General features: G+C 34.2%; 2 protein-coding genes across 7 annotated transcripts; both read left to right on the forward strand.

The window, feature by feature from the left end:
• The first annotated feature begins 31,005 nt into the window (after window positions 1-31,005).
• Window positions 31,006-41,868, forward strand: LOC114169513. Of its 6 annotated transcripts, none has more exons than XM_028054695.1 (8): window positions 31,006-31,101; window positions 36,038-36,194; window positions 36,279-36,401; window positions 38,293-38,495; window positions 39,905-40,048; window positions 40,367-40,584; window positions 40,850-41,108; window positions 41,332-41,868. In XM_028054695.1, exons 2-8 carry the CDS (start codon window positions 36,119-36,121, stop codon window positions 41,458-41,460), a joined length of 1,152 nt encoding a protein of 383 aa, XP_027910496.1. In that variant the 5' UTR covers window positions 31,006-31,101; window positions 36,038-36,118; the 3' UTR covers window positions 41,461-41,868. The 6 variants fall into 6 exon arrangements, with proteins under 6 accessions (XP_027910496.1, XP_027910492.1, XP_027910493.1 ...); XM_028054691.1 differs by lacking the exon at window positions 31,006-31,101 and adding an exon at window positions 31,578-31,744; XM_028054692.1 differs by lacking the exon at window positions 31,006-31,101 and adding an exon at window positions 33,537-33,684.
• On the forward strand, window positions 31,578-33,868 carry LOC114169514 (protein WHAT'S THIS FACTOR 9, mitochondrial). Its single transcript, XM_028054698.1, has 2 exons — window positions 31,578-31,744; window positions 32,734-33,868. Exon 2 carries the CDS (start codon window positions 32,748-32,750, stop codon window positions 33,819-33,821), a length of 1,074 nt encoding a protein of 357 aa, XP_027910499.1. The 5' UTR covers window positions 31,578-31,744; window positions 32,734-32,747; the 3' UTR covers window positions 33,822-33,868.
• Window positions 41,869-72,089: the final 30,221 nt, after the last annotated feature.

Here is a 72,089-nt window from a genome sequence, read left to right on the forward strand (position 1 = left end):
AAGAATTTTATTCCGTGAAAGATATTTTCTCTTTGTACAAGACAAAGTGTTCTAAAAACCATTGTTTATACAAGCATAGAGAGCGCATTATTATGATGAACAATTTTTGTCTTGTGTTTTTGTGAGTATGCCAAGATAGAAAAATATTCAATATATGAAATCAATTGTTCTTGTCATATTCATTGTTGGCTTTTTTCATGTTAGTTGTTTTCTGAATGGTTTTATTGATCATTAATTTCTGTCAAGATAATTTTTTAGTAAAATTTTCTCTCTGCCTTACTTTTACAGTCACAAAAAACTCATAAGATTATGTGTAATGGAATTTATTGAGTTATCTAAATTATATAAAATATTTGTTGTAGCATATAAATAATAGGGAAGACAATCTTGTAACACTTCTTTCAATATATTCTTTTATTAGTTAAAATTTATAGAAAATACAAATAAAGAGAGATTGATTCAATAAATAGTTCAAGTGTGAATATAAATAAATATGATTTAACATAGCTTGGATAAATTAAAACTCTTTTATAATTTTTGTATTCTCAATTATTATTATGTTCCCTTTGCTTCCTTATCTTGAAGTGATTTTCGAAGTTTAATATTTATGAACTTTTCTTTTCAAAAAATTATTTTTTTGTCATCAATTTAAAGTAAAGAATTAAAATATTTATTATTTCGAATTCAACGTCATCCAAATAGTTATATGAGAAGTTTCTTCCAAATATACACAAGTAACAAGAGTACCTACTTGAATTAAAATAAAACTACACCACACCTCTTTTAATACTAAAATATACTCATTTTTAAGTTTTCAATAAAATGATAATGACATTTTTTTTCCAATATTTGAAAATCATACGTTTCACTTTTTTTTTAAATAAAAACACTTATTTCTATTATATTTTTAATGAATAAAAATATGTTCAATTATAATTTTTTTTGTCTTATAAGTACCTAGAAAATAGATTAAAATCATTCACTACAAGAAAATTTGATATTATCAATAATTAAAATCTGTCGGTAATGTTTAAAATATGTTGATAAAGCAAAATTATTGATGAATTATCGGCGGTTAAAAATTCGTCAATAGAACTCTTGTCGATAAATTTTACTGACAGAAATTTTGTTTTGTCAGTAATTACCATGAAAAATTCTATCGATAAAATTCGTCAATAATTACTGATTAAAAAATTCGTCAATAATTATCGACCAAAAAATTTGTAGGTAATTATCGATCAAAAAATATGTCGGTAAATAGTGCGCACTAGTTCATCTTCTTCCTCCTCCCTCTTTCTTCTTTTTTCCTTTAAGGGTTTTTTTTTTCTTCCAAAACCTCCTCCACTCCATCTCGGTAAATCCATTGTTGCCACTATCATCGTCACCGACACCCCGTTTCCCACACTCATCTTTATTCCTTCTTTTCTCTTTCTCTTTAATCACCCCCATTGTGTCACCACCATGTCTCCTCTACACCACCGTCGCATCGTTGTTGTGCCACCACCTCGTCATCGCTGCGCCTCTGCGACATCTCCTAAACTTTCAACAAATAAATTCGTTAGTAAAAAAATTTTAAATTATCGATGAATTTTAAGTTATGTACGTACCGACGAATTTTACCTATACAAAAATTCATTAGTAATACAGATTTGGCTGGAAAATTTCCTACTCTTTTTATTAACAGATTTGTCGGTAATTATTTTTAAAATTATCGACGGATTTTACCGATGGATTTTAAGTTATGTAAGTACCGACGATTTTTTTGTCAATAAATTAAATTTATATTATCGACAAATTTTTTGTCAATAATTAAAATATCAAAGTTCGTCAGTAAAATCTGTTGATTATTCAAATTTACCAACGAATATACATATGTTAATAATTCCAATACTTTTTATAGTGATCGACGAATTTTTAAAGGATGAAAAAAGAATATTTCAATACTAAAAGGTTAATCGCTGCTACAATCCATGGTGTTGTTGTTCATGGTGCAGATTTGTGGTGAACGTTGGTGGTTTTGTCTTCGGAGACATGTTGTGAGACGATAGTGGACTCATTGATGTGTGAAGGTGCAAGTGGTGGAGGTTCCTAGATGGTGTGGTTGTTTTTGGTGAATCGAAGATGGATGGCGGCTTCCATGGTGGTTCAAAGGTGGCGAAAGAATCTAGGGTTGATTTTCTATAGCACCATATGGTTTCAGTTCTCATAAGAATCGAGGCAGAATATGGGACTTCTGCTTCGATTCACACTCAAGGCCAAAATTTGATCCCATTTGGCCTCGTCCTAATATGCCTCAGTTCTAAAATCAAGGTAGAATGCCAAAAATAACATCTACCAAATTCCCTTCCTTCATTGATATCAGAGTGAATAACATAGTAAGTTCATCTTTCACCCTATTTAATGTTATTTTGGCTTTTTGAGTTGCATATGTTGTTACTCAATGCATATAACTTAAATGTGCTCAAACTATTTTTTTTTCTAAATTAGTACAACTAAACTTATTATATTAACTAACTAAATTCTCCCATTAGAAACCTAATAACAAATTATTAAGATATAGAGGCTATTATTACATAAATTAATCTTTTATTTATAAATTATATTTATTACATATATTTTGTTTAAATGATAAATTAAATTAAATTAATAATTTTTTATTTAATATTATAAAAAATATTAAAGCAATTCTTATTAATTATATTTAAAATGAAGTGATTAATTAATTTTCTTTAACTATTTATAATTTCTTACATTTTTTTCATATGTTAATTTATTTAAAATTAAAATAAAATAATTATTGATTAATTTATATTATTACAAATTTATTATATTTTATGGCACAATTTTTTGTATATGTTTATTTCTTTTTAAATTTTTAAATAGACAAATAAATTATTTATGGTACATTATAAAAAAAACAATATGTATGTTAGTATTTAATTTATAAAATATAAATATTTAACTTAATTTAATTATACACTTATAAATAATTAATATTTATTTATCTTTATTAAAACAATGAAATATTGAATATGAAAGAAAAGTAAATAATTAAAAACATAAAACCTATGTTACCCAACAATTTCACATGGTCGTGTTCAAAAACTTTGATTTTGAAGAAGTTTTTGAAAAGAGTTCCTGCAGAGTCTTTTCTTACCACAATTTTTGAACTTCTCGGAAGGATACTCTACAGTCCTATTTGTCATTTCTTCGCCACTTGTCATTTGATGGGGCGTTTAGGGGTTACCTGTAAAAAGGATTCCAACGATCAAGTCAGGAAAAAATCTCCAAGTCAAATCTCAGATTATGCACTAATGAAATGCGTACCTCTAATTATTGGGGTCCACTCTTATTTATAAAAGTTTAATCTCTTTTTCCATTGTTTAGATCATGGTTTGAGCCTGGATTACTTCTTTGGTGACCTAATCACATGTTGGGCTTGTATGGGCCTGGTTGGGCCCAGGTTTTGGATTCAACACCTTTCCCACAATGTCTTTAACTAATTTCCTTCAAGTTAGAGTAGGTGGCGTTGCCGATTACGAGAAGGCCATGTAGTTAATGAACATGGTCGTCATGTAGATGTTGCTTCACTGTGTGGTATTTTTAAGTTTGACGAATATTTTGTCAGTTAGCGGTCTTTAAGGTTGGCAATTTTCCTAAGTTAGCAGTCCATTTTGAATATTATAACATAGTAGCTAGCTTTGGTCATTGGTTCATAGCGGCCAGTTCGGCCACTATGGTACAAAAACTTTACTTCCAAATTCTCAATTCACTTGACAAATATCCATAAGTGTTCGAAATTCTTGGAAGCCCCAAGTCTGTGACCCTGCAAAACCTTATAAGCCTTGAGTTTATGTGCCTACAAAACCTTGGAAGTTTTGAGTTTGTGAGCCTGTGATTGGGGGATTAGTTTGAATGTAGTAAAATTTCACATGATTCATATAAATTGTTCGGTAAGATTTATTATACTTTTACATAATGCTATATTTATATTAAATGCATTTTATAAGGTACAAATAATAAAAGCATGGAATACTTTGACTTGATGCAATTTGCTATGATTTTGCTAAGGATTAACTAAAGATAAGTTATTATAATTAGCAAGGGATTGACTAGGGATTAGCTAGGGATAAGTTTGTGACAGATCAACAAGGGATTTGCTACAACCAGTTTTCTATGGATCAACTAGGGATTTTCTATAACTAGTTTGCTGCAGATCAACTATGTATTTACTACAACTAATTTGCTAGTATTTAGCTAAGGATTTGGTACAACTAGTTTGCTAGGGATTAATTGGAGATTAACATGTTTTCGTAGGTATTAGAGTTTAGGGTTTAGATAGTCTCACCAATGATTGTATGCATTTTTATACTTATACGAGAAAAACACGATTAAATAAGAACAATATAAAAACAATTAAAGTTTCAAAGTGAAAACGTTGGTTCAAAAGAGTTTGAAATTAAAGATACAATTGTTCACTATAGTCTTCTGTTGTAGGCATTCACTATCCTTTTATATAACTACTAGATGAACATTTTTTTGTTAAAGGTATCCATTTTTTCAACATCTTTAGTTGACTATGATCTTTCATGCATTATTTTACATTTTAGCCATAAATTTTTGTTTGCTTCCATCATTTAATCTGAAAATGATATACAGATTTTGTTTAAAGGTTTTTTCTTTTTAAATATTTACGTATATTTTTTAAAAATTCTCTTCAATATCATCTTTGTTATGAATTTATTTTTACACTTTCAATATTTAAGAGAAAATCGTATTATAGTTTTTGAAGAAGCTATAATGAACAAATTTGTCCTCAAGTTTGAACGATGTATATGCTCTAACAAATGCTTCCTTATCTTCCTATGTGGCCTCAAACTCATCAAAACCTTCCCATTGAATTAACAATTGTTGGACTTGTTTCTGGCTCTGGAGGATAACACGATCTTGCAAGATAGTGTTTAGCTCAATGATTGGAGCTTGTGCATTAAAAGAGAAGGGTAAAGGAAAATAAGGTTGAGCATGATCCCCATAGCAAAGTTTGAATTGTGACACATGAAACACATGTTAGTTTTGAAATGGTTAAAAAGCCAAGAAGGGGGGGTTGAATTGGCTAGTTAAAACTTTAGGCTATTTTTACAAGCTAAAAACCTCCTTTAATTGAATCAAATAGATCACCAAGTTAGGATGCAAACAGTACTGAACTATACACTTTCAATCGATCAAAAATAGAGTTAACAAATTGATTTTACTAAACAGATTCTGTTCTGGTATAATCAATCGATTGAAACTGAAAAACAGTCGACTGAAATACTGGAAAAAATGCAGAAACGTGAATTTGAATTTTAAACCAGAAACAATGATCAAGATCAAGATCAGTTCCAAATGATTATACAAACATGCTCAAAGCTTCAGATGCTATGAAAACATGCAAGAACATGAAAAAGATGATTAAAGCACAAGTTCTTGAAACTTTAAAATGAAAATGCAAGAGAGAAAGGTTAGAGAGAGGGGACACCACGAATTTTTATACTGGTTCACTCAAACCTGAGCTACATCCAGTTTGTCAAGACAACCTGAGCTTGACTTTGCACTATTTCAAAAGTTTTACAAAGAATCCACCCTTACACTTCCAAAGTATGCAAAAACACCACAAAAGACTCTTGAATCACACAAGAATCACACCAGCACAGCAAGAACCCTCTTGCAGACCTGGAAAACCACCAGGCATACACACAAAGCTTGAGAAAGATCAAACCTTAGTGGTAGCACAGCCTTGCCTACCACAAACCACTTTCTCCAAGCTTCAAACCAAGCCAAAAGCTTCAAGAATTGATCCAAGATCAATCTTCAACAGTTGCAACACCTATGATCACGAAGGAGAAAGTTCCAACACGTTTCCAGAACCAAATCGTGCTCTAAAATGATCAATAGACCTCTCTTTCGAAAATCACAGCTTTTATAGTCAAACTGTTACGAAATTCAACAGGTTGATTTTCAGATCAATCGGTTGATTTCACTTGACTTAAGTGAAATCAGTCGATTAAAAAGTAAATCAACTGATTGAATTTGTTGCAGTTTAAGACTACTGCAGCCAACCTTTTAACTTGTTAAAAAGCCATTCAACAGATTAAAAGAGACATTTTAACCTGTTGAAAACCATTCAACAGATTAAAAACACACAAAAGATCAAACTACATCTAATTAATGTTTTAAGGTCTACAACATGAATTACAAACTACAAGCACACTTTCTAAATGGTGTAAGTACATGGAGAGCACACATTCCAGCCTTGATCACCATGGATATCATCAAATCTCCTTTCCTTCATCAATGTAGACTTCATTCCAATGTTTATGGCTTCAAGATAGTTCAAAAGAGCTTCATTCAATCTTCATCAAATCTTCAAGAAGCAAATCACCTTGGCTTCTCATGTCAACAATCTCCCCCTGATTTGATGAAGCCAACCTCTATTCCATCTATCTTCTATCCTCGATTGCAAAATGCTTCTTCCATTTGTTGGAAACCAATTGATGAAGTAACACCTTAGCTTGAAGCTTGTGAACCTAAAAGACCATTTTACAGCAGCAATACACACAAGCTAGCAAGTATACAACTGTGATCATGCTCCCCCTATCAATAATATGGGTTCAAATTCGTATTTGATTATTGATTCCAATTTTTAATGCTTAGTTTAATGTGATCAATTATCCACTTTCCAATTTTCTAATTTTTCTCCCCCTTTGGATTCATCAAACAGAACAAATGCATAAAGATAACAAGCATTGCATATCATTTGATTAATACTGGAAGGAAATACAACCAACAAAAATTGAAAACAGAAAATAGATGCATAAAGCTGATACAATCAGCCGACTGAAATGAAAAACAACCAACTGAAACTGACAGAACTCAAACTGAAAAATCACAAACACAAGGATGCAATGCATGATCCTAAACAACCACCACACTCAGTCATCTTAAGGGTCATTTCTGGTTTGGAATGAGTGGAGCATATCATGGATATCATGGATTTGGCCATCCAATGCATTTAACCTCTCATTACAATAGTTGTGATGTTCATGTTGAGACACATTAAGCTCATGCAACTGGTTCAACACCATCCTCTCAAAATGTGAGTACACAAGGCCTCTATCCTCTGGAGGATTGTAGGGAATCAATTCCATAGGTCCAGTAGTTGGTTCTTCCTCTTGATTTGCACCACTTGGACCAGCTTCATGGTCATGTGCACCACCAACAACAGCTCCAGCAGTTGTCCATCCATTTCCCACCTTGATAAAGCCCATTTTGTGCAGATTTTGGTTGGAGGTATGGTTTAATAGTCCAGTTGACTCCTCTAGCTCATCCTCTACATCAATACCAAAGTATTCAATGAATTTAGACACCAAAACCACATATGGAAGCCTAAAATTCGTGAGCCTCTTGGCCTTGAGCATGTGATCACGAAACACATAGATCCAATCCACTTGAATGTTGTGTTGAATGCAGTACATGAGTATCAAATCTCCCTCATTCAATGTTGAATGGTTGCTACCACGTGGAACAAGAATTTTTGTGACAATCATACCAAGTAGCCTTTGATCCACCTTAAGACCACCAACATGGAAGTGTTTGATTTCAGCAATAGGATTTCTCAAGCATTGGCCATAATATTGCATCTTGTTGAATTCTGGAACAACCCCAGTTTCACCTTTTCTCACTTGCACACCCCTTGGTTTGAGTCCAACCACATCTTTCCAAACTCTCTTGTTGATCTCTATTTGAAGACCCTTGATGTTGGACAGTAGGACATCATTTTTGAACTCCAAGTTGGTGAAAAACACCTTCACCAAGTCTGGATATATTTTCCCTGAAAGTTAAAGGAAGGACTTCAACTTTTGATGCTTTAATTGTTGGAATAGGCTCTCAAAGCCTTCAGCCCTTAGCCATGAGAACCTCAACGCCTTAGGAATGTTGATCTGCTTCCTATTCATCTAAATGAGGAACACTTGAATGTTGTCCTCATGATCCTCAAACCATGCTTCAATTCTCCCATGGCTGTTTCTAAGAGATGTATGATGCAAATGCAGCAATACAAGTGCAGTATTTATAATTCAACAAACTGATTTTCCGAAACAGTTGATTAAATGGTGCAGATTTTTCTAATTAATTTGTTTTATGTTACCCAAATCAATTTAATGCAGTCCAAAACAATATCTCGTGCATTCATGATGTTTTCAATGTGTTTTTATGAGAGAATCAATCAGCTCAGATCATGTGAGCTGCATGCACATTGGAATTGTACACAAGAATGCTTTTTGGTTAAAGAATTCAGTAAAAGTAACACATGGCTGATGAAATGGGCAGTCAAGAGCAGATAGTACCTGACAAAAAGATGTTTGCTTTGACTGAGTCAGCTTAACAATTCAATTCGTGAGTAAAAGCACAATTTAAGTGAAATCAACACGTTGAAAATAGAATTAGTCGACTAAAACAGCATCAGAGTATCAGAGATTAAAAAATAGAATCTGGTTAAGTGAAATCAGCTGACTGATTTTGAAAATCAATCGCTTGAAAATCGTGAAATTGAACTTTATTTTTCCAAATTCAGTTTTAATGAAATCAATATATTGAATTATGAAAACAGTAGATCAAAAATCATAGCAGATCAATTTTTCATCATCTAGTGGCAGTTTAAGTGAAATAAACATGTTGAAATACAAAAACAACAGGTTGACAGATCATGAATTTTGCAAATAGAGGCAGATTTAAGTGAAATCAACACGTTGAAATGCAAAATCAACAGGTTGACTATGACAGTTTTTAACTTTTGCATACTGCAGCAGATTTTTATGAAACCAATGCATGAGTACATAAGATTAACATGCTACAAACACATCAGACCACATTCTTGATGTCTAAAATACCCAATTTAATTCTTAGCTTGTTAAACCTATCTCTAGCCAATGGTTTTGTAAACAAATCCGCCAATTGATTTTCAGTTTTAATAAATTTGATTTCACAATCTCCCTTTTGAACATGATCACAAATGGAATGATGCCTAATCTCTATATGCTTGGTTTTAGAATGTTGTATTCGATTCTTGGTTAAGTTGATTGCACTAGTATTATCACAATACAAAGGTACCTTACTTAGGCTTACACCATAGTCCAAAAGTTGATGTTTCAACCATATGATTTGTGCACAACCATGTCCAGCAGCAATATATTCAGCTTCAGCTGTGGAAAGTGCCACACAAGCCTTCTTTTTGCTATTCCATGAGATTAGACTTGATCCAAGCAAATGGCAAGTACCATTTGTGCTTTTCCTATCCAATTTGCACCCTGCATAGTCTGAATTTGAAAAGCCACTAAGAGATATGTTAGAATCACATGGATACCATAAACCAACATTGGTTGTTCCTTTGAGGTACTTTAGAATCCTTTTTGCAGCCTTAAAGTGTGATTCCTTAGGATTTGCTTGAAATCTAGCACATAAGCATACTCCAAACTGAATGTTTGGCCTACTTACTGTAAGATAGAGCAAAGACCCAATCAACTCTTTATATTTGGTTGAATCTACTGGTTGGCCAACCTCATCTGCATCCATAAGGTAATTTGTTGCAATTGGAGTGGCAGCTTCCTTGCAATCCTCCATTTTGAACTTTTTCAACAAGTCAAAACAATATTTTGATTGATTTAAAAATTTTCCATGCATGAGTTGCTTGACTTGCAACCCTAGAAAGTAGGCAAGCTCACCCATCATGGACATCTCAAACTCTCCCTACATTGCTGCAACAAACTCTTCACACAATGTGTTATTGTTTGAACCAAAGATGATATCATCAACATACACTTGAACAAGTATAACATCATTATCATGTTTTCTAATGAAGAGTGTTTTATCCACTGCACCTCTAGCATAACCTTTTGATAAGAGAAAATTGCTTAGCCTTTCGTACCATTGCCTTGGTGCTTGTTTTAAACCATATAAGGCCTTTTTCAATTTGAAAACATGGTTAGGATAGAGATGATCCTCAAATCCAGGAGGTTGTGATACATACACTTCTTCATTTAGAAAACCATTCAAGAATGCACTTTTCACATCCATTTGATGCAATTTAAAGTTACACATGCAAGCATATGCTAAGAGTAATCTCACAGCTTCTAGCCTAGCTACAGGTGCATAAGTTTCATCAAAATCAATGCCTTCTTATTGATTATAACCTTTAGCAACTAATCTAGCTTTGTTTCTTACTATATTACCATCTTCATCCATTTTGTTTCTAAAAACCCATTTGGTTCCAATTATATTCATATCATCAGTTTTAGGCACTAGAAACCACACATCATTTCTTGTGAATTGATTGAGTTTATCTTGCATAACCACAATCCAATTACTATCATTCAAAGCATCATTCACATTCTTAGGTTCAATTTGAGATACAAATGCAACATGTTCACAAAATACAATCCTATGTCTAGTAGATACTCCCTGTTTGATATCACCTATGATGTTGTCCTTTGATAAACCTCTAGGCTGGATCCAATCCTTGGGCAATTTGCTGTCTGCAGCTTTTTCAGTCGACTATTTTTCCTTTTCAGCCAACTGATTTCCTGCAGCAGTAGGCTTTTCTGCAGCAGAAATCTACTCCTATAGTAAATCTTCTTCATCTGCATTCTTTGACAATTAATCTTGCAACTTTGGGTTAGTTTCATCAAATACAACATGCATAGACTCTTCAACAGTCATCAATCTTTTATTATAGACTCCATATGCATGACTTTGTGTAGCATAGCCTAGAAAAAAACATTTCTTTTATAAGAAAACAATGTATGCTATATGATGCATGATGCAGATTAATCAAGTATATATTGTTGACTCTTTTTCCTATCAATACAATACTACATGCATCATAGATAAGACAATGATTTGGTTCAAAACCAACTTTAACACCTTTGTCACTAAGTTGGTCAAGGTACCACAAGTATTTCTTTTCACTTTTGATAACCTGCAAAACAAATATACATTACATGGTACCCTTTGATAGGTTGGGTCCAACATGATTAAGCCTTTCTTGATACTTTTGGGATCCATTTCATAATCCCTTTAGGAACATCATATTTTCTAGCATGACAGTTCTTAATAACATGACCTTTTTGCATACAATAGTTGCATGAAATGAATGGCATGTCACTTGGTATGCTTTTAGAAAAGAAACTAGAGAACTTCTTGGTTTTCTTTTGAAAAGAAGGATTGAAACCAAGTCCAGCTTTGCCAAATACATAATTTTGTGAACCAAGAACAACCTCTAAGTTTTCTTCTCCTCTTGTGAACCATGCACAGGTCTTTATAAGGTATTTCACTTGATTTTTCAAAACTGTGTAGTTTTCACAGGATTTTTCAGCTGACTGATTTCTAAAACAGTCGGTTGAATTATTGTAAATAATTTCCAAATGTTCAAAATCAGTTTTTAAATCAGCTGTTTCTTTTTCCAGTTGACTAACTTTGTTTTCCAGCCAATTGTTTAAGCCTTTCAACCGATTGTTTAATGTAGAAATCTTGTTTGCTTCATTATGCAACTCTTCAAAATCATGCAATAATTGATTATAGTCATTTAAGTTTATAGAACTTACTTGGCTTGAGGAAGATGACTCATAACCAGCCATAAGACACAAGTTGGCTTCTTCACTCTCATCTTGTGAGGAGCTACTTGTTGTTGAATCATCATTGTCCTCCCATGCAATGTATGCACATTTCTCCTTTGGCTTCTTCTCCTTTTTCCTATCAACACTCTTCTCCTTTTCTTTGTTAGCATTTGGACATAAAATCCATATATGTCCTTGTTTTTCACAGTTATAACATGTAAAATTAGAAGAGTTTGATTCATTGTGTTTGGAAGTATACCTCTTGGGATTACCTTTGATACCTTTCCTTTTGAGATACTTACTAAACCTCTTGACAAGGAGATTCAAGTTCTCACTTTCACTTGATTCAGCCACCTCATCCTCAATTTCCTCATTTTTCTTGGTGCTAGTCTTCAAGGCTATGTTCTTGACCTTTTTCTCACTTGACTCAAGCTCATTAAGCCTTTGCATCTCAATCTCATACTCCATAAGCTTACCAAACAATGCGGCTGTAGTCAAAGTGGATAGATCTCTTGTTCTGAGATAGCCGTGACCTTTTGTTGCCAAGATCTATCAAGACACTTTAGCACCTTGATGTTTAACTCTTCCTTGTCAAATTCCTTACCCAAGCCTATGAGATGGTTGACTATGTGAGTGAATCTCTTTTGCACATCCGCTATGGATTCTCCTTGTTTCATCTTAAATAGCTCATATTCTTGAATCAAGGCATGCTTTCTAGCTCTCTTAACATCATTGGTTCCTTCATGAGTCACTTCAAGAACCTCCCACATTTCCTTGGCACTCTTGCATTGTGAAACACGAAAAAACTCATCCATGTTGAGAGATGAAGTGAGGATATTCTTTGCATTGCAATCATATTGGGCTCTCCTCCTTTCTTCCTCATTCCATTGAGTCCATGGCTTATTAACCTGATCATCATCAACAATATCTTTAGGAGTATATGATCCATTTATGATTGCATCCCATATCCCTTGATCTATTGACTCAATAAAGATTTTCATCCTAATTTTCCACAATTGGTAATTAATGCCACTAAACATAGGTGGTCTATGAATTGAGGCACCTTCACCAAAGGGTAACTTGTTTTCAGCCATTTCAAGTAGTTCAAAACAGATTTAGGACCTTACTTGATCAAATTTCAAGTACCTTGCTCTGATACCAATTGTTCGTTTTGAAATGGTTAAAAAGCCAAGAGGGGGGGGGGTTGAATTGGCTAGTTAAAACTTTAGGCTATTTTTTCAAGCTAAAAACCTCCTTTAATTGAATCAAATAGATCACCAAGTTAGGATGCAAACAGTACTGAACTATATACTTTCAATCGATCAAAAATAGAGTTAACAAATTGATTTTACTAAACAGATTCTGTTCTGGTATAATCAATCGATTGAAACTAAAAAACAGTCGACTAAAATACTGGGAAAAATGCAGAAACGTGAATTTGAATTTTAAACCAGAAACAATGCTCAAGAATGATCAAGATCAAGATCAGTTCCAAATGATTATACAAACATGCTCAAAGCTTCAGATGCTATGAAAACATACAAGAACATGAAAAAGATGATTAAAGCACAAGTTCTTGAAACTTTAAAATGAAAATGCAAGAGAGAAAGGTTAGAGAGAGGGGACACCACAAATTTTTATACCGGTTCACTCAAACCTGAGCTACATCCAGTTTGTCAAGACAACCTGAGCTTGACTTTGCACTATTTCAAAAGTTTTACAAAGAATTCACCCTTACACTTCCAAAATATGCAAAAACACTACAAAAGACTCTTGAATCACACAAGAATCACACCAGCACAGCAAGAACCCTCTTGCAGACCTGGAAAACCACCAGGCACACACACAAAGCTTGAGAAAGATCAAACCTTAGTGGTAGCACAACCTTGCCTACCACAAACCACTTTCTTCAAGCTTCAAACCAAGCCAAAAGCTTCAAGAATTGATCCAAGATCAATCTTCAACAGCTGCAACACCTATGATCACGAAGGAGAGAGTTTCCACACGTTTCCAGAACCAAATCGTGCTCTAAAATGATCAACAGACCTCTCTTTCAAAAATCACAGCTTTTATAGTCAAACTGTTACGAAATTCAACAGGTTGATTTTCAGATCAATCGGTTGATTTCACTTGACTTAAGTGAAATCAGTCGATTAAAAACTAAATCAACTGATTGAATTTGTTGCAGTTTAAGACTACTGCAGCCAACCTTTTAACCTGTTAAAAAGTCATTCAACAGATTAAAAGAGATATTTTCACCTGTTGAAAACCATTCAACAGATTAAAAACACACAAAAGATCAAACTACATCTAATTAATGCTTTAAGGTCTACAACATGAATTACAAACTACAAGCACACTTTCTTAATGATGTAAGTACATGGAGAGCACACATTCCAGCCTTGATCACCATGGATATCATCAAATCTCCTTTCCTTCATCAATGTAGACTTCATTCCAATGTTTATGGCTTCAAGATAGTTCAAAAGAGCTTCATTCAATCTTCATCAAATCTTCAAGAAGCAAATCACCTTGGCTTCTCATGTCAACAACACAAAGTGGATCTTGATTGAGGGAGACAATAACTTATATGCATCAACACCAATTCTCTCCGTTACAGGAAAAAGGCCTAAATGTACCTCATACTTAGCTTCTGATTTTGTCTCAAAGCAATTGTGTGTTACCTATATGGTTGAAGTTTCATCGGAACCATATCACCCACAACAAACTATCTATGAAGTCTCTTCACATCAGCATATTTCTTCATCACCTATTGAGCTCTTTGTAAATCACTCTTCAACTTGGATAGGGTATGATCCTTAAGCATGAGCTAATCTTGCACCGCTACAGAATCTTGAACATTAGGAATATATTGTAGCAGTTTCAGGGGGTATCGCCCACAAAATACTTAAAAGGAAGTCATACCAATACTAGTATGGTAAGCTATGTTGCACCAATATTTGGCCAATGGCAACAACTTATACCACTCATTAGGACTATGAAAAGTAAAGCATTGCAGATACATTTCAAGGCATTTATTAATAATTTCTAATTGACCATCGGACTAGGGATGGTAAACCATAGACATGTGTAGCGATGTGCCACTCAATTTAACAATTGTTGCCAAAATTGACTAGTGAAGACTTTGTCTCAATCCGAAACAATTGTCTTCGGTATTCCATGTAATCTAACCACCATATTCATGAAATTTTTGCTACAACCTTGCTGAAATAGTCAGCCTTCAAACCAGAAAAATGAGCATACTTGGAGAGTCGATTGACGACAACCATAATGACTATTTAACCATGGGATAAGGGCAATGCTTTAATGAAGTCCATAGCAACATTTTCCCAAACTTGATTTGGAATAGGAAGTGGCTGCAACAGCCTTGCAAGAGTCGTGGTGGCAATTTTAACCTATTGATAGACTAAGCAAATTTGAGCATAATCCTTCACGAACTTATGTAGACCTTTCCAATGAAATTGGGTTGTAACTCGAGCTAAAATCCTGGTATAACCTGCATGGCCACCCATTAAAGAATTGTGACATTCGTATACTATTTGTCGTTTGAGAGAGGTGTCATTAAAAAGAACCAATCTACCCTTCCAGTATAAAAGACCATTATACACCATGTAATGAGGATCATGGGGCTAATTTGTCAAACATAACTCTATGGCTTTTTGCAATTTATCATAAGTCTACAACTGTTGTTTGATTTTGGTGATAATATGAAAGTGTGGTTGAGACCATGCCATGTGAAAAGACTAGGATAAAGAATCAACAAGAATGTTGTCTTCACCAAATTTATACTCAATAGTAAAATCATAGCCAAGTAATTTATGAAGCTAGGTTTGTTGCTCAGGGGTTTGTAAGGCTTTGTCAATTAAACTTCTCAAACTTTTTTTATCTGTTTTAATCACAAATTTATGTCCCAACAAACAATGTCGAAATTTGGCAATGGCCTTAGTGATTGAGTAAAATTCTCTAGTGTATGTTGACTTCTTCTACAAACTAAGAGTTAATTTCTTAGAGAAAAAGCATCGGTCTCCAATGTGAAAGGTTTATCAAAATTCGAAAGTTGTTAAGGCCTCATTGCTCCACCGAAAGTTATCATTTTTTAACATATCAGTCAAGGGTGTAATGATAAATGCATAATTGTGAATAAATATTCTATAGTAACTAGTGAGGCCCAAAAACCCTAAAAGTTGTTTGATAATAGTTGGGACTGGCCACTCCAACACGGCTTTAACCTTCTCTTTCTCCATGGACACCCCAGATCCCGAAACCGAATGGCCCAAGTAATCAACATTTTGCAACCCAAATGAATAGTTAGAGAGTCGAGCATATAATTTATGTTAAAGCAATATTTGTAGTATAATTTCCATGTGTTATAAATGAGAATTCCAAGAAACGTTGTATACGAGGATATCATAAAAAAAATAGCACAAACTTCCTCAATAATCCACTAAACACATCATTCATCAAACATTGAAATGTGGCAGGTGCATTGCACAAGCTGTCAACACCCAATTTCGTCCGGATTGTATTTTCTTTTTTTATTTTATTACCTTATTATTATTATTATTATTATTATTATCATATTTTACTTCAATTTTATCATGTCTCTTTATCTTTCTTTTTTTATTTCTTTTTTCCTTTGTTTTCAATTTTATTCCTATTTATTTTATTTTATTCTTTTTTGTTTTTTATTTATTATTTAAAAAAAAAGAAAAAAGAAGGAAAAAGGAAAACGGATTAAAAAAGAGAAAAGAAAAGAAAAAGAAAAAAAAACATATTTGAAAAAAAAGTAAAGAAGAAAAAGGGATGTGCAGCATTCAATTTTCTGCATAGAGGAGGCTAGCTCGTTCCTCATTTGTTACCCTGGAACGTCCCACTACTGCAGCTCATCACACAAAAAAGGAAACTGCATGGTGACTGAAGGAAGATGAATGGATTGATTGAATAGGGAAAATGGACTCTGTTGCAGACAGAACAGGCGAAGAAGCAACCGCCACTTCACACCTTTTTACATCTTTCAGATCATGAACAAAAGGAGGAAAAAAAAAGATTAAAGGGAGGAACGAAAAAATACGGGTGGATTGGGGGATAAGTTCTCACAGCAGGAAGAGAGAAAAAGACCATCACAGAGGGGAGAGAGGAACAAGGTGGAAGGGAGCGCATAAAGGAGAACGAAAAAAGAAGGTAAAGAAGGAGGTGGGTGAGAACAAGAGGAAGAGGCACCAAGAGGTAAGTCCGTTACTTGACTTGAGAGTCCTTGAGTGCTTGCATAGATGTGATATGAAGTATATATGGCTTGTTGTGCGCTTGAACATGTATGATGTCGAATATGAGGTGTTGTTGTGTTATGCTCTATTATTTGATGATTCTTGATTCTGTGAGAGTTGTTGCACCTCCATTTGCATGTGCTTGTACCTTGCATCCAAATAAATCTAAATAGAGGAAAACGGCTCAACCTACAACCTCCAGAACCTATTTCCTCAACCATCACTACACGCCCATAAACCACTAACAACTCCTTTACCAATAAGCTTCTTTTATTATTCACCAAAACTCTTCGTCATCATGCCTACACAACACCATTCCCTGCATAACAACACCATCATTAAACCCATTATCCCTCATCTCACCTTCAATCATCTCCTTCGCACTACAGCCCAACCTTTTACCACAAACCAACCCATCCCACACGGTCACCAAGAAACCATCATCACCGCTACGCAATTCCCATTTCTCATCTTCCTGTATTAAACCTAAACCCCTCTCATCCTCGCTCACTTGCAAGAAGCTGCCAAGCCAGAACCCAAACACAGAACACCACAAACAAACCAGAATCACATTCATTCATCATCATCATTGTCACACACTCAAATTCACCATAACAACCCAATACAAATCAGAAGCAGAAAGCCAAGAGGAGAGAAACCTTCGTCGTCGGCGATTCGAAGCTCTGAACTGGAGTGTGGTTGCGTGTGGTCGCGTGAACGGAGGAGTGATGGTCACGTGGTGACGAGCTGCGGAGTCTGTAACATCCCTAAGGAATATTACTAATATTTAATAAATAAATTCTGAAATAAAATAAATACCGCATTTAAAACATAATCATTTCCCAAAGACGCGGGGAATTTAAACTTTTAATATACATGTCATAAAACCAGGAGTCCATAATTATAAAATTGAAATAATGTTCAAATGGCTCCCAAAAGATTACATATTTATCTCAAAGTAAAATAACAACATATAAACAAATCCCCAGCTAACCCTCGCTCCGAGTCTATGCATCTCCTGGCCCACCTGTCAAATCATCTGCTCCCGGATAACAAGTTATCCGATCATCGCCACACACACATAGAAAGGGTGAGCTACGCACAATATATAGAAATAGATAAAAGAAATAAATATGCCGTCCATCCCAAAATAACATAAATAATATTTCATGCTTTTCAAATAACCCAACCATGACCTCATAGTCCTTCATGAGTCATATACATGTACTAGGTCTTGGGACTTCACTGTGCTCCCACGAAACTAACTCATTCGTGGTCCAACCCTATGAGCTTATCCCGCTCATAGTCCTGCCCTACAGACTCCTCATTTGTAGTAAAACATCCAAGTCATCTCAACTTGGACCTTGGCACACACGCAATCACCATACTATGGACTCCTTGCCCAATAGTAGCCGACGGGAACATAACAATTCCTTGCCCATCGTGCGCCCGACATATGCAATCACCAAACTAAGAACTCCTCGCCCAATAGTAGCCGACGGGAACGCAACCAGTTCCATGCCCATCATGTGTCCAACCACTAAGCACATCCCAGACCCCTATTGGACTTAGTCCTTCAAGCCCAAACATCCTATACTTAGGATAAAGCAGCCAAATCACACACACAAGCACACACAAACATGGAATTTCGCATAACTCGCTTAATCTAGGGACTCTCACCCAAGCTAAGCCCTCAGCCTCGCTGAGGCTAATTTACCTCGCATGAGCGAGCTTAAAACAACAACCTAATCACGTTATCTCGCTTAGGCAAGATCCTCTCGCCTAGGCGAGATCACCTCTCGCCCAAACACCTAATTCAGTCTCCCCTGAGCTATAATGCAAGCACACCTCCAACTTGATCGCGACATCTCGCTTAGGCGAGACCCTGGTTTGCTCAAACCCACAAAACTCCTCGCCTGGACGAGTTTTCGCGCTCGAAACCAACTAGGTTTCCTCGCGACCTCGCTTAGGCGAGGATTGGCTCACCTAAGCGAGACTGTATTTCGCCCAAACCCAACCTTGGTTGCCTGAGTGAATTGCTCGAGTATGAACACTAAAAGGACTCCTATAACTCTCGCCTAGGCGAGAAGGAGTCGCTTGGGCGAAACTTGTAGAGTTTCGCCACTGCTCGTGCACTAAAGACACCAAACCAATGCCAATTTACAATACAATCATGTTCATTCAATCTATATCATCAATCAAACTTTAAAACACATTGTAAACATGTTTGAATCCTCAAAACGCATAAATTGACCATGAATCAAATAACAGTACCCGAAACCCTCATCACATTCTTGTTTCATACCCAAAAGACTTGACAGTCCACATTCTCTTCCCAAATTCTCAATTGCATTGTATATTATACCAGAAACCACAACACATAAAATTCCAATTTGAGAACAAAACGCAGGAACACAAACCATATAAAAATACATATAATTTCAGCACCCCTAACTTGAATGTTTGATTGAAATTGGGAAGAAAAGTGGAATTCCTTGGTTTGCCAATGACTTGCCACATAGTCTCTCTCAATTCAGCCCCTTACACACCCAAAACCTCACCTCACAGCCTTAATTTCGTGCTCCTCTCTATAGGTGAACTAACCAAATTGTAAAAACCCTATTCCCCCTTAAATTCTTCCTTTTATAAGTGCCTTAAGGTGGTTTAATGCAAAAATTGCCTCTTCACATTCAAACCACAACTAATAGTTAGCAAAAATAAAGCTTACTTTATGCCCATCAAGGTTTGAACCTGTGACCTTCCACTCATAAGAACAAAGCATAACCACTATGCCAAATCACATTTGGTGATAACCATTATAATCTTATGATTATACTATCACTCACCATTCACAATTACATTACCAAAACAAAATAATAATAAGCCATACAACACATAATTGACATACATAGGACTCGAACTCAAGTCCTCTAACACAAACCAAGTATTCTCAACCACATAAGCTAGCACTTTTCCACGTCCCATCAAACAATAATTAATGTCATAAAGGCTCTTTCTACTTGCATTTATTAATTAATTAATTGTTTAATTAATAAATTTCACGGGTCTTACAGAGTCCTTGCGCACCAGCGGCGTCGGTGACTCCCTCGACGGTGACGGCAGGACCAGCGACGACCCTGAGGCGGTTGAAATTGCTGATAACGGTATCCGGCAAGCGGGACCTCTCGACCGTGAAGGTGATCGGTGCAGCCCTTATCTTGAACGCGCTGGAGAAGGAGGAGGAGACGCAGGTGCAACAACATTTCGTGCGAGATGGAGTGAAGGGTGATGGTAACGCCAGTGAAGTCTCCGGTGGAGGTCGTCGGTGGTGGCTAAAAAGTGAACGGTGACAGGGGTTTGCGTTGTGGTGGTGTTGAGAAGAAGGAGCTGCCGCACAGTAGAGAAAATAAGCTTTTTTTTATTAGGTTTAGTTCGAGGAAATTGGGGCTGAACACTTTTGTTCCAAGCACCCCCCTCTTTCGGTCTTTGCACCCCTCCTGGTTTTTGTTTTGGATTTATTAGGATTTACACAACGCACCCTCTTTTTTTATCTCTGCACCTCCATTCATTTGAGTTGGACTATTTGTGTATTTTTCTGCGCACCCCTGCCCATATTGCATGCACCCCTTCCTTGTGTTTCAATTGGGCTTATTTCACTGTTCTTCATACACTCCCATTTTACTTACATGCACCCTTATGTCATTGTGTGTTATTTTTGTTGAGTTTGTTTACTTATTCCTGCACCTCCCACATGTCATACTCCTGCACCCCCATTTCTTTGTCTATTGTTTGTGGGCTTGTTGTTGTGTTTACTTTGTGCACCCCCACTAATCACTCCTATACCCCCATATTTTGTTTGCCACTTTTATCCTTTTTAAATAATTTCATCCTTTATTTATTTATTTATTTTATTATTATTTTAGAAAAAAAATATTTGAAAATTATAAAAAATTAATATATATATATATATATATATATATATAAAAGTTCTCTTTCATTTTTATTGTGTCTGTCCGGTCGTTCGCGTTATGTGACACTTTCTTCCAAATAATTTTCAAAAAATACCAAAAATAGTTTTCTTTCTCTTTTAGTGTCTGTTTGACCGTCCGCGTCGTGTGACACGTATTTTCAAGTAATTCAAAAAAAATATAAAATTTCAAAAATATAAAAATATCAATATTTTCAAACAAGCACATCTATTTAGAACTATGTGATCCTTGATTCTCCACCGTGAGATATGTAGGAGCAAGGCCAGTCCTTGTCAGGTTCACCTCCAAACAAATCAAATTATTTTCTCAATTGTTTCTCAAATATCTTCCAAAGAACTACGTAACCATGATTTCTCATTTTTAACGAGAATACGTAGGACCAAGGTCAATCCTTGTCGGGCCCAAAAAATTAAAAAAATATTTTTTTTCTTTTTAGCATTTTTTTTCTTATTATTTTTGGGGAAAATTAACATTTTGAAAATCACATCAACTTTGCATTTTTAATTAAAGGTACTGCCCTCGGGCGGGCGCTGTAGGGTGATAATACCTTCCTTACGCGTAACCAACTCCCGGATCCAAAAATCTGGTTTTTCGCAGACTTGTCTTATCTTTATGACTTTCCATAGTTTTCCAGAATAACTATGGTGGCGACTCCAAATCTCTTTTTAAACCCGTTTTCTTTTTGCTTTGTCGTCCCGTCGCAATTCCAGTTGCGACACAAGCCAAATGGTATTATGAGCCATTCGTTGTGGCCTTGGTGAGTTCTAAATGTTGTTATATTTATGTTTTCCTCTTTCATCAAGATTTGATGATATCCTGATCTAAGGTCCAATTTAGAGAAAAATTGTGCTCCATGTAATTCATCAATTGATGTTAGTTTTGAAATGGTTGAAATGCCAAGAAGGGATGGGGGTTTATTTGGCTAATTAAAAATTTAGGCTAACTTTGAAAGCTAAAAACCTCCTTTAATGGAATCAATTAGATCACCAAGTTAGGATGCAAAAGGTGCTGGACAATATACTTTCAATCGATCAAAAACAGAGTTAACATATTGATTTAATTAAACAGATTCTGTTTTGGTATAATCAACCGATTGAAACAGAAAAACAGTCGACTAAAATACTGGAAAAACTGCAGAAATGCAAATTCGAGTTTTAAACTAGGAACAATGCACAAGAATGATCAAGACAGGTTCTAAATGATTATGCAAGAGGGAAAGGTTAGAGAAAAGATTATTAAAGCACAAGTTCCTTAAACTTTAAAATGAATATGCAAGAGAGAAAGGTTAGAGAAAAGATGAGACCACAAGATTTTTATACTGGTTCACTCAAACCTGAGCTACATCCAGTTTGTCAAGGTAACTTGAGCTTGACTTTGAACTATTTCAAATGATTTACAAAGTTTCCACCCTTACACTTTCAAAATATGCAAAAACCACACAAAAGACTCTTGAATCACACAAGAGTCACACCAGCACAACAAGAACCCTCTTGCAGAACTGGAAAACCACCAAACACACACACAAAGCCTAAGAAAGATCAAACCTGAGTGGTAGCACAACCCAACCTACCACAAACCACTTTCTCCAAGCTTCAAACCAAGTCAAAGGCTCCAAGAATTGATCCAAGATCAATCTTCAACTGCTGCAAACTGTACAATCACGAAAAAGAGAGTTTCCACAAGTTTCCTGAACAATTTTGTGCTAAAACATGATCAACTCACCTCTCTTTCGAAAATCACAGTTTTTATAGTCAAACCGTTACGAAATTCAACAGGTTGATTTCCAAATCAATCGGTTGATTTCACTTGACTTAAGTGAAATCAATCGATTAAAAAATAAATCAACTGATTGAATTTGTTTCAATTTAAGACTACTACAACAAACCTTTTAATCTATTGAAAAACCATTCAACAGATTAAAAGACACATTTTAACCTGTTGAAAAACTATTCAACAGATTAAAAAACATAACAAAGACCAAATACATCTAATTAATGCTACAAGGTCTACACTATGAAATCTTCATTCCAATGGTAATGGCTTCAAGATAGTTCCAAAGGGCTTCATTAAATCTTCATCAAATCTTCAAGAAGCATACCACCTTGGCTTCTCATGTCAACAATTAACTCGTCCATTATAGGAATAAGAAAATTATCCTTAACAGTGATGGTATTTAGAGCCCTATAATCAATGCAAAACCTATATGATATCTTTCTTCTTAACCAAAACTATTGGAGAAGAAAGTGGGTTGGTGTTGGGAACAATCAGGCCCTCCTACAACATATCCTAAATCATTTTTTCTATCTACAGCTTCTAACTATGAAGGTATCTATAAAAGGCCTGACTTTGATCGGTCTGGTGCCCTACATAAAGGGAATATCATGGTTTTGATATCTACTCGGAGGTAACCCTTTTAGGGCAACACAAACTTGTTTGTATTTCTATAATTATATGGCTAAATCCGGTGCCATGTTTTGAGGTATCTCAAACCAATTATCATGAGAACAAACTTGAGGTGCAACCTGTAATGTAAAGCTTAACAATGGCATTAGTATGTGACATTTTTCTTAAATGATTTAATTGTGCAAGGTTGGCTGTTGTGGATTTTATTAGCACAGGTAACCTTGGTGCATGGGTTTGATGAAACAAGTGCATGAGATCATATGAGGTTGATGAAGAATTGATGAAGATGCATTGATGTTCAAGCTTCTGGTGTGTTGAATCTGGAAATGGCGTGAAGATCAAGTTTGAATGTTGTATTATATTAGTATATACTATATGACATAGATTAGATGTTGTTTTGGTCTTGGTGTGCCCTTTTCAATCTGTTAAAAAGGTTTTTAACAAGTTAAAAGGCTTGCCGCACATAATTTTGGTACGAATATATTGAAACAATTGATTTGTTATTCAATCGACTGATTTCACCTAAGTCAAATGAAATCAACAAATTGTAGGGACAAATCAACCTATTGAATTCACTTATGACCAAGTTATATAGGATAGTTTTCAAAAAGATGAGAAACGAATTGCGTTTTCTATGCGCGAAAAACAATCATACATATTTGGAAAACTCTATATCTGTATTACACAATAGCAGATGTTGCTTTAAGATCATTGTTGATCTTTGAAGCTTTTTGGCTTAGTTGGAGCTTGAAGAACACGTGTTTGGTTGGCTAGGGAGAGCCTCCATCAAGTTTGGTTTTTCTTGTGCTTCTATGTTGTTCCTTGTGTGATTCTATATTTGTAAGTAGGATTCTTACAGTGTTAGGGATAATATTATTGTGGGATTCAAGAATCTTGGTGTTTTTTTCTTTAATCAAAAGTGTAATCTTTGAGGGATTGTGTAAACTTTTGATTTAATGCATGATTAGGCTCAGGTTGTCCTAATAAACTAAATGTAGCTCAATTATTGAGTGAACCAGTATAAAATTGTTTGTGTGATTTTTTTTCCCTTATCTTGTTCATCATTTAAATCTCAAGAAAATCAATTAAATCAATCTTAAGTAAGTGTGCATGTGTTTTTGTGTTATCTAGTAATGTAACTAAGTTGAACATATTGATTGGAACATATATTTATTGAGAAAGCATGTTGTTTGAGCGAGTTTTGCGTTTTTGCATAATTTCCAAAAATATTAGCCGATTGATTTCATATTTTAATCTATTGAATCATATGGTCTGAACAAATTAATCTGTTGTTTTTTATTTTAATATGTTGAATGTGTATTGTCCTGCAATACTTGTTTTTTGATTTCGTGGACAACTTGATTCAACGGAAAAGGGTTTTAAGTTTTCAAAAAGTTTTATAAAGCTAATTCAACCCCCGTTCTTGGCTAAACTGACTATTTCAATACTTACAAATCTTTCACCATGGAGAGTCACAAATTGCTTGTCCAAATAACATTTTAGTGTTAAGTACTATAGTCAAAGATGGCGGGACTAGAATGGCTAGCCAACCAAGCCCAAGGACTAAACTAGCACTAGTCACAAGCAATAAATAAGCTGACAATTGGAGGGAATATCCTTGAATCACAACTTCCAACATGTTGACTAACCCTTCAACAATTAAATAGTGTTCATTGCCAACCAAAACGTGAAAATTAAGGACTGGCTCAATAGGTAATTTAAGGTAAGAAGCTAATTGTGGTTGTAAAAAATTGTCAAAGCTTCCACTATCAAGCAGTACTTGGATAATAGTACAATTAATAGATCCTTTAAATCACATGGTGCCCACACTAGAAGACCCTTTGAGAGCATTAAAAGATAAATGGTGCTCTAGAGAATTGATGGGATTCGGCTGTTGATTGTTATCGGGCGGTTCAGGTTCGACCAATATATTCTCCTCCTCAACATTTGCATTCTCATCGTCGACAATTTTCAAGAATATGTAATGTTTGTTGGAACATTTGTGAGTGGGAGATTATTTCTCATCACAAGTGAAACACAGTCTCTTCTCCCTTCTTAGTTGCACCTCAACAAGGGACAATTTCTTAACGTTAGTGGGTTTGAAGGTAGAATGATTTGGTGTCGAAAGGAGTGGTGGAATGCTTGTGGACTTCATAGTTTAGGAGGAGGAGGGTATGTATTTGTGGTGGGTATTTTAGACGCAACTGCAGTAGTATAGAATTTAGGTTTGGAGGAACAACGTTCTTCATAAACCTTTGCCAACGACATAACTCACATTAAGGTAGTGGGAATTTGAGCCACAACATCTCGATGGATTTTAGTTTTTAAGCCCCCGATAAAACAATTAAGCAAGGCCTCTGTGGTAACATCCTGTGCACGATTAGCTAACGGCCTCACAATTGAAGTGCAAAAATGATATAACTTATCCATATAGAACCTTTTAAGTACCTTCATTATATAAACCTCTTGATGTACAAAAACATTTGTATTTAAATACTCAATTTGTAATCTCAAATAAAACTTTGTACTTCCAAGATCTTTCATCTCAAATTCTTTCTTTAAGCAATCAATTGCCTTTGTGAACTCATTAGGAGTTCTAACAATGTTTATGTTATATGCATAAACAACAATTATAACAAATTCATTTTCTGATATTTTCATATAAATACAAGGATAAGTACTTTTCTTTTAACAAGTACTTATAAGGAAAATTATACGTATACGTCTTGATTGCTTTAATCCATACAAGGGACTTGTTCAATTTTATTGAATAATCCACTTTAGAATTTGCATTGTTGGGTAAATTAAATCCTTTAGGGATTTTCATATAATTATCATTCTTTATAATATTGTTTTGTGCAAAAATCTATTTGTACTCAATGAGTTTTTAAACCTTCAGGTGTGCGGATTACAGGCCCAAAAACCTTGTTTAACAAGCAAATCTAATTTTTCTTCTATTTCATCTTTCCATTTGGCCAATCATTTCTTTGTCGACAATCTTGATCCTCATTGTCACTCATAACATTCATCGTTATATTATATGCTAAAGCATCATCAACATTGACTTCACTTTGGTTCCATATTATCTTATTCATGACATAATTTATTGAGATCTCAACATTTTCAACAATTTCAGGTACCTGAGGTTCTTCTGAGAACCAAGGTTCTTCTGAGAACCAAGGTTCTTCTGAAACCAAATTATTAATTATGTCAAAAGAATATTTTGTGATTTACACCTCCTCGATTAGGTCATGTTGTCTTTTTAGCTCCTTTTTTAATTTGAGGATTTTTATCTTTGGAACCAATAGGCTTACCACACTTCAATCGTGTTATGAACTAATATCAATTTTATTTGGAGCATTAGCAGTTGGTATATGTGATTTAATTACCTTATTTGTGTTAGTAAAAACATATGATAATTGATTGACTAATTTGTAAATGAATTATCATTTGAACTTCGAGTTCACATTCTTTTGTACGAGGATCAAGATAAGATAATGATAATTTATTCTAACCAATATCATTTTCCAATTGTTTTCTTTCTCCCCCTAATGTTGGAAAAATTTATTCATCAAAAATGATAATTGACAAATCAAACTGTAAATGTCTCCTCTTAACATATTAATATATTTTATTATTGATTGAGAATCATATTCAACATATATTCTCAATCGTCTCTAAAGACTCATCATAGTCCCTTTTGGTAGGGAAATTCGATCATATACAAAAAAAAAATCTTAAATGAGACAATTAGGTTACTAACCAAAAACCAACTGCATAATAGAGTAATTGTAAGACCCGATAAAATTAAATAAATAAATAAATAGATATTTATTTAATAAATTTGAGGGTGAGAATCCCTAAGTTAATTAATGTGGAGAGAGAAAATAAGGAATAGTACTAGCTCAAGTAGTTGAAAGTACTTGGCTATTATGAGGAGACTTGGGTTTGAGTCTTGTGGATGTCTTTAGTGTGTGAATTTAACTGTTTTATTATTTTAATAATATGCGGGATCATGTGGAGTGATAATATAATCCTAGAAGTATAGGAATTAACATGAAATATGACTTAGTTGATTGGTTGTGCATTAGCTTGGTAATTGTGTAGTTGTGTGTTCAAACCTTGTCTAAAGCAAAATAAGTTTCTTTTTGCCAAATCATGAATGTGATGAAGCAGAAACCATAGCCATCTAAGAGGGCAGCTGAAAGGGGTTGGAAAACCACTTTAGAATGGCCATTGATTAACCATTAAACACATTTTAATGGAATTTTCGTTTTAGCCATTAAGACCATTAAAATTAGAGTTGTTAGTAAGAATAACAATGAGTTAAGGGTGAGGCATAGTTCTTTTAGATATTCTTAATCAATCTGCATTGAAAAAAGAGAGCTAAGAGGAAATTTGGAAGCCTATTGACGTTAGAGCAGTAAAAGGAGTAAAGAAGGGGAGTTGTACCTGATACTTAATATTTATTTACATAACTGTGCGTTGTATGATAAGTTTGGATGTCTAGTTATGCTTTTTCTGGACTATATTGCGTTTTTGGAAATTTAACAAAAATCGTCTGTTGGGCCTTTAAAGTCATCAAGCGACTCATGTGAAACAAACCCAATTTTTGGGGTTTATGCCTTAAATCGCCTAACGGTGATGAATTGCCGCCAGGCGATGTATGGATGTGTGGAATAGGGATTTTTCATGAAAAAAAACTTGTTTCTCATGTTTTTTGCGCAGCAGGGATCGTCGGGCGGTGGTTTCCTACTGCCAGGCACTAGGTCTCTAGTGTATTTTCGCTAGGCGGAAACATGTGACATTCCTTGAGTTGTGGCTTGGATTGGTGAGTGTTGCCAATGTGAGTGTGCAAGTTGTGGCTCGTACGAATAAGTCCAAGAAGATTGCCCTCTTCGACGTTAGCCGGCGAGTTTGGTAGTCTTGGGACAAATACGAACTATGGTTTGTATTGGGAACTCTACCTGACATTATGGAGTGTGGTCCATAGCAGGATTCTCGCACATGTTCTACAAGTTATGGCTTGTAGGTGGAGGCATCAAAAGGTATCTTGAGGGTATCATCTAAAGACGTTGAACATGGATAACATGGTGGTGGCCATGTGGTGTGGAATCAAAGGATATAGTTCCTTTGATGAGTGTATGCATATATTTTTGAATTGTATATATGTTTATATATTACTTCACCCTATCTGCTTGTGTTTGGCGATGATCGTGTAATTCGTTACACAGGAACAAAGGATGTTGTAGGTGGTGCTGATAAGGCATAGCGATGGAGCGGGGCTGCTTGGGGATTTTATTTTATCTTTGATTTTGTTCATATTGTAATCAGATTTAATTTATCAGTTTTGGAAATGTAAAAACTTGGAATTTAATTTACAGTTATTATTTTGACACTTAATGAGGATTTTAAAATTTTTCCCGCGTTTTTGGGAAAGATGTTATAATAAATTTGGTTTATATTTCAATATTGATTTCTTTTTATTTAAGTTAGTAATATTCGACCGGGATGTTAAAGTAATTATGATAACTTGTTGGCTCGATACGAATCAATATTGTAGCATGTAAAATTGTATATCTCCAATTAGTCATTGGAATATTAGCTCTCATAAGTAATCTAGGAAGTGATATCTTAACTTAACTAATTGTGCTAATAACTTTGCAAATGTCTGATTACAAGTTAATAATAAACAAACATGTGACCATTTTGTATTCATTCCAAAAGATGAGATTGACTCGTTTCTAAAGTTTTCATTGGACCACAATTACTATATAACACACACACACACACACACACACACACACACACATATATATATATATATATATATATATATATATAAAATAAATGTTTATTATATACTCATCTCCCATATACATTTCATAATACAAAAGAAAAATTGATTCTTATCAACATCAAACATACATATTTATATAGTAATAATGCCATAAAGAATTCACTTTAAATTAAATTATAATAAAAATAATTTAATATATAAAAATATATTTTATACTGTCACATAAAAACTTCTTCTGCCATTTTATATAAAAAAAAATCTTAATACTTCCATCACCAATGAGATGATCAATGTTTTCATATGGCATTCCATTTAGTTTAGCTAAGAAAAATAGTATCAAGATGAGTGATATCCATATGGCCAAAATCAAAATCATCATCTTTATAATCATGTGTGTTTCTATGTTCTTATCCCTATTTTTTAGGATGCTTGATGTATGACAAGTACGACCCAAATGACATTTACCACCACAAGGATAAATTATATTTTCATTATTTGTCATTGTTTTCGTCTTTTTCTTTTCTCTTCTTCACACTATTGTTCCACTTTTGATGACAAAATATCTCTTTAAATTTTCCTTTATGACCATGAAAATATGAATTGATGTTGCTGCATTCACTTTTGGGAATGAAGCCTAACTAATTTAGTCTCATGGATGTTGTTGTATTCACTCGTAGGGATGAAGCATAACCAATTTGATCTCATGATTTTTTTCATAAAAACTCATTGTTTTTGTTTCGCCATAAGATGACATTAAATAATTTGAGAATATTTGTGAAATACTAAAAAAGATGAGTAATTATTCCTTTTAATATCAAGAGTCACAAATTTAAATTTTGGAAGGTTTGACTTGTTTAAAGCTAGCTCATAAAATATTGATAATAATCAAATTTTATTTATGAAACTATAAAATTAATATAAACAATAATTATAATAATAATCATCATCATAGTAAATAATAATAATAATAATAATAATAATAATAAGTCAAATATGAAAATTGATAAAGTCAAGTAAATTTTATCGCAAAAAAGAAGAATATAAGACAAAATTGTCAACAAGGAAAAGATTAGAAAGAGCTTGGATTGAGGTACGTAGAACACTATCCTTAGAGAAATCGTTTTCACTAACTCAATTAGATGACCTTCGTTATAAAATTATAAAATAAAGTTAATAATAGAGGGAAGAATAAAAAGAAAGAATAGAGCATCAAATACTAGTTTTCTCTGTATCATTATCAAGGGAGAAAAGTCCATATTTATAAGTACATAAGACAACTCAAAGGGTATAATACATATTTAATCTATAATAATATATAAAAAGATATCCTCTTTTGTGTCCATATTTCATTATTCTAGTTTTATCCTTAATTATTTTAAAAATTAATTATTTTATAAATAATTTTTTTTAACCATTATTCTAAAAAGCTCTTTCTTTCTTGAATCGATATTTTAAAAACTTTTTTGATATACATATTTTATTTTTGTAATTTTACATTTAACAATTATTTTAAAAATTAATTATATATTTTTTATTGATTTTAACTTAAATTTCTATAAAAATTAAAAAATATGAACACACAAACATAACACTGGTGTAAATAATATAAATATTATTAATAATAATCAAGTTGAATAAGTGACATCAACTCCATGGACAATTCATGAATTTCACAATGACATTTGGTAAACTAGTTCTCATGTATTGTATGAAAGTTCATTATCAATTCTTTCAAATTTAATAATTTATTTATTTACTGCATATTTTTTTAATTAAAATTACACAAATTAATTAAAATAAATAAAATTTATTTGCAATAATATTTTTAAAAAACCCCATTACACAGGTACAGGTAACAGTGAATGTTTCAGAAAGGGAGAAAAGAAAGAAGAAAGGCAGGGCAGCACCTTCAGCTTCCAAGAAAACCCCATTTTTCATTCTGTCTCGGGGACTCCTAAAGCACCTTCTCCAAAACCGTACGAAAATTCCATGGTCTTCTTCTTCTCATTTTTTCCACTGATTCTTTACCTACACAAATCACAGGATCTACAACATATCATCTGCATCTTCCATCTTCTTCTAGTGGAGAACACATCTCCCTCCATCATCGCACGCGTGGAGAACACACCAGAGGGGGATTCGAGCCCTCTTCTCCTACATTCCCCATTCCCCTTTCTCTGCAATTCCTCTACCCCTCACTCGGTACAATCCACAACCTCCACATTCCGGTCAGGTTCCCGTGGGGTTCCGATGAGCTTCAACGACAACGATTAAAGCTTCCCCGCGCTCCCCCGCGCTCCCCCATTCGAGCTCGCTGCACATCCTCCAGCATCGAAGCTCACACCGTCGTCATCGTTTCTGGCAGATTCCGGTGAGCCTCGTCCAACAAAAGGCAACAGCTTCACCGTGGCCACTGGCCTCCACCGCGAGCGCCTCGCTGTCACGCCACCACCAGATTCTGCATCTGTCAGCCCTGGGTCGTTGCTGCCATTTCCAGTGAGACCCAACCACACCATCTCAATCCTCTCTTCCGCGTTACTCTGCGTTCGCGTCTTCCTCTTGTTGTCAGCCTGCCTCAGGTGAAACTTCGGTGAGCCTCGGACCTGTTCCCTGTTAAAGGTAAGCGCAGTTCGCTTCGTTCCCTTTTCTCTCGCTCTCTGTTTTGGTTCCTTTGTTTTTCCGGTTTGGTTTCTGATAGATTCAAAGTTTCAAGCGAGATCAGAGCTTGCCTTTCGTTTCACCATTTTAGGTTTCTGATTGGTGATGGTTTGAATATGAGGTGTTCTGGAACCTGATATTTTCTAATTTTGAAGAAGCGATTTTAGATTGGACCTGTTTTTGTGTGTTCTCTGAGTTTCTCTTTCATGCGAAATCGAACGAACCCTGTGTTGAGTGATAGTGACAAGCCTTCGGTTAGAGCGTTATTTGATGATGAGGTTCCAGTGGTGAGGGTTGATGTTTGTGGTGTCTAGAACCAACGTTTGGTTCCTGAACTTAAGCGACTGTGTAATTTGTTTGATTTGTTGATAATTTGTTTTGATTGTGAAATCCGGTTTCGATGACCTAGATTATTGCTTTGTGACGGTGCGAATATGATTGTGGATGTGTAGAAAATGAGTAGGATTGATAGAAGCATGATGATGTGTTTTCCGCCGTTCATCTCTTCAGCTGAAGTTTGGGCTCAGCTGAGTTTCTTTTCCTATATGTGTTTCTTTCTAATTTTTTCAGTTTCGATTCGTCTCGAATAGTATGTAACTAAACCGAATCGCTAATGACATGATTCACATCTGATTAACCAATTCATGTTATGAATCAGAATACGAATCTATTCATGAAAAGACTTTTGTAACGAATTGCGATTTGAATTGGACCATTCGTGTGATTCTAACTGGTTCAGAGTATAGACTAAGCGACTGAGACTGAGAGTCTAACACATCATTATTTTTTTAAATGTAATAAAACAGTTGCAGTCTGCATTAATTTTATGCAGATTTTTCTTTTTTTTATTTGATGACCTTTATAATCTATATTTTATTAGCTTAGCACAAGTTAGAGTGTGTAAGCCTACAGAACACTTTTTACCCTATAACATTGTTTCCACTTTACAGGGAGCTGGTTGTTCATGGCTCTTTCCTCCAAACATTCACATCTGTTCAACCATATCAGGACTTTTGTAAATGCAAGGGGCAAATGGGTTCGAGACCCATATCTTGATAATGCAGTCCTGAAAGAGAAAGATCTCAAGCAAATAATTTCTCTCAAGAATCAAATCATTTCATCTCCTTCCAAATCCCTCTCCATGTATACTGCTTCTCAACTGAAAGCTTCCCTCAACCTTCCCACTACGACTTCCAAATTCATTGACAAATACCATTGTGTCTTTAGACAATTTCAACCTGGTCCTGGTCTTCCTCCGATTGTCAAACTCACACCTCAAGCCTTTTCCATCCATAGAGAAGAAATGGCTGTTCATAACTCTCCTACTAATCGTGAAGACACTGTTCAGAGGCTCTCAAGGCTTCTAATGCTTGCTGGCATGGCAAAATTGCCTCTTTATGTTATTGAGAAGCTAAAGTGGGATATGGGTCTTCCTCATGATTATGTGACAACTCTTTTGGCTGATTACCCTGATTATTTTAATGTTTGCATTGTGGAAGATCCGTCATCTGGAAAAGAGGTGCTTGCTTTAGAGCTTGTTTCATGGAGAAAAGAGCTTTCTGTGTCTGAGTTAGAAATGAGGGCAAGGAGCTTAGGCATTAGTGGAGATAAAAGAAGTCATGATATAGCATTTCCCTTATTTTTTCCTAAAGGTTTTGATTTAGTAAAGAGGGTGAAGACTTGGGTTGATAATTGGCAAAGGTTGCCTTACGTTTCTCCATATGAAGATGCTTTTCATCTCGACTCAAACAGTGACCAAGCGGAGAAATGGACTGTGGCAATAATGCATGAGTTGCTTTCTCTTCTGGTGTCAAAGAAGACAGAAAGAGAAAATTTGCTTTGTTTTGGAGAGTGTTTGGGGTTGGCCTTGAGATTTAAAAAGGCTTTGGTTCATCATCCTGGTATATTTTACATTTCCAATAAGATTAGGACTCAGACTGTTGTACTTAGAGAGGCTTATAGTAAGGATTTTTTGGTTAAGAAACATCCATTAGTGGGTATGAGATATTGGTACATTAATCTTATGCACAAAACATAGGAGCACAATGAGCAAGCTGATTTGGTGGATGGTCATGATGTTAACAAGCTGGATGATCCTGAAGTTGAAGCTTAGCTGTTGAACATGAAGTAGTTTCCATTCAAGCTATATAACACATCAATGAAGTCTGATTTTCACAATATTGAGTGTTAAAATGTTTACTTCAAAAAATATGGGCGCAAGTGCTAATATATGAACTTAATTTCTGTAGTATAAATGAATTTTTTTTATTACGTAATGTCTTGTAAATTTATATTAGTTGGCAGTGGTACTTATGCTATTGAAGTTGTTAATAATCACATCAGGGTGGAGCGTATGTTTGCCATTCCTTGACTGGCTAAAGTTTTATGCGAGTTGCAAACACAGTGATGGCTCATTGAGGTTGTTGGGGCTATAATTTTTGACAGGGACATAATCTTTGTTTTTCCCTTGCTGAATTTGGATTCTATATGGTTGATTGGGGAAGCTTATTTGTTTTCTTCTCCCATAGCATACATCTGAAGCATGTTATGTTTAGTACCTTGCATTTTACTGCACACAAATATGTGCTGTTCCTTCCCACATTTTTATTCCTCAATCCACCTATTGCTAGGAGAAATTTGGCAGCCCTTGCTTTTACCAGACATAAAAGGTAACAAAAGATTTCTGACTTGGTTGAGGAAATCCTCAATTAATTTCATATAATCAAGAAAACTGGAAAACAAATGAGAAGATATAGATATTACATCCTAATCGTGAACAACTAAAATTCAGCCACCGTATGTGAGATATTTCCAACTATAGTCAATTCATCACTCTTTCTGTTCGAAGCTGAGTTGAATTTCCTGTTTAGTGAGATTCTCCATCCAGCCATTGTTTGGAAAGGTTTCTCCCCCTACTATGCCGCCTAATCTGCTACACCACTACTTTGTATTCAAGAGAAAGTTTATCAAGCATGAAAGTATTATGTGATTCACTACTATAAATGCTACAGTAGTGACAAAGAAACTTAATGTCGTGGGTGTAGGCATTGACTTTTGTTGGAACTTAGAATAGATGATATTAAATGTTCTTAAAATAGTGGAATTTATGTTTAACTCAACCTCACAAAACTAACTTATATGGTGAGTTTTGCACTCACTTATCTCTAGTCGATGTGAATTTTTCAATGCACCTCATCTGAGTATTGGACATCTCGAGTGTGGAACTAGGGAGAAACCCGATAGTAGGTGGCATGAGACCCAACAAAATCCATTAGGATAAGCTCTTGATGGCTTTGATTCCATCTTAAGAAAGTAAAATTTAAGCCTAACTCAACTTCACAAAACTGGCTTGTAAGATGAGGTTGTACCAATTTATATACTATTATTTGATTTCATCTTTAGTCTATGTGGGTTCTTCAACGAGTATTTTATGCAACTTTTGGGATCTTAACTCAATTACTATTAATTTCTTCTTGTGTTGTCATATGATTTTAAGTTTGCCATTTTGAAGCTAGCAAAACATGAATTCTTTGTTGTCACATATTACAAAATAAATAATTAAACTAAAGAATTATTTTGGATTGGGCTAGGACTTAGGATTAATCATCAACCAGCCTGATCCTATCCATTAAAGGGTGGTGTGTGATCCGTGATGATGAGTGGGCTGGTTTGGGCCAGTCTTTTTTTTTTTGTGAGATGCTAAAATATAAGTATTTATTTTCAGATCTACGTAAGTTTGATTTTGTAATTTGTCTGAAATTTGCATGATTCTGTTAGACCTATGGAGAAGGAACGAGTTTGGAAGGTATATTATAGGAAGAATTTAGATAAGAAGTGATCTGGGTATGTGTAGGTGCCTTTTGTTTGTCGATTGAGGGGTCTATTTATTTAGACCAACCTCACCGAGTGGGGCATCTTTTTTGGTGTTTAGTAGAGGGGGACAGTGGGTTGGGTTCACTGTGAGAAAGGAGGAAATATACTCCTTTGTAAACTTTCGAGAATTCTATATTGCATTGTGGTTCACCAACCGTGAGTTGGTGTATTTTATGTACTTCTCTCTCTTTTCTGTCTTTTCGCGTAAGGAACCTATCAAATTCTCAGAAGTCTTTTGACCTAAGTTTCTTTTTGGTGTCCGATCTATATGATTTGTGAATGTAACTTTTTTGCCTGATTACTTTTGTCTTTTTCTTAACCATATATGGCTTTACTTTTGCTAAAGCGCCTATCTAAGTTGATTTTGTATTGTGTGTGCAGCTGAAGTGCATGTGATTGCGGGACATTAGTTTCTTCATCTTTTGCTTGGTCTTTTTGTGTTCAAGTGAACGTTTATCAGGGATGAAAATATTCAGTGGATGGCAACGTTTTGTTTTTGGTCTTCCCTTGTTTTTCCTCTTTGCTCATCTGGTTTTTGGTTGGTAATCTCTTTTGTCTTCAGAAGTTTAAATTTATTTGTTTGATTACCGCATAACAAGTTAACATAGTTGCTTTTAATCAGTCATGGAATTACACAAAAACTCAAAAATGGAAGAACGGCACAAACAACTAAACAAGAAATTTGATCATCTAGTTCTTGGTCATATGGCTGGACAAGGCTTGTCAAATCGTTTGCAATGCCAAGGTTCTTTTTATCCCTTTATGAAAGTTATTTGGTTTATTCTCATGATTCTTGAAATTTTTTTTTGCTCATAATATTATGATTCTGATTAGGGTTGTGCTATTAGATAGGAGACCTACCCAAACAAACGAATTAGACTTTACAAGTATATTTTAGAAGAAAGATAAGAGGCGAGTTTAGTGGGCTAGGTTTCGACAATTAGTTGTTATAAATAATTCTTTCTATCTTTTATCTGTCAATTTGTTCATTTATTGGTTCTTCAAAAGAATTAATTCCTTTTCTGAAGAAAGGAACCTAAGAGGTTGTCTTAGAATCTTTGGCTGTATCTACCTTCAAATTTTTAGTAGTTTTTATAAATCAATTGTATTCCAGAGGTAGGTCATTTAGAATTCACAAATGTTAATAGATAATAGTTCTTTTTCTTCTCAAAAGGCTTGTATACAATCTTACACATAATATAAGATGCTAGAGCGTAGATGATCTTATGTATCTTTTAATTTTGTTTATGTAGTAGTAGTATGGAAAAAAGTTGAAATTATCTAACGTACCGATGAGAATGTTCAATGTTGACGGTTGGAAAATAACTGCCAAAGTAGGTCAAAACATGTGGGTCAACTTGGGTCACCAAGAGTGTACGTCGATTGGGATGGAAAATAAAAAAATCAAGCTAGGACAATGCTTTGTAATACTTGAATAAATGGAATGGAGAAAAACAATTTATATTTCAAGCAAGTTCACATGTAGCTAGGGCCATAGATCGATATTCAACTATTGCATTAGATCGAGTAACAACACTTTGTTTCTTATTTTTCCAAGATACAAGGTTCCCTCCAAGGAATATATAGTATCTTGTGGTAGATCTTCTATCAATTGGACAACCAGCCCAATTTGCATGACTATACCCTACGACTTGAGTGCTTCCCTTATTCTCATAAAACAATCCTTGTCCTGGGTTCCTTTTTACATATTTGAGAATGTGAATCACATCAATCTAGTGACCAATGTGGGGATTTGGCATAAATTAACTCACATCTCCCACTGAGTAAGAAAGATCAGTCCGTTTCTGTGGCGGCGACCACTAGAGATGGGTTGCACTTTTTGGGGCACACTTAACCCTGACTTCGCTGGAAGAGATATGGCAAAGATGGTGAACGCAACGGTGGACATCGAGGGTGTAAGTGACAGCAAAAGACGGCGGTGGCGCCGCTGACAATCAGACCATGGAGATGATCATGGCTCTTGAAACCAACTTGAATAAATGAAATTAAGAAAAACAATATATGTTTCTCTTACACTATTAGACTTTTGTTAGACTTTTATTGATGTATTTATAGGATACAAGGAAAGGGCAAGGCACGTGCCTAAAACCCCTAACCTTAAAGTTGGGTTCTCATACATGAAAAATAATAAATAAAAAACATTACATGTCAACAGTAATATGTAGTCTCTATTATCTAACTGTTAAGTAAATACACCTTTTTAGAAATAAGATGTCAAACATGAATATCCAATTTATTTAAAATTAGTAGTACATAGTCATTGAGATAATCAAGTGTAGTTACTTCATTCAGAGTTAATCTTAGTGTATAGTGTATGTATGTATATATACACATAAAGTTTTGCATTTCCTTCAACTTTTGATTTCCATTTTTTTCATATGATTAATGTATTTAAAACTTCTGAATTTACAAGGACAAAAATGAAGGCTTTGCGTTTCCTTGCAATGTTGATGTCTCGATTGATTAAATGCATTAAAAAAAATTCTTAATGAACATGAACAAAAGCTCTTACAAGGACCATTATATATGTATTGGAGGTTTTGTATTTCCTTGAAATTTTGACGTCCATTTTTTTTTCCTTTGATTAACTGCATTTAAAATTTCTCAATTCACAGGGACAAAAGCTCTTAATAGGACCCATTCTTCTGAAAGCAGATCAGGTGTAGATGGAAGTATCACATTTGTCACTGTCTTTACCATTTATAATACTTCTCTCAATGATGTAGACGACAGATCAAACACAGTGGTTGGCAATGCTTCATATAATAACGTTGACAGGTCTATGGCTTTGTTGAATGTCTTCATTAATTTCATTCAGGTAAACACTGAATAAAAGTTGTGGGTTTGTCCCATTGGAAAGAGCATATTCCCTTTGATTGTGTATATGGAAACTGCTAGCAGAACACTTTTTATCGGTTTGAAATTTATTATAACCTTGTGGCTCCTGCTTTGTATTTAATGAGCTCTTTTTTCATGATTTTTTGTTTTTCAGTAAATTTTAATTAATAGTTGACAGTTTTATTCCGGCGCTCTTTTGTATACTATTTCTTTACTTTGTAGATGTTTAGTTAAAAGTGTGTTGTTGTATTTGTCAATGATTTTATATTTTTGGTGTTTATCAACATCAAATAGTGGAATATTCTTGGTTTTCCTACCTTGGCACTAGTTTTTCTCAGACACATTCTGATACGAATGAAGGAGTGGGAGGGCAGAATAAGACAATACACCAGGTCTATGAGAGGAATAAGTTGAAACCCATCACATGGGGGCCCACGAGCGCACATCCTTGATTCTGTAATAACAGAAGGGCTGAGGTGGAAGGAGGGATCGTGGGTTTCGTTAGAGGAGAGAGAATATAGTGATGAGGGGGAGGAGGGTGAGGGAGGTTGGGAATTGGTGAGGGCTGATAGACATTTGTTTCTCTCTGGGTGGTTTTGTTGTGCTTATTGTAATTCCAGAAACTCTGAATAGATAGCTCGATTTCTAGTCCTTTGGTCTGTTAATATTGAATTTACCTATCACATTCAAATGTCATACATCCTTGTCGACATTTGGCTACCGAAAAAATTCTATTTTGGTACTGTCTGTATTACATATTACAAACGGCGCTGAATTTGCATCATTCATTCTCGGAGGCCTTACAATAAATTCCTCACCATTGGGAAAAATAGAAAGACCATAAGCATGTATTGTACACCTTAGTATGAAGTCTATATTATTATTAAATTGTTTCTTTGAATTAATGCAGTATATTATCATAGTGTATGCAAGATATTAACTACACAGAGCAAAAACACAAAAATATAGAAACAGAGTAGCAAAAGAACATAATAAAGCAAAAACAACAAAAACATATATACTTCTCCCCTTTTTTGTCAGCAACAAAAGGTAAAAAGAATAAGATAGCATCATTGCTGTGGTGGTGGTCGTTGAGGTTTAAGGCAATGAAGTTGAAGGGTTAAGAAAAGGAGTTAGAGTTTGCAGAATCTGGGCAAAGGAATTCTGTATCTGGGCTGCAAAGCTAGTAGCAACTTTGTTAGGGATCTGATTTCATTATCATTGATTTTTTTGTATCAACTTAATGTAAATATAAATAGAGCTGTGTGTGTTTGGTTCTAGATGTACATTTACCCAATATTACAAGGATTCATATTGTTTTGACCCAGAGCTTGTTTTCTGTCAATTAACCAGACAGACATCGTTCATTCAACATTGTGCTGTGTGCAGGTGGCAATGCCCCAGAGCAAAGTGATTATTCTAACAGATCCTATGTCTGACCTCTCGGTGCAAAGAAACAGGGTCTCTCTGTATCCTATACAAGGTGAATATTCACGAGACAAGTTGATGCTCCAAAGGATCAGGTCTTACATTGTAAGATCACATTGCATCCACAGTAGATAGAACATTTGTTGCTAAAAAATAATCTCATCACTAATCGGGGACTACATTTAGCTGAACTTTTTTCCTGCTCACATGTTCTCTGTTTAATTATAGTATAGCTTTCTTTTCCTCCACCCAATAATTTGGACCATAGTAGATCAGAGGTTTTTGCTAGTTTTATCTTTTTTATTCTTTATCTGTTATTATGTCTCCTCTATTGAGCTAGTAGTGTTGTTTAAGCATTATATATTTTGAACTTTAAAATTTTGTTCTTTAAACTAAATGACCCTACGTTTTCCTTCTTTACAGACCTTTTTAGAAACAAGGCTACAGCAACTTTCTCAGAAGCCGAGGGATGTCATTCATTACATCTTCACTGATTCTGATATAGCAGTGGTTGATGATTTAGGGCAAGTTTTTCGTGACCATCCTAATTTTCATCTGGCTCTGACCTTTAGGAACAATAAGGCTCAACCTTTGAATTCAGGATTCATTGCAGTTAAGGGTACCCAGGAAGCAATGTTAAGGTGATGATCTGTACTATCTGTAGTTTGGTTTAACTGTTGCAGTTGTGATATGCAACAAAAAATTAAAAACTAATGTAACGCCATTTAAAACCTGCAAATAGAAAATGCAAATTATATGATTGTAACGCCATCCTACATATATACCTTGCAAATGCCTTTTATGTGCTTCTTTGGTCATTTGCAAGCTTGGTTTTACCTATTTTCTTGATTTATCCCACGTATTTTTTGATAAATAATTTTTTAATTTAATTTGATAATCAATCAGGGCAAAGCTTTTCCTACAAGAGGTCTTGAAAGTTTACAGCACGAAATATAGAAATGCTTCTCGCATGCTGGGTGATCAGTTAGCTCTTGCTTTGGTTGTGATGTCAAAACCTCATTTTGACGCCAGAAGGTTTTCCAAAGGGCTTGCTTTCTCAGAAGATATTGGGGCTACTTCAGTATTGTTCTTACCTTGTTCTCTGTACAATTGGACTCCGCCTGAGGGTGCTGGTCAATTTCATGGCATGCCATTGGATGTTAAGGTAATGAAGATTTACAACAGAAGTATTCCTGTTTGATCATCAGCTGAATACTTGAGTTATATCTCTGGAAATTATATATAGATATATTATAGGTTTAGCTTTTGAACCTTTATGTTATACTTACATCAGCAAGTATTCTGTTTGATCCACAATAAATGCTTGGAGAAATATTTTAGGAAATATTGTAGTGATAATATACTTCTCTTTCCTTTTTTGGATGCAGGTTGTTCATTTTAAAGGATCAAGAAAACGTCTAATGCTCGAATCTTGGAATTTTTATTCCTCGTCTCAAGATATTTCCGACATGTTATGTCTCATTTTGGGAAGTGGAAGAACCAAATATGATTTTTGAATACGGAAATCCAGAAAGGTTGACATCATATTGGCAACTTGTACCATTAACATCACCAAATTTAGTGCTGAAAATTCAGCTATTACCCTCTTTTTGATCGGGGATAGGGTACTCTGACAGCAGCAAAGGACATGAATTGGACCTTAAATGAATTGATTTATTGATTCTACTTGGGTAGTTCTCATCGGAAGGTGCTCTTTTCCTATGGACATATGTGGAGTGTGATATTATCTTGAAGTGGTACAATGGATTCATTCTTATGCAGTCTGAAAAGATATTTAAAAAGTCTGGATTGCTTCCAATGACACAGGTGGTCGGATTTGATTGACCTATAATTATTGTCCACTTAACACAGTTAAACCACCCATTCATAGGTGGAATCGCAATGAATGTTGCTTGTTTCCATAATCATGTGAAATTTCAAGTGCTAGGGCAAGTGAAGACTTAGGCTGTGTTCGTATGATAAGATAGATTTGGGATAGATAAAATTTTAAATTTACTAAAATACCCTTCATAATAAAAATTTAATAAAATTACAATTTATTGAATTAAAAAAATTAAAATTTAAAAATATTTTAATTTATTTTTATATATTAATTATATATATATATATATATATATATAAATTAATAATAATAACTACATATATTATTAATTTTAATAATATTATAATTATTATTAATTATTATACACTTTTATTAATTACTAATAATAATCATTTTATATATATTATTAATTATTATATATTAATATATCAATTATTATATTTTGAATAATATTTTAATTATTAATGATTATTATATATTACTGATTATATATTATTTATTATTATAATTTATTATATATATATATATATATAATAAAGTATAATAATAAATAATATACATATATATATATATATAATAATTAATTTAATAATTATTATTTATAATTGTATTATGATGATATAATATAAGGTTAAAAAGGTAAAAGTTGATGTATCGATTTAAATTCTTACATTTGTGAGAAGATTTATTGCGAAGTATTTTTTTGAATCCGTGCTCTTCCATTCTTATTCACTGATACGAACACGATTTTATAAATAATCTGTCTCTTCTAATCGATCTAAACAGTACAATCGGCAGAAACGAACACTCCTTAATATATTTTAGTGACAACATAGTGTTATAATGATTGTTTTTCATTTCTTTTGACAGATAATCAACTTCCATTATACAACCATCTTGTTAGATATTTATAAGATATTTTTAGTTATAATATCTTGAGTTGGTTACCATATTACTTGTATTTGGGTTTTAATCCGTATTTTCTTTTATTATTTTTCATTATAAATATATTGTCATATTGTATTTTCTACACAAGAAAAAAATAATCTTATGTTTAATTTTCACTATTTTAACATGGTATTTAGAGTTAAGGTAGCAATCCCATATATAATTTTTTTTTTGTCTCACTCCAATTACAGTTGTCTCTGCTTCAATTACAATTGTCGTGGAAAAAAAATAATTTTCTTGATCGTCAATTAAATATGACTAATTTTATATATTTTATGGATTGGATATCTATTCTCTAAATCTAGATTTTTAAATATGGAATTTAAAAAATTTCATTCAAATTTTCAATCTAAATTTTTAGTTAGATTAGGTTGAAGGTTGAGATGGATTAGTCCAAATTTGATTATATTTGATGGAGTTGGCATGGTATGAAATTTGGTCGTATTTGGCCGAATTAGGTTGAGTCATCGTAGGTCGAAATTTGGTCCAGTCGGACCTAGATCAAATTTGCCTATATTCAACCGAGTTAATTCTGACCCAAATTTGATCGCATTAGGCTAAGTCAGTCCCGAATGAAATTTGGCCATTTTCGACCAGTTCAGCTGCAACCAAAATTTGGTCGTATTCATCCTAGTCGGCTCTGTCTGAAATTTGGTCAAATTCAGCCGAATTTACCTTTCCGAAATTTGGCAATATTAGGTCGATTTGTTTCTTGACAAAATTTGGCCATTTTGGTCGAGACGGTCACGATAGAAATTTGGCAATATTTAATCGAGTTGGTCCCGACCAAAATTCAGTTAAATTTAGTTGAGTCGATCTTAATCGAAATTTGGTCATATTTGTCTAAGTTAGCTACGACCGAAATTTGAACATATTCAGCCGTGTCGACCCCAATTGAAATTAAGTTGAGTTGGCTCCGACCAAAATTTGGCCGAGTCGATCCTGGCCTAAATTTAGTTGTATTCGGCTGAGTTAGTCCTAGACCAAATTTAGCCATATTTGACCGAGTCGGCTTTGGTCGAAATTCGATTGAATCTAGTCAAGTTGATCCAGAAATAATTTTACCAAGTCGGACTTGACCAAAATTTGGACACATTTGGCTAAGTCGACCCTAGCCAAAATTATGTCGAATTCGACCAAGTCGGTCCCGACCAAAATTTGGCCGAGCCGACCATGACTAAAAGTCAATCGAGTTAGTTTCATGTTGAATTTCAGTCAGTTGGCCTCGACTAAAACTCTACCAAATTTGATCGTGTTGGCCCTAAGGAAACAAGTTTTACAAAATTCAATTTAAATTTCTTTTGGGCTTAATTAGTCGGATGGTACTTATTTTTGTTTGGATGTTTCAATTTGGTCCCGCTTTTAAAAAAGTGTCAATTACATCCCAACTTTTTAAAAAGTGCTTCAATTTGGTCCTTTTCAGAAAAAAATTATTAACGACGTTAAGAGCGCGTGCCAAGTGTCAGTTTGTAGTTTTTTTTTAATTTTTTAAATTTTTTAAAACTTTCTTTTTTCATTTTTTTAATCTTTAGCCTCGGAGAATTAATATAAGACTACCTTTACTTGTCCTTTTGGTAGCGACGCGTATAGGAAACTTCCACTTTCAATGATGTATGTTGAGTATTTTTGTTGGAGCATTGTGTTTACGTTTTTATGGATGTCTTTAGCATGTATGGTTCATATTTTAATCATTGCTTGGCTAATCTTGTGAGAGTTTTTAAGAGATGTGAGGACACTAACCTTGTTTTGAATTTTGAAAAATATCATTTGATGGTTGATCAAGGTATAGTTTTATGTCACATTGTTTCAAGGAATGATATATATGTTGATCCTGCTAAAATTGATATTATTTAATAGTTACTTAACCCTCTTTTGTATGAGAGGTTCGATCTTTTCTTGGAGATGTAGGGTGTTGACTTTCACCCCAAGAGTCTACCTCATGGGCCAAGGATTAGGCCAACATTTATATGTTTGTTTTTAAATAATTAGCATTATATATGATTAATGTTTTGTTTGGTGTAATTAGCAAGTTTGTGGGCTTGTATTTTAGGTCGAAGTTCTTTTTGTTACTTTCAATTTATCTTTGTAAAATGTTTGGGCCAAGGATCAAAGAGAGTATGATGAGTGGCTGCATGGACCAAAGACCAACGCATGTGGAGTCAGCCTCACATCTTCAATTTGCCACCAGCTCAACTATTCCTTCAGTGCCAACCACTCTTTGGGCCAAGCCAAGGCTTTCATCCAACATATTGAGTTTGTAACCTCGACCATTCCCTCAAAGCCAATCTCACCAAATTGGTATGGAGCAATCCGCATACATCATCAATCTTGGGCCAAGCTCCACAAAAGCACGCATGTGACCAACAATGTTGCCAATCAAGCTTGGCTTGATTCCTTCCACACGTGTTCTGGAGTAGCCTAACCAACAACAGTCCTTTCAAAACATTTCACGAGTAGGTTAAGTTCCCCAACATTAGGGTTTTATTTTATTCACTAGGCGCTTAAACCTTTTCCCAGCTAGGGTTCCTTTATTCTTTCTTCTCCCTATTTGAGTTCTAGGGTTTTCTCTTCCCTTCATCCTTTAGATGCTAGGGTTTTTCCCTTATGTAGGATGACTATCCTTCGTATGACTATTAGAGTAGCACTTGTTCTTCTCCTTTCACAGTTGCCTTTCTTCTACTTACAAAAAGGCAGGCCATTGTTTCTAAGAGTAACTTTGATGATTAAATGTAAATCGTGTCTATGTATTTTCTTCAAAGTTCATCTTCTCGAGAGATTCAACCTATGGTTGTCTAGTTCGACATGTTTTGATTTCAATGAAGAAGCATGGGAACAACCTACCCTCGTTTCAAGTCTTTTGCTATAAGATTCATCGATCTTCACCGATAAATCAATGATTGGAGGCTTCATAGTGGATTTCCACTACTTAGAACGCGAATCTGACGATTCACCGTGAGGCGAGGGTCATCATAGGGTTTTACAAGAGGTTCATCTAGGACTTTAGCAAGATAATTAATCCTCTCTTCAACTTGATGCAAAAGTATGTACCGCATGAGTTTGGAGATAAATGCAAAAATGCTTTTGACACCTTCAAAAACGGATTCACCACCATTCACATTATCTAGCCACCTAAATGGACAATATCATTTGAGTTCATGTATGATGCATCAAACTTTGCAATGGAAGTGGTGCTTGCACATAGAGATAGGAAACTACCACATGTGATATATTAAGCTTCTAAAAAATTGGACACGACTCAGGCTAACTACACCACTATTGAATAATAGTTAATTGCTGTTATGTTTGCGTTGGACAAATTCAAACTGTAGATACTCAGTTCTAAGGTAATTGTTTATACTGATCATGTTGCATGGAAATTCCTTATGAAGAAAGCAAATTTCAAGCCGAGGTTGATTGGATGGATGTTACTACTCCAAGGCTTTGATATTAAGATTCAAGAGAAAAGTATAACACACAACTTAGTAGTTGACCATCTTATTAGGATTGAAAGGGTAAAAGAGGACAGTCATATCCATGATGACCTCCTTGATGAAGTCCTGCTGTCACAACCAAAATCGCGACGGGACGACGAACCAAAAAAGAAAACACTTTTACCAAGAGATTTAGGAATCGCCACCATAGTTATTCTGGAAAACTATGGAAAACCATGAAAATAAAACAAGTCTGCAAAAAACCAGATTTTAGATCCGGGAGTCAGTTACGGGTAGGGAAGGTGTTATCACCCTACAGCGCCCGCCCGAGGGCGGTACCTTTAATTAAAAATGCAAAGTCAATGTGATTTTCAAAATATTAATTTTCCCCAAAAACAATAAGACAAAATGCTAAAATGAAACAAAAATATTTTTTTTTAATTTTTTGGGTCCGACAAGGATTGAACTTGGTCCTACGTAGTCTCATTAAAAATGAGAAATCAGGGTTACATAGTTTTTTAAAAAATATTTGGAAAACAATTGAGAAAATGATTTGATTTTTTTTAGGTGAACCTGACAAGGACTGGCCTTACGCCTACGTATCTCACAATGGAGAATCAAGGATCATGTAGTTCTTAAAAGCTGGTTTGTTTGAAAATGTTGATGTTTTTATATTTTGAAAATTTATATTTTTTGGTATTTTTGAATTACTTGAAAAATGGTGTCACACGACGCGAACGACCGGACAGACACCAAAAGAAAAGAAAATATTTTTGGTATTTTTAGAAAATAAGTGTCACACGATGCGAGCGACCGGACAGACACTAAAAGGGAAAGAAAAAAAATTTAATATTGTTTAAATTATTTGGAAGAAAGTGGCACACGACGCGAGCGGCCGGACAGACACAATAAAAATGAAAGAGAATGTTTTTTTATTTTTTCCATATTTTTAATTTTATAATTTTCAAATATATTTTTTTTTAATAAATAAAAATAAATAAATAAATTTATAAAAGATGAAATTATTTAAGAGAGATAAAAGTGGAAAACAAAAATATGAGGGTGCGTGAATAACGTGGAAGGTGCATGAAGTAAATGAGGTGTGTTTATTAAAAGTGGTGGTGAGACGAGTAAAATATAAAACAAACCCAAAATAGGAATAAAACACAACTGAAAGATGGAGTTAGTAAAGCTGGGGGTGCAGCAGGTAGTTACTAGAGGGGTGTGAAGTGGAACATGGGTTGCATAGTAACAGTAAACCGGACCAAAACAAAAATGGGTGTAATGCTAGCAAATACAAGGGGTGCGCAGAAAAAATACACAAACAACCCAAAATAAATAAATGGAGGTGCATAGATTAAAAAAGGGGGTACATAAAGGTTGGCCGGCCCAAGGGAAAGGAATTGAGTTAATCTAACCCTAATGGTCCGTGATTCGTAAACCCCTCATCCAACATCAGATCCCTTCTCTCGAGTAGCCACCGCTTCCGTCGAACCTCCACCTAGCCGCACCTCCGAACTGTAATCGCCGGCGTCGCTGCCCCCCCATGGCCGGCCAAGACCAACATCGGCAATGTCGTTTCGACTTCGCTTTCCCTTCTCGGTCAGGGCTTCTTCGTCGCATCTCTGTGACCAATCAAGACCAAGAGTTTGCCGCCCTCGTCGTAGCTTGCCGAAGGCACCATCGGCGACACGAGCTTCCAACGACGTCGACGTCAAGAAACCATGGATGCTCGACCTTCGCTCACTCTTCCCAGGCGCGATTCGAGCGGCTTCCGCTTCCCCCGCGACCAAGACCGTCATCACAACGTTGCTGCCGTGAACAGGGAACACTACCGGAGACTCTACTACAGCTCTCTCCTTCCTCACGTCAACGTGGCTGAACCCTAGCACTAGTTTGCACTCGACTCACAATGACGCGGTGAAGCTCCGACTCGCTGGCGACATACTTTCTTTATCCTTTGGTTTCTCTGTTTTGATGTTGGATTGCGGTGATGAAAGGGTGTGTGACAGTGACGATGATTTCGTTTATTGGGTGATGAAGCAGAATGGAGATGTTGATGGTTTTACGAATGGGAGTGGAAAGTCAAGTTTATGGTTGGTGGTTCTTAGAGAGGCTTGATGTATGTTTGTATCTGTGCAGGTGGAAGTGAGTGAATATTTGTTGTGAGAGCGTGAAGTTGGTGGATGAATGATGGTTAAAGGTTCTGTTCCAAGTGCAGGCTGTAGGAGGAGGAGTAACATGGTTTCGACAAAGGTGAATAAATGAAGGAAGGGAAATGACAGTGGTGATAAAACTTTGTTAAATGCTGAAGGTACGATGAGGGTATGAGGATGACAAGGGTGATAATGGAGGATTCAAGCAACAGTAACGTAGTAACGCACCCAACAGATTCAATGAGCCAAATAAATGGCACGCAAAATCCAATATACAATCACATTCTCAAGCACAACTGCGGGTTGATTTTAAACATTCAAGCACTCAAGTATTCAAATGAAGTACTTACCTTGCGATCTCTATCAGTTGGTGGCTGGCTTCACGTCTCACGATTCTTTCCTCCTTGGCTCACTTGTTTCTCCTCTATTTTCCAAGAGCTATTCTCTTGTTTTCTCTTCCTCTTCTGTGATGAAAATCTGTTTGAGCTCCTTTGTGCTAGGAAGTTCTTTTTTTTTCTTTTTTTCAAACGGCTCTCTACTATTTCTATTATCATGCCAGTTTCCCATTTCACGTCTATTCGGTTTGAATTCTTTTCCATTAGTAAAAAACCTGAGCAGATTACCTTCCAGCCACCCTACTAACATATGACTACCATGCTAAGATCGCTTGTCTGCCGTGCCAAGACAGCGGTGATGCAGGGTGACGCAAGCTTCACAATAATTCCATTTTTGTGTCAAAACCCGTAAAAAAGGCAAAGTATGAAGGCTGACCAAATATCCTTGGATGAGAGAGGAAGAGAAGGGACGTGCAGTTGATTTCAGTCTTCATTTGTTTTCATTTATTTATTATCATCATCATTATTATTATTATTATTATTATTTAAAAAAAATAAAACAAAATATAAATAAATAAAATAAGATTAAAATTAAAATTAAAATTAAAATCAAAATTAAAAGAAGAATAATAATCAATAAATAAATAAAATAAACAAGATCAAATAAAATAAAACAAAATTAAATTACATTAAAGTTGATATGAGACAAAAGTAGAAGTAGGAATATATCTACACTCAAATTAATGCTCATTTTTTCCTATTTTTCCCTTCTTTTAATTATTATCAAAGTAAAAAAAATTATTATTATTGTTTTTTATTTGGACGAAATTGGGTGTTGACACATGCTAGTTTTAATTACTGTGAAAGGTATGTCTCCAAAATCCTGGTTTACTGATATTATTAATTATTGAACTATTTCTATTATTCCTCACCCCTCTCAAAATATGAGAAAGCCAAGTTGAAAAGTGAGGCAAAGTATTATATGTGGGACAAACCTTTCTTGTGGTGCATTGGTAGTAACCAAGTCATAAGGGGGCGTGTTCATTAAGATACCTTGTGTGTTTGAGTTTTATCATTCCTTGCCTTATGGTGGACACTATGGCCCACAAAAAACATTTAAGATGGTGTTGGATTTATGTTTTTAATGGCCTATCATTTTTAAGGATGCAAGGAAAATGTATGAAAATTGTGAGTAATGTTATAGAACAACTAGATCCATTATCAATAGACATGAGATGCTTCAACAACCTATGTTATTATGTGAGGTATTTGATATTTAGGGTATTGACTTTATGGGTCTTTTCCTTTCTTATAGATTTTCTTATATTCTACTTGTTGTAGACTATGTATCCAAGTGGGTGGAGGCCATAACTACAAGAACTAATGATGATCAGATCTAACATTTTCTATAGATTTGGGATACCTTGAGCCATTATTAGTGATTAGGGGAACCACTTTTGCAATAAGATGTTAGAGAACATGTTGAAGCAATATAGGGTTACACTTCGCATTGCTATACCATATCATCTTTAGACTAATGGACAAGTCGAGATTTGTAACATGGAAATTAACAAGATCCTAGAGAAACTGATGAGACCTAGTAGGAAGAATTGGGCCATACGATTGGATGATGCACTTTAAGCTCACAAGATGACTTACAAAGCACTTATAGGTATGTCACCTTTGGGGGTTGTTTTTGGTAAGGCCCATCATTTACTTATGGAGATTGAGCATCGAGCCTATTGGATCATTAAAGCATGTAACCTTGACTTGGAAGAAGTAGGAAAAGAGTGGAAACTTCAGTAGCAAGAACTATAGGAGATTAGACTCACAACCAATGAAATCTCAAAGTTCTACAAATAGAAAGAATTCAACGTTGGTTATAAGGTGTTATTGTATAAATCCAGGCTAAGTGATAAGTAACACTTTAAATGTGAAGGGCCACTCATTATTACATAAGTATTCCCTTATGGAGCAGTGGAGATCAAGGAAGATTCTTCAGACAACACTGTTAAAGTAGACGAGCCCCAACAATAAATAAGGTTTTGATGATAAGCAAAAATTCATTCTTAATATGCATACACCACTTCACAAGCCACATATCACAGACAATGCCCTTAAGGCTCTTTCATAAACAAATAAATATCTGACACAACCTCCGGAGGACTAGTGTATTTAGTAGGCTCTGAGACCATGCACTTGTCATAACTCACCACTACCTTTCAAGAGCTATATTTATAAAATGGTTGGGCAACACCTCTTCTAAGAGTATGACAAAGTAAATTCATATCTAGTAAATTTGATTTCTTGCCAAATCTACAGGTAAAAACCTCCTTACACTCATACAATTATGTTCTTTCTTTATGAGTCCATTATTAGTAGAGCTAGGATAATCTCATTTCAACTTTAACATCACTACACTTCACACATAACCACAAACAATAGTATTACTACCCTAGAAATCCCTACATTCTCATTCCATATCAATCATATCAGTTCATAATACAATTTGCAAGATTTAAACTAAATTCACCATATTATGTTGGTATATTCTTGTTAGCGAACAATTGTCTCGCTCAGTCAATAATTATTCACTCAGTGAGTGTCCACTAGAAGGAGACTCTCCCAACAAACCTAATACTTGCACAGTGAGAACATAACTTTGATGTTCTCTCACTTTGCGTTAAACCTTCTCGCTTGTCAATATGTAGGCTCGCTCAACGAAAGAGCATTAGGACCAAATTCCTTAAAATTTTTTCAAGTGAGTCTCTCTTGTCCAATGAGTAAAGCACACACCTTGTTCTCAAACTTTTAGCAATTTTCGCTCACTTAGGTATGTTTTACTCGTTTATCGAGTATTCATCCTGCTACTACGTTTTACAAGCTCGCCCAACGAGTCAAAGCACTAGAGCTCTCTAACTTGCAAATTTGCATTCTCGATTAGAAAGCCATATATTCACGCAAAGAGCCCTAGGACCAAATTCCTTAAAAATTTGCCAAGTGAGTCAATCTCTCTTTCCTAATGAGTAAAGCACACATCTTGTTCTCAATGTTTTACCAGTTTTTCGCTCGCTCAACAATGTTTTTCTCGCTTATTGAGTATTCATCCTGGTACTGCTTTTTACAAGCTCGCCCAACAAGTCAACGCACTAGAGCTCTCTAACTTGCAAATTTTGCATTCTCATTTAGAAAACCATATATTCACCCAACGAGTCTGCATAATTCTATAGTCCAATTCTGATATGGTTGTGCCTTTGACCAACCTATGTAGGCTTTTCACTCATTTTCAGTTAAAAGACACAACAATTATAATTATATCACAACCTTAGACAAGTTGAGTCCTTAGACAAGTCCAGTCAGTTCACACAACCAATCAGAGGTACCATTAGTGCAGACAACTCAACTCACATATCACACATCAATTCAATAATTCACTTCATATATAGGCATCATTTGAATTAAAATTTCACACAAGAGTTCATCATAATACATCATCATACAATTGAGTCAAAAGCCTAAAAGAAGATAGAAGAGATTCTAAAGATAGTTTTTAGAGATATAAAATATTTTTATAAAATAAAACTCAATTATTAAAAAAATATTTATAATTAAGCTTTTTATTAATAAAATAATTATTAAAAAACTATTTATAATTAAGCTTTTTATTAATAAAATAATTGAGTATCATCGTTTAAAAACTATATCTACTCCTAAAATATATTTTCTTAACGTAGAGTGTATATATATATATATAAAGTTTTTACATTTTAATTTTGGATTAATTTAAAATAAAAAATAAAATATTAAAACTAAAAGTAACGTGGCACAAAACTTTTAGATTATCCGTTACAGTGTTTAATTAGGCGTTATCTGCTGAATGATTTTAAATTTGAATAACATATTGAGTTTAATGTTATACTGTCACTTCCAAAATATATGAATTATCGACAACTAATTTCATCTTTAATTTGATTTATTTAGTAATTGAATTTGTTACTTAAAATATAGCGCGTATTGTTATGTATCAAAAGTTTATGTACGGCAAGAGAATAGTACGTAGTGAGATTTTAATTTAGAAAACCAAAATTTGAAATTCTCCAAATTTCGTAAGAGGGAAAAGAGACCTTTCGTATAACATTAATTATTAATGAACAATATAATAAAAGTTGTTATGGTGAAAAATAACTAATACATGAGATAATTAATAAAAAAAAGCTTATAAAAAGAGAAAAAAAAATTCTAAAACAGGATATAATTTAGGAACGTTGAAGTATCGTAATTACATTTGAATCGTAATTAACGATTGAATAAAAGTCATTAGAGCACACTAATTATAGTTTGTTATTTTTATTAAATATTTACTTAAATTAATATTTAACTAATCAAATTAATATTATATTTAAATAAAAGATATACTTAGATTAACCTTTAAGTTCAGCTAATGATTTAGATAATTTTAACTGTTTATTAATGTATTTTAGTTAAATAAAAATAGTCTTAATTAATTGAATATTTATTTACATTCTTATTCTTATGAGTACCCTCATTTTGATGAGAAAAAAAAAATGTAATGATCCACTATTAAAATGAGTAGAGACTATTTCAAAATAAGTAAAACTAAACAAACAAGTAAGAAACTAAATTTAACATATTTTATTAAAACAAGTACTATTGTTTTAAAATAAACACAAACAAAAACCCATTCATAATATAATTTTCCTTTTTTTTTAAGACATCAACTAAATCCACAACAATAAAACCATTGCTTAAAACTATTCCTAGCAAGCACCCACACTAAAAAAAGGATATGACTTCAGTTAAAATAGCTTTTGCAACAATCGTTCTTGCTTTAATAGCTTGCAATGGTATTTTCCTTCAAAATATTGTTTGATTTTAAGAAACACATATATGAAATTGTTATATTTATTTGCAGGTTATAGTTTGAGAAGCATATCAAGAATGCAAGTTGATGGTGAATGTAAAGAGAGTAATGAATGCAATTTGAGTTTACCTCACTGCAAATCAAGAGTGGTTTGTGAAAATGGATCTTGCAAATGTGTTAAATCAAAGAAGCAATGTGATTCAAACCGCGATTGCTGGTCAATTTGTACTCCATCATGTGTTATGGCTTATTGTAATATGAAAACTTACAAATGTGTATGCCCTTGTCATATATAAACATGTGTATTTGGGGATGAGATTACCTATCTATATTAATAAATAATTTATGTTGAAAACTTTTAGTCTTTATTGTACCTCTAAAAAATACATGTTATACTGTTGTATGTATATAAACTATATAAATAAGGATTTCCAAAGAGAACAAGCTAAAATATAACAAAATTCATTAATTTATAAATTATTTATATTCAATATTTTGCATCACTAAATTAATTTTAATTTTTTCCCTTAAATTAAATATATTTATTTTGTTTTTGTATTTTATGAAAGTTATATAAAATTTATTTTTACAAATGACACATAAAATGCATGTCATTGTAAACCAGAAGTTTACGAATCAAAAAGGAATTCCTTGTTTGGCATGATCAGTTAGGTCATCCTAGACCTATCATGATGCAAAAAAATAGTTGAAAACTCTTATGGACACCCACTTAAGAGTAAAAAATTTCTTCAATCCAATGATTTCTCACGTAATACATGTTTACAAGGAAAGTTGATAAGAAGACCATCACTAGAAAACTTTAGAAATGAGTCAATCTCATCTTTTGGAATGAACACAAGGTGATTTTGTGGTCCAATGCACCCATCATGTGGATCATTTAGATATTTCATGGTTTAATTGATGTAGTAACTAAATGGTCACATGTTTGTTTATTATTAACTTGTAATCAAACATTTGCAAAGTATTAGCAAAATTAGTTAAGTTAAGAAATCACTTCCCTGATTACCCGTTTAAGAAAATTTGTCTTGATAATGCTGGTGAATTTACATCTTATGCTTTTCATAAGTATTGTATGTCAATGGGAATTGAAGTTGAACATCTAGTAGAATATATGTTCATGCTCAAAATGGACTTGTAGAATTATGAATAAAACGTCTAAAGTTGGTTGCAAGACCATTACTTATGAGAGCTAATCTTCCAATGACTACTTGGAGATATGCAATTTTACATGCTACAGGATTGATTCGCATCAAGCCATCAAGTTATCATAATTATTCTATTATGCAGTTGGTTTTTGGTTAGTAACCTAATTGTCTCATTTAATAAATTTTGTATATGATCGAATTTCTCTACCAAAAAGACTATGATGAGTCTTTAGAGACGATTGAGAATATATGTTGAATATGAGACATATTTACAGTTTGATTTGTCAATTTTCATTTTTAATGAATAAGTTTTTCCAACATTAGGGGAAGACAGAAAACAATTGGATAAGGATATTGGCTAGAATGAATTATCATTATCTCTCTTGATCCTCATACAAAAGAATGTGAACTCGAAATTCAAATGATAATTCATTCACAAATTAGTCAATCAATTATCAAATGTTTTTACTGACACAAATAGGGTAATTAACATATACCAACTGCTAAATGCTCCAAATATAATTGATATTAATTCATAACACAATTGAAGCGTGGTAAGCCTATTGGTTTCAAAGATAAAAATCCTCGAATGAGAAAAGGAGCTAAAAAGACAATATGACATAATTCAGGAGGTGTAAATCACAAAAGATTCATTTGACATAATTAATAATTTGGTTCCAAAAGAACCACATGTACCTGAAATTGTTGAAAATGATGAGATCTCAATAAATTATGTCATGAATAAGATAATATGGAATCAAAGTCAACGTTGACGATGTTTTTAGCATATAATATAATGATGAATGCTATGAGTGACAATGAGGATCAAGATTGTTGAAAAAGAAATGATTGGTCAAATGGAAAGATGAAATAGAAGCAAAATTAAATTTGCTTGTTAAACAAAAGGTTTTGGGACCTGTAATCCGCACACCTGAAGGTGTACAACTCATTGAGTACAAATGGATTTTTGTGCAAAACAATATTATAAAGAATGATAATTATATGAAAATCCCTAAAGGATTTAATTTACCCAACAATGCAAATTCTAAAGTGGATTATTCAATAAAATTGAAGAAGTCTCTTTTATGGATTAAAGCAATCAAGATGTATAGTTGTCCTTGTAAGTACTTGTTAAAAGAAAGGTACTTATCATTGTATTTATGTGAAAATATCGAAAAATGAATTTTTCATAATTGTTGTTTATGCATATAACATAAACATCGTTGAAACTCCTAATGAGTTCACAAAGGCAATTGATTGCTTAAAGAAAGAACTTGAGATGAAAGATCTTGGAAGTACAAAGTTTTGTTTAAGATTACAAATTGAGTATTTAAATACAAGTGTTTTTGTACATCAAGAGATTTATATAATGAAAGTGCTTAAAAGGTTCTATATGGACAAGTTATATCATTTTTTCACTTCAATTGTGAGGTTGTTAGATGTTGATAAATGTCCTTTTAGACCTCACAATGATGAAGAACTTCTTGGTTAAGAAATACCATATTTTTAATGTTATAAGAGCACTAATGTATTTTGCTTATTGTACTTGACTTGATATAGTATTTACTATAAATTTATTAAGCAACATATAATTCTTCACCTACAAGAAGACATTGAATTAGTGTAAAACATATATTTCGTTACCTTAAGGGTACTTTGAATATAAGCTTATTTTACCCAACTAATTCAAAATCAAATGAGTTATGCAGATGCAAGTTATTTATCTGATCCTCACAATGGTTGATCACAAACATGATATTTCTTCACATGTGGTGGCACAATGATTTCATGGCGGTCAGTGAAACAAACTATAATAGCAACATCGTCAAATCATGCAACTTTTAGCATTACATGAGGAAAAATGGAATCAACAACCATATATAAAAACAACAGTTCATGTATTGCTTAATTGAAAGAAGGATGTATTAAAGATGTAAGTTTACATGAGGGGGAGAAATAGAAGATGTGATGAATAATATTATATCGAAGAATGAAGAATGATGTGCTTTTTTTCCTTGACTAGGTTTTTATTTGGAATTTTTCTTAGTAAGGTTTTAACGAGACACGTTTTCTGATTAATAGACACTCAAAGAGAAATGTTATGAAATTTATGAATGTCCATTGAATTGCTAATGTTAGCAATTTAGGTCATATATATATATATATATATATATATATATATACTCTTAGCCATAGATTTATTTAATTAAATCATTTAAACACATTTAACTATTTTATATATATATATATGTCATGATATATTAAATATATAAATGTCAGCTATATTCTAATTTGATGAAAGAATTAATTTAAAAATATTAAAATTAAGTAACTAACGATATGTAAATAGTTACATAAGTGGTTATGATCTTTATATTTGAACATGATATACATCATTCCTGCTTTTTCAAAAGAGAAAATCTAGAGAACCCTCGTGCTTTGGAAAACGAGGTACCATTTTTTATCTACTATTCCCCATAATAAAATACGCTACTAGTCTTTTGAGAATTTGGAAACTGAATGTTTATATTAAAGTTCATTATATTTATGCTTTCATAAAATAACAATCGACATCAAAACGAAATTAATTTATGATTAAGGCCATGGAACCCAAATTACGTGAAATCTCAATTATGTGAAATTGAACCATAATCAATCAAAATCCCCAATTATGGTTTTTTCTCTCTCGTTTCTCGATTGTGGGTTTCAAACCCTATTTTTCACATTTGGGAACAAAACCCCAAATTCCTCCATCCCACAATTCTGGTGTTCGCGGCTTCTATCTCCGGCGAGAATGGTGACGGCGTGGACACTGGTTTTGTGACGTGGTGATGGTTCATCGTGGCGGCCTGGTTTTGCGACGCCGACAACCCCTTTTCCTCCACTGGTTCTGGGTTTCCTGTAGGTTCTGGTTATGGGTTTCCTGCTTTTCAGTAGCAGCGTTGGCGTCAGAAGTTTGGTACGTTCGCTGCAACGGTGGTGGTGCTGCTTGCTAATGGCGGTGGGAGGCGCGCTGCTCCTTTCTTCTTCCTTGGTAGAGGCGCAGCGATAGTGGCAGCGGTGGTCTCTCTTCCTGCAACGGAGGCTCACGTGGAGTTCGTGTTTTACGGTTGTGTTCGCGTCTCCGACGGGGTTGATGTGCCCGCTGCAGCCGTTTCCCTGTGCTCACAAAGGTGGTGGTGCCAGTTGCCCGATCTGGTTTTGGGTCTTTATCGCGGTGGCCTGCGTTTCGTATACCAACAGTGTTAGGGTGGCTTGCAGATATGTGGTTCTGGTTATTGTTTTTTTTGCAGGTCCGGTGATGGTGCGTCACGGCGGTGGAACTGTTGGGGAGGACTTGCTCTCTCGTGAGGGTGGCTTCGCGAGCGTCGTCCTGGTTTGCAATAGCCTCGCGATTTAGGTGAAGATTTGGTTCGCGACAGCCTCGCGGTGCTGGTTCGTTGCCAGTGAAAGCTGCGGTGGCATTTGGTTTGTGTTGGCTCGTGGTGCCAGTCGCAGGATAGGCTCGCGTTTTGGGTTCGCAGTAGTGCTATCAAAAACCCCAAGGGCACAATGATTGGTCTCACTTATTGCAATAATGGATTAAGGATGGGCTTTTTTCTTCCTTTGTTGATTTGAACTCCTGGATCAACAAGTCAAGCTACAGAATTAAGTTCGTCTCTCGGTTATTTTACGCTTGTGAATCCGTTTGACATAATGAAGAATTTCGGTTTCACATAAGATGACTTTGTGGTGTTGCCCAAAATGATTAAGGCGACCCAAATGAGTATCCTATCCTATCAATTGGAATTGTTTTGAAAATCAAAAACCCTTTATCGTATGCCGTTTATAATTATTCTGTGATTGGAAAAGTGTGCATTTGGAAGCACCGTAGCTTGTATGAAGTTTGATGGGCATGATTAAAAGTGCAATTTACTGGATTAGCGAGAGGAACGCACACCATTGATGCAAGGCATGCAACATATATAAGTGCATTAAAGCAATCAAAGCTTCATCACGTTTATTTATTTATTTTAAATAAATAAATAAATAATTTTGGTTTAGGTGAATATAAATATAAATATATTTGGTTTTGGAATAATTAAATATTCAAATTTTGGTTTAGTTTAACATTTTTTATGAGCAAATTGAATCAAGATGTCACCAAAATGAACTCTCTTGAGGAGATAGTTTGTAAGAGATGTTAAATGTTTGTGTTTATGTATATCTATGCAAGTATTGGTTGGCCCAAAGGAAGATTAATATTTGGCTAGATTGTATACATACCTGTAATGATAAACATGTGATAATTATAAGGTTTGACTTTGTCGATGATAAATCCATCCAAATATGAGTTTGTTGTTGGGCATGCTTTATTATCAATGTTTGATCATTACAACAAGATACCACTAACAATTAATATTACTATTCAAATACTTGATATTAATGGTGCATTAGGTGTCTTGAGATGGGTTAAACAATTATTTGAATTTATTTATTCTTTTTAGAATGTGAGCTTAATTATATTCTCTTGTTCTAAATTCAGCTACAATTCCTTTTATATTTGTCAACCTGAACCCAGTTCCAGTTCTTAGTGGAACAAGTTTTAAGAACTCGGGTGAGAAGATGTATATTGTTCTTAGTTGCAATCTTGACCTTACACTAAGGATTGAGAAATTCACTTCTTCTACGGACTCTGGTATCTCTAAAGAGATAAAAGGATATGAGAAGTGAGATCGCTTAAATCGTGTGAGTCTTTCGTTGGTATGTTTTGAGGTAAATTTAGCTTTAGTACTAAGAAATAGTTAGTGGTTAGACTTTGGTGTAACAACTAACATCAGTGTTTCAATGAAGGGTTACATAAGTTATCGAAAGTTAATTGATTTTGAAAGATGGATTATGTTGGACACGACAAATCGGTGAAGGTGAAAGCTATATGGGGCATTTAGATTATTATTGTGGATCGATTTTTATTTGTATTTTAAAGACACTTTTGTTGTGTCGTCATTTAGACAAAATTTGGTTTCAATTTCCTGTATGGATAAATTAGGTTATTTGTGTTCGTTTGGAAACAATGAATTCAAGTGGTCTTTAAATTCAAATATAATTGGAACCGGTTCACTTTTAGGTAATGATAATCTATATATGCTTTATAGGTGACGTCCTTGTAGTGAATCCTTCGATACAAAATAGTGTGGTACTAAGCATAAAATTGAAAATATTGATCCAGAGAGCATTATGGCACAGACGTCTAGGTCACACCTCTAAGAATAGAGTTGAACGACTTGTGTCAAATGGGATCTTTGATTCCATTGACATCACAAACATTAATGTTTGTGTTGAATGCATTAAAGGTAAACAGACCAAATCAACGAGATTAGAGGCTATGCGTTGTATAATCCCAAATTAAAGAATAAGGTTAGTGACTTCGTCTTTGAGGAAAAATCGGTGACAATTCCAGGTCTGATTCATATAGTTGTTTTTGATGAAGCAAGTTCAGATCCTCAAGAACAAACTCAAGATCCTCAAGAACATATGCTTCATGAGTTAGTATCTTTGTGGAGATCATTGCAAGATCGTAATTCGAAAAAACGGATTGAAGCAATGAATGAGGAGTATAAGTACATGCAAGAGAATAAGGTTTGAGAACTTATCCCATTACCATAAGGTGTGAAACCCATTGGTTGTAAGTGGTTTTTTAAGACTAAGAGGGATTCCAAAGGTAATGTGGAGAGGTATAAAGCTTATCTTGTGGCAAAGGGTTATACTCATAAGGAAGGGATTGACTTTAAAGAGATTTTCTCTCCAGTTTCTCTGAAAGACTCTTTTATGACAATCATGGCTCTTGTTGCACATTATGATTAGGAGCTTCATCAAATGGATGTCAAGACGGTGTTTCTCAATGGCAACATTGATGAAATGAATTATATGGTGCAATCAGAAAACTTTGTATTAGGAGACTCAAAGAATATGGTTTGCAATTTGATAGAATCCATTTATGGGCTAAAATAGGCATCTCATCAATGGTACCACAAATTTCATCAAGTGATTCTCTCATTTTGTTTCGAGATGAATGTTGTTGATGATTGTATGTATCACAAATTTAGTGGGAGAAAGTTCAAATATGTAGTCATAGAGAGCTTGATATATATCCAAATATGTACTCATCTGGATGTAGCATACATAGTTGGGCTATTAGGCAGATATTTAAGCAGTATCATTTGGAAAGTAGCCAAAGGTGTTATGAGGTATTTTCAGAGAATAAGAGTTTATATGCTCACATACAGGGAGTCAGATCAATAAGAGATCATTAGGTATTCTGACTTAGATTTTGCAGGATGTTATGAGTCAACAAATAAGGAATATGACTGAGGGATTTTGTCGCAAGGCTGCACATTATGAAGTAATTGAAAGCCCACATAAGTTATACTGTGACAATAAATCAATTGCATTGTATTCTAACAACAATAAGGTACAAAGTGGACAATTTTCAATATAGAACAATAAGGGACAAACTCCATGATGAAAAATCCTCTTACTAAGGTACTTCCACCCATGGTCTTTCATGAGCATATTGCTCATATGGGTGTTTTATTGTTTGAGGAATCTTTGGTTTAGTGGGAGTTAGTCACTTTTATGTGTTTAGTGTTCTATGTTTGATTTTATGCATGCCTGCCAATGTCTTTGGAGAAACTTTGGATATTATTCAGAAACTACACTCTGTATATTAAGGTTACTATATTGATCTCATTGAGATAAAGTAAGGACCAATTGAAAATAGACGTGTACTGATCACCTTCACGTAATTTTCATGCTACACATGTCGTGATGAATCCATGTCATTTGGTTTTGTCAGCATTAATGATCATTGTCAGGTTTATTTGCGATTAATGCATTTAAAACTATTTTGGTTCTATATGCGGATGTAATCAATGGATAGAATCTTTTGAGTATACTCAAGGCATATAATGACAATTTTGAGCTCATAAAGTCTAAACATTTATAAGGATTTATAAGGATATATATATATATATATATATATATATATATATATATATATATATATATATATATATATATTTGTGACTAGTGGGAGATTGTTAGCAATTTAGGTCATACACACACACACACACACACATATATATATATATATATAATTAAATGTGTTAGAGACATTATATTATTAGCCAAAGTATTTAAGTGATCTAATTAATTAAATCTATGGCTAAGAGCATATATATATATATATATATATATATATATATATATATATATATATGTCATGATATATTAAATGTGTAAATGCTAGCAATATTCTAATTTGATGAAGTTGGAAAATTAGGATTATTGAAAAGTAACTGACAATAGTTACATTAGGGGTTATGGTCCCCATCTGTGAGCACGATATACATCATTACTGCTTTTTCTCTCCCTCCCCATCAAAAGAGAAAATCTAGAGGAACCCTTAGATGCTCTATAGTTGGACCAGGTACCATTTTTTTATCTACTATTCCTAATAATAAGGTACGCTTCCGCTTCTAGTCTTTTGAGAATTTGAGAATTTGAGAATTTGAGAATTTGAGAACTTGAGAACTGTATATTTATCTTAGGGTTCATTATATTTATGCTTTCATAAACTAACAGCTAACAATTACCTATGATTGATTTCTATTGATGTTATCATTAATATTGTAACCATTGAGTTGTATCCCTTGGGTTGCCTTTTGTATATATAAATAGGGACTTCTCCCATTGATAAAGGACACACAGAAAATCAGTCTCTACTCTCTATTCTCTTTCTCTCATTTATTTTATAACAAATTATATTTTATATACTATTCTTATTATTTTTCACCCGTCTAACTCCCTCATTCCTACTTTTTTTCTTTCTCCTTCTTCATGAGTCCAATTCTGATGATTTTGTGACAAATTTAAAATAAATATATAGATATATAATTATTTCTCATTAAAAATTAAATTAATTATTTTTTTATATTACAATAAATTAAATTCAACATTAAATTATATTAAACAATGCAACAATATTAAATTTATGAAATTTTAAATAGATAAACTAATTAATAGCTTGTTTTATAACTTGTGTTATATTTACTTCCTTAATGAATTGACTCGAGAAAACGTGAGAACATGTTAATACTTTCACAAAAGTGTTGTTTTATAAAAATAAGCCATTGAAATTGAAAACACATGTTGCTTAGCATATTTTAGATAAAATTTTAAAATTTGTTTTTTGTTTCAGAGGCATGGGGGCGAAAGATGGTTCAAATATTATATTCGTATTATTTGATGAATTTTTCATTTTCAAATATTCAAAGATTTCACACAGATTACTAGATCTTTTATTTTCTTTAAACAACAACTGAATTACATACATAAGTAGGACACTAAAGACAAAATATTGTTGCTTTGATTTATCTTTGTATTTCAAAAAATTAAACCAACTATTTATTAATATTTTATCAACATAACTTACATACTAAATCAATTTTTATTTCAACACTCCTCTCGTTCTTTTGCTCCGGTTATAAATGTATATAAAAATATTTTTTCTCATGAAATTCATTCTTAATCTTTCATGTATTTATTGAGAAAATTATTATTTTTACAATAACATATTTTTTAATAAAAAATAAGACGGACATATGATATAATCAAAACATATTATATACTTTCCAAAGACTCCTTGAAAAGCTCTCTTAGCCTTGACTTCACTCCTCAAATTCCTACTAAACTTGTTTCAAGATCTCATACTTGTCCCAAATTCCCAAATCGATTGGAAGTGTGCTTGCAAAAGACACACAAAAGCTTAATCAAGTAAGTGTGTCCGTTAAAAACTGTAATATTATAATGAATACGTAATTAATTACATCGTGAATAGTTCTATTTATACTGAGTTTATGGGCCCTTACTTGATTGGACCTAGACCACACAAATGATTACCTTAATTAATCTTGATTAATGACTTGTGTAATTCCTCTTAAGCCTATGTCACATTTATGTAACAAGGCCAATATGATCTAGCCCATCATAGGCCAAGAAGATCTAAGGCATCATAGCCCGAGATGATCTGGGCTATTAGAGGCTGAGATGATCTATGCCATCTTAAGCTGAGATGACTCTGTTATAATGGGCCAAAATGGTGTCAGGTTCACACAAGACACTAGCCCCCAAACTCATTGTGATTCAAAGTCTTGATGAACCGAGATGATCTAGGCCATTACTAGCCAAGATGATCTAGGCCATGACAGACTAAGATGATATCGGATGCATGAATGCAAAGAAAATTTCATGTTTTTGGCCTATAGGTATAGTAGCCCCAAGCCTCGAGGAATGAAAAGAATAAGAGGTTGACTAACAGGTATCCTTGAAGAATGAAAACAATTGGTTATGGTTTTGTCAATGTGTCAGCCAATTACCTCGAGAAGATCAAAGGTTGCAAATCCTTGATCATTGGATATGAGGAGATCTGATGGTTAATGATGAAAGGATGGGATGTGAAGCGTCACCTTTGTGTTTCTATTTAAAGAGCATTGTTTGCTCATTTTCAAGAAAAGGAGAGGAGGGGGGTTGAACTGGCTTTGTAAAAACTTTGGTTACTTTGGAAAACTTAAAACACCTTTAAATTGAATAAAACCACAAGATTAGAATGCAACTGCTACTGGATTGTACACTTTCAATCGACTAAAATAAGGGATAACATGTTGATTTCATTAAATAATTAATAATGCAATGTAATTCAACGAATCAAAATATCAAAACCGTCGATTGAAATATTGGGAATTCTACAGAATTACGAATTTGTAGCTTAACTCAATAACAACTTAAAAGACTTATCAAGATTTATTCAAATAAGCAATACATATATGAGCCAAGTCTCAGATTGTCTCAAATCACTCAAGAACAGTTAAAAGATTATATAATTCAAATTCTTGAAACCACCGCACCATATAAAGGAATAAGAAGAAGAAATAAACTTAAAAGGAATGGAAAATGATATGTTGAAATACAAAAGTTGACAACTTATCTTACAATGTTATATGGCAGTGGTTTTTATATTTTATTTAATTTTTAGCGAAAGTCCGTCCATGTTGACAAGGAAATGGTTTCAAACAAAAAAATGTCCGAACAAAGCAGGTGTCTACAAACCTTTGAAGTGTTCAACTGCCTTTTTCTTCTTCAACCTCACGTCTTCTTCAACCTGTTGATATCGCTGTCGTTAGGCGATCAAATTACCACTACTTTAGCAACTTCAGTATTGCCAGTTTGTAGTGAAGAAAATAGTTAGGGTTAAGATAACCCTGAGTCGTCTCACAACGAATACGGAATTGATCTCAAATATCTGATTCTCAAAAATGCAATTTAAAACTAGCAACTATAAAAACAGGGGGTTTTGATATGCAAAGAAAATGACACGGAAGATTGTAAACACAGTAATAGTAAATAGGTCAATTCCACTGCTTTTTCTAAATAAGATTCTTCATTGGTTATCTAGAGATTATTGTTAAATTAATTATTGTTGTTGATTTACAAATAGATCAATGTAAAGACTCAATTCATTTGTTGGCTTCCTCACTTTTAATCAAAGTACAGTCTCAATTAAAAGTGAGAATTGTTAGATTGTCCATAGTAAATTTAATCAAAGTACAGTCTCAATTAATTTTACTATGCCTAATCATGTCTATTCCTTTGTTTTTTTTTACCAAATAGAAAACTTAATTAATCAAAGTAAAGTCTTGACTAATTTTAGTTAAAGTAATTACCTCTAATCAAATTAAAGTCTCAATTATTGGCAAAAACTTATCTAATCAAATGAAAGTTTCTAAACAAAATCAAAGTAAAGTCTCAATTTAATTTAAAAACCTTTTAATTCATATGATTAGCATGCATGTAGATTTAAAATCATTATTTTCTATTCGATTAAGAAGCAAAGGACATAGATAAACAAAAACCACAACAATAATCAAAATAACAAAACATATAAATTCATCTAACCTCAGAATCCATTTAAGAAATTACAGTGGAATCAACCCTAAAAGCTTAGCCCTCCATGGCTTTGATGGAATACATGATGATATGAAAGAAAGAAAATAAAAGAAAGAATGAGAGATGTGGTGGAGACGGTATCTGCCAAAACCAGAGAGTTCTAAGTGTCTAAGCTGTAAGTTGTAAAAAAATGTCCCTCCCGCTTCTGCTCCCTTAAGTCTCTTTATATAGGCTTCCACTGGACTTTGGGCTTTATCTGTCAGTTGCTAAAATCTTTTATTTTTATTTAATTAATTAGCAACTTAATTCCTGTCCAATTTCCAATTCTGCCCCTCGCATTTAAGCATTTTTACAAAATTGACCAGAATTTGACCAGAGTTTGACCAGTTTGACCAGAGTTTGACCAGTTGACTGCCTATCAGATGCTGACACGTGGCAGCGCAGATTCTCTCTCCAGAAATTAGGGTTTGCTCTCACACTCCTCTCCCTCCCTCGTGACAGCGCGGCTGACGGCGTGGTGGCCAGATTTCCGGCGTGGTGGCTGTGCGGAGCTGCGCGATCTGTTGCAATGGTGTGGAGTGCCTCCTCGCGGTGGTCGGAAACGCGGAGAAGATGGTGATGCGCTGGTTGCTCGCGCATTGCAGAGGTGAGAAGATGGTGCTGCGGTGGTTCAAGCGAAGGTGGCTCACGGTGATTCTCGCAAGCGCAGATCTGTGAAGATGAAGGTGTTGTTGTGGTGGTCGCCATGGTTGTGCGCGAGGAAGAAGAACTCACTGGTGGCTCGCGCGTTTGCAGGTGCAGTGGCGTCGCGATGATGGTGGCGCTGCGGAGAAGGCGCGACGCGGTGCTCATGGTGGCTGACGGAGATGACGGCGCGAATGGAGGAAGATGGTTCGCGCAGATGCAGTGATGGAGAGAAGGTTCGCTGCTGTTGCGGTGTGCGTGATGACCGTGCTCCATGGCTACTGGTGTTCGCGGACGGAGTTGTTGGATCTGTTGCAGGTTCTCGCGGTGTTGGCTGGTGCGTCGCCGGCGAGGTGAAATGGAGGTGCGGAGAAGACGGAGGCGCGGGGTTTCTGCTTTTTCCGGCGAGTTTCAGTGGTAGGGGCTGTGGTGGCCGGCGAGGTTGGCGGCGGCTGTGTGGAGGGTGGAAGGGAAATTAGGGTTAGGGTTTTGGGAGATGAAGATGATGACATGGCAGAATCTGATTGGTTAATTTGGTGAGGGTAGGATTATGACACGTGGCTTGTTCTGGTTGGCTAATTTTAAGAGGTGGGGATTGCCACATGGCATGATCTGGTTTAGTGGAGTTTAAGTGGTAGGAGGGGTGCAACTTAGTGAAAACTGGGGGTGCAGAACAGGTTTTTGGTGGTCCACTTTAGAAGGAGTGTGCAAATAAAAACTGGGGGTGCATTTAGCTCCTGATTTATTCTTTTTCAGAATTTCTTGATTTTGGACTTATTTTGTAACTTTGAATACTTCAAAATCACACTATTAATTGACCAAAAATAAATTCCAGCTGCATTAACAAACGTTAGAATATCCAATAATATTTTATGCAACTAAAATCAATTTTTACGCCACTTTTACCAAACTTACTCAATAAATCCAATAATCACAAATCCTAATTAAATCAATCTTTAAGCACATAAAGTTCAATTAAATCCCCAAATTTAAATATTAAATGAGGGCAAAAATTTGAACCTGTGTTTCTCTGAAAACCCCTTTGCTTGTCCGTTTCCCCTTTGTTGGTGTTGGTGGAAAGGTTTTTCTTTTACCTAGCGTTCGAAAGGTTTGTGGTTCATCGTTGGTATCAAATTTGGCGGAAATGACCCATTTTTGTTGTATTTTGTAGTGGCGTGGTGTGTGTGATGGCATTAGGTCATGAGTTTAGATTTCGTCGTCGAAAGAAATCGAGTTTGCTTATTGGAAACTTTGTTTGTGGTAAGTACAATTGATTTGTTCGTTTTTGTTTAGATTACTAGTTCTGTTTAAAGGTAGGTCAAAGAATGGTTTTGTGTTGGGAATTTCTTTTTATCGGTTAGGGTTTATTTTTATGGTTGTTTATGAATTTCTTCTGCTTAGCTTTGTTATAAGATTATGTTATTGAGGTTAGTTATTGCAGTAATGTATTTGTGTAATCATTTGTGTGTTGTGTGCTTGGTTGTTATAGCAAATTAATTGAATGAGTATAGAAATTGTGCTCCCATTCTCAATTCTTAGCTTTGTTCTTGGGTTAAGTTAGTGACGTTAGATATTGCACTCATGTATTTGTGTAATTGTTTTCATCTTATGTGGTTAGGTGTTGTAAGAGATTAACTCAATGAGTATAGAAATTCTAATTCCATTGTCATTTTGGTGTTTGCTTGAAGGTGCATAGTGTACTTCATTGGTGTTCCCTTAAATGGCTACTAAACAAAAAAGGAATTCATCAGTACAAAAGGTGGAGAAGGAAGTGAAAAAAGTGAGATCATCAGTGAGTAAAGGGAAAGCTTTAGTGAGTACAGGGAAAGCATCATTCAATAAAAGGAAAGCTTTAATGAGTAAAGGGAAATCATTAGTGAGTAATGTGAAAGTAGTAGTGGATAAGGATGCGAGTCAAATATTGTGTAGCTACATGAAATAGTTATATCTTCAAGTGTTGTTGATTATTGTGTTTTAATTTTTAATTGTTTTCATTTATAGTAGGTACGTATTGAACAAAAATGTCAAACAAAGTACACCGTTGAAGTCAATGGTGTATTGAGAAGTACCCATCGTTCATGAATTGAATTGACACCGTTATCATGGTGCTTGAGGCTATAAAAGGAGTTAAGTATAGATTGTGCACTGATAAGAGAGGTTATGAGGCAACACTTGGTCAATAAAGTTCTTTAGATGTCTTGATATGTTTGGGGTTGAATGTATTAAATGAAGATGTCATTTTTTATATTGATGTGTGTGGTGAAGTTGGTTTGTTGTTCCCTTATAAGGAAATCAAGATTAAGGACATCATGGAAAGGATAAGGACATTGGTTATTGAAGACAAGCATGTTGACAACATTTCCGTCTTTGTGTGCTTTTATGTTTTGTTGTACTTTATTTCCCTAGCACCTCTAGGAGTGTAACCAACATGCTCTTTAGGTTATTAGACAACCTGTATAACCTTCAACAATATAGTTGGTAGAAATTTGTACACATTTTTCTTATATCTTCTTTGAATCGGTCATCCAAGGTTTTTAGTGAAAAGGTAAACGACCACACCATATTTGTATATGGTTCAGTGGCTATGGTTTAGGTAAATGTGTTTTAATTGGAATTATAGTTATTATGTTTTGGTTTTGACTTATATTAATTATTGTTTAATGTGTGAAGGTTTGGGCTGCAAGGTGGCTTTCGTTGGGAGAAATTAGCGGTGAAGTAGTTTTACCCTGAGTTTTGTCTTGGCCGGTTGTCAAGATGAGGTGAGAGAATATTACGAAGTGCTTTGAACGCAACCAGGTTTGTCATGTTTTTGACATTTGTGTAACTTTTGGTTATCTAAATATAGTGCTATATTCATTCAATGTGTGTTATTGACCAACTACTTCAATTAATGTACATTAATGAATGAAATGAAGGACCTATTTTATTGATGTGCTAAGTTGGGAGTCCAGAACTGCGAACCCATTATGTGTCATTTTCACCATAGTAAATGCACATTTGTCAACACTTAATACTCTAAATATGCCAACCCATGTTGGTTTTTTTTTTTTGCACATTAGTTAGGCAATGTAATTTTTATTTAGGAGTTACCATATTGAGGGATTGCCTTATTGAGTATTATGTAAATGAAGGTATGTGCCATGTCCTGACTGCATAAGTGCCTTCCTAGTTCAGATGTGTTGCACAATACCTTAGTAGGGGTGATCTTCATTGCTTTCTTGATGCAATAAAATTTTAACTAAGATATTTTTATCCTTTTTAGTTAATGAGTGCTTCCCTATGGTTTGATGTTGTGACAATGATATCCTTTTCTCAAGTACTAATTCAGGGATGATTTACTTGGTTGGCTTATTCTGTTTTCTTTCAATGGCCATATGTGCATAGTACGAACTTCATATTTGCAAACCCATGACATATGTTTTACACAATAGCTAGCCATTGCATTTTTTAGGTGAAGACAATTGATATTGAGTATTTGGGTCAGTCTATAAACCTTAAATTCCAATTGTTGGCTACTTTGCAATTGGTAATTAGGGACCTAATTACTTGCTTATTTTTGTGGTTTTTACTGCAAAGCCATGCTGTTTGATTTTCACATTCAATAGAATATGTACGAGAAGTGAATTTATGACATTTTGTTAATATTTGCAGGTTGTTTTTGATTGGAGGTTAACGCTGGAGGAAGTAAACAATCCCATTCTATCTGAGGAGTCGGGTCGTGCTGAAAACAATAACAAAAACGAATTGATAGAGAGGTTGCTTGATAATGTAAGGCTGCTATGGGAGATGAAAGACCAAATGCAGAAGATGTAAAGATATTTTTAAAGCACATCTCTAGAAGAAGGATATGATGAGGAGTAGAAGGCCGCTGATGATGCAAGAGATGAAAGTGGTGAACCATAGGGCGTGATTCTCCCACTACTGACGTGCATGAAACACATATCAATTCTGAGGGGAAGCACAATGGCTATGTTGATTTGTCTATTGAGGAAGTACCGTTAGAGTCTGACCACAAAGGTGTTGATGAACCTTGCATTACTGGTGAAATAGAGGACTTTCCTAACCCTATATTTGTTGGCACAAGCAAGCTTGAAGCAAAAAATTGATAAAGCCATGTGCATGAAGATCATAGGTGTTTGATGAAGATTGATGAAGATCCACTTGAAGATTAAGTTTTTTGTGTGTTAAATATGGAAATAATATGTTAAATGTAATGTTTTGGTGTTATATCATGTTGGTAGGCTATATGACATAGGTTAGATGTCTTGTGTGTCTTAGTGTGTCTCTTTTAATATGTTAAAATGGGTTTTAACAGGTTAAAAGGCTTGTAGTATATTGTTTGTAGTATGAATGCATTCAGTCAGTTGAATTATTTTTCAATCGACTGATTTCACTTAAGTGAAATCAGCTGATTGTACAAGGTATTCAATCGACTGATTTCACTTAAACCAAACCATAGATTATGTGTTTTCAAGAGCAGAGTCACATTTTTCTGAGTTTTTGAGCATGGAACTTTGTCATTCTTCTTTGGAAAACTCTCTCTCTACAATACGTAGCTGCAACTCATTGTTTGAAAATCTTGGTTAATCTTGCAGGCATTTTGGCTTATGAGTAGCTTCAAGAACACATGTATGGTTGGCTAAGGAGAGCCACCATCAGGTTTGGATGTTCTTGTGCCTTTGGTTGTTTGCCTGATGTGATTTCAGGTCTGTAAGTGTGATTCTTGTAGGGTAGTTGTCTAGATTTTTGTGAGTCAAAAATTTTGTGAGTTTCTTTGTTCAAAAGTCTAATCTTGGTGTTTGATTTGTAAAACTTTTGAATTTAGTGGAAACCAGGCTCAGGTTGTCCTAGTAAACTGGATGTAGTTATGTGATTAAGTGAACCAGTATAAAAACAACTTGCAATTCTCTTTCTCTCATCTCACTCACTTTGAATCACTTTAAAATCTCAAGAAAATCAAGTAATCCATTTCTTGCTGTGTTTTAATGCGTTCTTATGCAATATAAGGTTGTATAATAGTTAGAAACATTGATTGGAAAAAGTCTTGTATGTAAAAGATTCATGTTTGAGTTAAATATGCGAATTTTGTATTCTGCATAAATTCCTAGTATTTTAGCCGATTGATTTGTCTTTTTAATCAACTGTTGCATACCTCAAGAACAAATTAGTCTGCTGTTTTCTTTTTTAACTGATCGAAAATGTACTGGTCTGCTGCTTTTACATTCTAACTTTCTAGTCTAGTTGATTAATTGAAAAAAAGTTTAAGCTTTCGAAAAGTTTTTAAATAGCCAATTCAACCCCCCGCCTCCTCCCCTTCTTAGCTTAAATCACCATTTTAAAACTAACAATTAGTATCTAGAGCAAGGTTCTTGAAAGATATTCAAGTTTGATAAAAAAATCTTTTGAAATGCTTGAAAATAAACTTCCTTTTGTTGAAGGTGCCTCTATTCATAGACCACCTGTGTTTTGTGGCCTAAACTATCAGTTTTGGAAAATAAGGATGCAAATTTTCATTGAATCTATAGACAAAGGGATTTGGAATGCAATAATTAATGGACCATATACTCCTAAATGTCTTGTTGAAAATAAGCAGGTGGACAAGCCTTGAACTGAATGGACGGGTATGAAGGAAGGAGAAGAGCTCATTATGATTGCAATGCCAAGAATATCATCACTTCATCTTTGAGTATGGATGAATTTTTTAAGGTCTCCCAATGT

This window comes from Vigna unguiculata, chromosome 11 (genome assembly GCF_004118075.2).
Source record: "Vigna unguiculata cultivar IT97K-499-35 chromosome 11, ASM411807v1, whole genome shotgun sequence".
In the NCBI taxonomy this organism is placed as follows: Eukaryota; Viridiplantae; Streptophyta; class Magnoliopsida; order Fabales; family Fabaceae; genus Vigna; species Vigna unguiculata.

Coding starts and splice junctions, on each gene's coding strand:
- LOC114169513 (XM_028054695.1), top strand. CDS start 36,119: ATGAAAATATTCAGTGGATGGCAACGTTTTGTTTTTGGTCTTCCCTTG. Junction 40,049..40,366: donor AAAGGATCAGGTCTTACATT/GTAAGATCACAT, acceptor CCTTCTTTACAG/ACCTTTTTAGAAACAAGGCT. Junction 41,109..41,331: donor GCATGCCATTGGATGTTAAG/GTAATGAAGATT, acceptor TTTTGGATGCAG/GTTGTTCATTTTAAAGGATC.
- LOC114169514 (XM_028054698.1), top strand. CDS start 32,748: ATGGCTCTTTCCTCCAAACATTCACATCTGTTCAACCATATCAGGACT.